We start from the raw sequence: 72089 nt of genomic DNA, 5'->3' as shown, positions 1-72089 counted from the left end.
CGCCCTTTGTGGGTTTTCAACCTATCGGGAATTTTTCTTTATTTTTTTCTCTTTTTTTTTTTTTACGAAAAGTATTTCTTAAGCCTATCCAGATTGGTAGGTTCGGAGAACTCCATGCCGTCCATAGTGGTTAACTTCACCGCTCCTTTGCTTAGTATCTTCTTCACGACGAATGATCCTTCCCAGTTAGGCCTGAACTTCCCCCTTGGGTCGGTGTGCGTCACACGGATCTGTTTCAGCACCAAGTCTCCTTCTTTGATAGGGCTGGTCTTGACTTTTTTATTGAAAGCCCGAGCCATCCTTCTTTGATACAACTGTACATGGTAAAGGGCTTCCATCCTTTTCTCATCAACTAAAGCCAACTGCTCGCATCGCCTCTTTACCCATTCCGTCTCGGGAATTTCTGCTTCCACTGCGATTCTCAACGATCGCTTTTCAATCTCAATCAGCAAAACTGCTTCTGTGCCATATACCAAAGAGAATGGTATTGCCCCAGTCGAGGTTCTGACTGTCGTGCGATAAGCCCACAATGCGAGAGGGAGGTGCTCATGCCAGTTCCGATGTGATTCTACCGTCTTTACGAGGATCCTTTTAAGGTTCTTATTAGCTGCTTCTACTGCCCCATTAGCTTGTGGACGGTACGGAGAAGACCTGTGATGTTCAATGCCATATTCTCGGAAAAGATTCCTTACTTCCCCCTGAAACTGGACTCCGTTATCCGTGATCATGTGATGAGGCACTCCGAACCTGGTGATCAAGTGTTTTTCAATGAACTTTCTCATCTGCTTGGATCCCAGTTTGCTAAACGACTCTGCTTCTACCCACTTGGTGAAATAATCGATGGCGACTGCAATAAACTTATGTCCATTTGAAGCATTAGGCCTTACTTCGCCAATGATTTCAATGCCCCAAGCAGCGAATGGCCAAATAGGTGCTAGCACGTGTAATTCCATGGCCGGAAGGTGACTGCAATCGCCGTGGATTTGACAATCGTGACATTTCTTCGCATACTCGTTACAATCCCTTTCCATGGTGAGCCAATAGAAGCCTTGCCTAATAATTTTCTTAGCGAGTACTGCTCCTCCCATATGGGCTCCACAAATTCCCGAATGTACCGATTCCATCGCCTCGCGGGCTTCTCCCGCATCCAAGCATCTTAGTTGTAATCCGTCAATGTGCCTTTTGTAAAGCAAGTCGTTGTGGATGACGAACTGACGAGCTAGCCTTCTAATCACAACTTGATCCCTAGGTTCTGACTCTGCCGGATATGTTCCATTTTTTATGAAGTTCACGATATCGAAATACCACGGTTTTTCATCTGCCCCTAACAGCATTACGTCTTCGTAGCACGGTTTGTGAGATCTTCTCAATACCAATGGTTTCGAAGCAAGGTTCCGGGGGTTGTCCCAAACTGACACCAAAGTGGCCAAGGCATCCGCGGCTTGATTCTGAGCTCGAGGAATGTGATAGAAGCGACATTCTTGGAATCTCAATGCCAACCCTTCTAGCTGATCTGGATACGGACGTAGCCTTTCTTCTCTCACTTCCCAGTTTCCTTGTGCCTGTTCGATGATCAACTTGGAGTCACCCCAAATTTCGACATATGACACTCCCAGTGCTGCTAATGACTCCAAACCATAAATGCATGCTTCGTATTCGGCCATATTGTTGGTAAGGGGGAAGGATAACTTCTTCGCCATCGGGATTCTTTCTCCTTCCGGGGAGATAAGTAGTACTCCTACTCCGGCTCCCTTCGAATTAACTGCTCCGTCGAAGAACATTTTCCACGGTATAACTTCGATTGCATTCAAATGTTCATCGGGGAAATCATAACTTATCTCTTCTTCTTCTGTATTCAGGGGTTGATTAGCCAAAAATTCTGCCACGGCTCTTCCTTTGATAACCTTCTTCGTCACATATTCAATGTCAAACTTGGACAAAAGCAACAACCATCTGGCTAACTTCCTCGTCAATGGAGTTCGGTATAGATACTTCACGGGGTCCATCCGAGAAATAATGATCACTTTATACGATTGGAAATAGTGCCGCAGTTTCTTCGTCAACCACACCACTGCCACACATGTCTTTTCGATCATGTTGTATTTGATCTCGTACTCCAGGAACTTCTTACTCAAATAATACACCGCGTGCTCCACACCGGTGTCTCCCTCTCGAGCCAACATTGCCCCGATAGATCGCTCCTCAATTGCTACATAGAGGAGAAGTGGCTTTCCCAGTTTAGGCGGTCTCAACACTGGCGGATTAGACAAGTAACTTCGGACACTCTCCAACGCTTGTTGACACTTATCATTCCAAACGACGGGTTGGTCTTTCCTTAGCAACTTAAAGATTGGCTCGCAGATTGCGGTGAGTCTTGCTATGAACCGGCTGATATACTGAACCTGCCCCAGAAACCCCCTCACTTCCTTCTCACTTCTCGGCGCTGGCATTTCCTTTATAGCCTTCACTTTATCGGGATCCACCTCGATTCCCTTATTTCCGATTACATAGCCTAAGATTTTCCCCGACGAAACGCCGAAAAAGCACTTCTTCGGGTTTAACCTTAGCTTGAATTCTGCAATTCGGGCCAAAAACTTCTCGAGTGCGGCAAAATGCCCTTCTCTTGTCTCTGATTTGACCATCATGTCATCCACGTAGACTTCTACCTCCTTGTGTATCATGTCATGGAACAGTGCCGTGGCCATTCTCTGATAGGTCGCCCCGGTGTTTTTCAAACCAAACGGCATCACTCTGTAACAGTATGTTCCCCACTCAGTTGTGAACGAGGTTTTCGCTTTGTGCTTTTCGGCCATCTGAACTTGCATGTAGCCCATGAAACCATCCACATTTGTGTGCAAGACGATTGATGCTGCACTGTCGATCAATACATCGATATGAGGCAAGGCGAACTCATCCTTGGGGCATGCCTTGTTAAGATCTCTGTAATCCACGCACATCCTCACTTTGCCATCCTTTTTCGCAATGGGCACTACATTTGCGACCCAAAGGGGGTAGTCGATCACTTCAATGAATCCTGCTTCTAACTGCTTCTTCACTTCCTCTCTGATCTTATCTGCCCATTCGGGTCTCATACATCGGAGCTTCTGCTTTACGGGCCTCGCCTCGGGATATGTTGGAATACGGTGAGTTACGATTGATTGATCGATTCCAGGCATGTCTTCGTATGTCCATGCGAATACAATTTCATATTTTTTAATTATTCTCTCAAATTCTTTTCTCTCTTCAATAGTTAATTCTTGAGCAATTTGTATAAGTTTAGGATTTTCATCCGTACCAAGATTGAAAGTTGACATTTCTATTGTATTGATTTCAAATGTAGGCATGTTATATGAATGAGAATGCATGGAATGATCATGATCAACATCAAGCAAGTAAGCAAAATCAGAATTCATTTCATTGATAGCGTGGGTGATTACATCATCAGACTCAAACAAAGCAGTAATACAATTTTCATCCTCAATATCTTCGGACTTCTCATATACTCTCGAGGTACTAGGCTCAATTTCAGCTCCTGTAGCCGCTTCAATGGTAATGACCTGCTCCTCGGCATTTGAATCCAGCATCATGATCTCCTCGACAAAGCAGCTTGCCTTTCCTTTGCCCCAGTCGGCGACATCATTGAAGATTTCAAACCCTGGCAGAATCTTTCCTTCCGTGCTAGTCCACGACTCGGAGGTTCCCGAATATGGCTTTCCATGCCCCTCGCTTACAAAATGCTTCCTTAAGCCTATTTTTCCTTCTGCACTCATGTTGGATGGACTCCCCTGCTCATATCCCAAACCCCTCCGGGTTTTCTGACTCTTAAAATCCGGAAACTCCGACAACCCTTGATGGTGTGCTCCTAAGCCCATTCCCAGGATGAAACCTCCTTTCATCATCTTCCCCACATCGGTGGTCATGCTCGACTCGTAAATCCCAGAGACTTGGAATCCGGAGAAAAGTTGAGGCTCAATTCCCAATGCTGCCACCGAGCTCAGTTTTTCAGCTCTAATTGTAACTATCTCCTCCCCGAAGGGGAACTTAATCATTTGGTGGAGCGTGGAGGGCACACCTCCCAGCTTGTGGAACCAAGGGCGTCCCAACAACACAGCAAAAGTTACCGGGATGTCCAATACTGTGAACTCAGTCTCTTCCTCATGCGGCCCTACCTTCAATTTGGCCTTGAAAACTCCTTCAATATGCCTACGGCTGTCATCGTATGCTCTGATCACTGTTTCAGAAGCTGTCAAATCTCCTCTCTCCACTCCCAACTTGGACAAGAGTTTCAAAGGACAAACATTAATGGCCGATCCATCATCGACCATAACACAGCTAGTCTTCTTCCCATTGATTTCCGCTCGGATATACAATGGCTTATTGTGAGCCTTCCCCTCTTCTGGGAGATCCTCGTCAGTAAATGTGATCTTAGTCCTCTTTCGAGCCATAATCGCCCCTACTAGCGCTGTCGGCTCGGTATCGGTGGGGATCACCAAATTCTGCAACTCCTTCATCAGGTTCTCACGATGGTACTTAGAGTGGCATAAAACTTCCCAGACCGTAGACTTAGCTTGCATTTTCTTCAACTGTTCAAGAACTTGGTCATCGGGCTTAGGAGCCGACCCTTCTCTAATCTCAGTCTCTGCCATTGGTGCCTTTCCCTCGGCCACATGACCTGATCTCGTCATCACCGCGACTTCCGGCTCGTCATCCGACTCGTCCCAAATGTTAATAGGAACCCTTCGATTGGCATCCTCCTCGTCCGAGGAACTCGCCCAAATGTCTACGACCATTAAATCCATGACGTGAGGAACACTCGGATTCAGGAAAAAGGGATCCGCTGATCCGTACAAGGCCCAACCTATCAACTCATCATAGTCACGGAGGGACACTCTACTCATTCTTCTTGCGGCCAACGGAATAGCGCCTCGTTGTATGCACATAAGCTGCACCTTATCGCTCATTGTCTCATTACACTGCTCATAACGGTGCCTCCACCTTCTAGCATAATCCACAAACTGTTCCTTGGGGAATTGCCTAATCCTGTCCAGATCATCCAGGGATCCCGTCCATGGAATGTACATTTCATATCTCGCCACAAAGGCATTTCGGAGCGGTATCCAATGGCACATCTCTTCCTCTGACAGACCCTGATGCCACAATAAGGCTTCTCCCATCAAGGTTTCCGGAAAATGTTCATGCAACTCACACTGTGGGAATCCAGCGTTATACATATGATCACGGAATATCCTCGCATGCTCTACAGGATCCCGGTATCCACCATACCTAGGCATTGCTAACACCGCATCAGGTGTTTGGTAAGACGGGGAATCAGGAGTTTGCTCTGCTAGCATCCATACCGTATATTCCTTGATAAATCTCTTCGTCATAGCTGCCCAATCGGTCTTAACATACATCGGCAGCGACATGTACCACATCAGCGGTTCACCCATCAATGAATTACAAAACAAGTTAGTGATCTCTTCCTCTTTGAAACCCAAGGCTGTCATAGCCGACAAATAAAAGTGAAGGTGCTCCATAGGGTCCTTATTGCCGTTATACTTGCTCACCCTTGGCAATGGACGCTTGATGGGTCCAATCTGCATTGCAAAGTGCTCCACGGCTCTATCCTCAGCTCTCTGATACTTTTCGAGAAACAAATCCGACAACCGATCCCAATCGTGCTTGCAAGAGTCGGGCAATGAATGGAACCATTGCAAAGGCTCACCTACCAGTGAATGGTGGAACCACTGAGCAATTTCATCTACCCCGAAGGATTCAATAAACATGTCGTGCATATACTCACGCAAGTGCACTTCGGGATCCCTTCCTCCACTGAACAAACCCAAATTAGGCATGATAGTCCGAGACGACCCTTCTCCGGTCTCTTCGGCACTATCCTCGTCATATGGTGCTCCACCATCTGACCCTTCCTCCATTGGTTCGTCCTCTTGTTCCTCACCCAAGAAGGACATATACAAACCATTTCCCACATTGCTTCTTTCGACGGAGTCCAACAACTCCTCTACATCTTCCTCAAAAGATTCCATCACTACAGTTTCCGTCAAACCAACTCCGATCATGCTCACCCTATGATTATGCAATGGATTGCGCCTAACGGAAGGGTTTGCTGACGAAGGATCAACTATCTTCTTCTCCTCAATCAAATCTTGGATTTCGTGTTTCAGCCTCTCGCAATTCTCAATCGTATGTCCATAACTGCTGTGGAATTCACAATACCCTCTAGCCTGAATCTGCGGAGTAGGTTGAGCTTTGTTATACGGGGTAAGGGCTTTCAACAACCCCTTCTTCTGCAGACGTTCAAAAACCTTTGCGTAAGTCTGATCGAATTTGGCGAACCGCCTCTTTTCGATAGCATTAAGATCAACCACTTTCACTGTCGCAGATTCCGTACTCGCGCTAGGCCCTCCGGCACTATATCCAGACTTCGTCCACTTGGTATAAGCTTTCTTCGGCTCCCTATCGCCTTCGACAGTCAAGGCACAACTATACATCTGATTGAAATCTGTGAACGGCATATATCTCAACTCATTCTTAATGTACGGCAACGTATTGCCAATCACCATTCGGATCTGATCTTGCTCAAGCGGCTTCTGTTTCATGACCGCGGCCTTAGCCCTCCATCTCTTCACGAAGTCTGAAAGGGATTCCCCAGTCTGCTGCTTAGTGCTCTCTAACTCTTTCAAAGTGACTTCCAACATGGTGTTAAAACTATACTGAGCGATGAATGACTTCGCTAACTCCTTCCAATCCTTCTTTGTCACCATTGGCAGCGCATGGAACCATGTGAGGGCAGCCCCCTCCAGGTAAGTGTTAAACAGCCCCAAGACTTGATCCTCGGTCAGGATCGTATGCTTCATTACCGCAACGTACTGATTCATGTGAGCGGTGGGATCTCCAGTTCCATCGAACTTTTTCATGTCGGGGAGACGAAATTTCAGAGGCAAAGCTGTTGCTGTCAAGTAATTCTTCAAGTTATAGAAATCCTGACTTCCGGAGCTTCCTCCGCGCAAGTCCTACACTTCTTGTGTGATGTGTTGCCTCTACTCCTCTTCCTTAGCTTTCTCCTTCTCTAACTGTTTTCGGACATAATCCTGATAATCCTCCTCATTCCCAAAGCGAGGGCCATCGTTCACCTCATTCTCAGCACGCTTACTACCACTCTTGTTGTCCTTCAGTGCTAACTCAGCTAGCTGGGCCAAGATCGCGGCCAGCTGGTCGTTGATATTGTTCACAGAATTCTCCAATTCAGCCACCTTCTCGTCGGTTGCAGACATACTGACGGAAGACTGAGTATACTCGGATGAAGACGATTCAGAAGCCACAACTACTGATTCTGAACTGTCTACTCGTAGCTGATCAAACTGTCTGACAAGCCGATTACTCTCGCGAAACCACAACCGCTTAATGACGACGTCTGTGTGAACGGTATCCATTAGTATGTATGCATGATTTCATATGCATGATTTGTGGTGTGTGCGTTTATTTATTTACGATTATAAGATAAGAAGAACAAACGTTAGTTCTATTTACATATATCACAACATCTCTCTTCCACCCTTATTCCTCCACACACTCGTTAGTCCAGGTCTCTTTCCTAGGATTTTGGTTTGGGGCTCACATTGCGGTCCAGGGGATGCGTGATGTCGTCGATTATTGCGGGAAAATAAATCATTCATCAGACAATACAGTTCGTTTTGACGTATCAGCGTTCAGTGACTAAGAAATCGACCAAGTTGGATTGTTCTTTCAGAATAACTCGTCTGTCGTCCTTTCGTGAGACGCATTAATTCGGGTTTTGACTCCCTTTGAGCGCATCTCAGTTTTTAGACGTGGTTCGAGTTATTCTTCTGGTCCAATCATTCGTTATTGTCAATGACTCGTTCCCTTTTGTTCGCGTGGGTTCGTGTCTCGATTTTTGGATTACAACGGGACCTTTTGGATCTATCGAGAGACGTAACCACGTGTTTATTTAGTGATGGAATCACTTTTGGATTTTATTTTAGGGAACGGACTCATCGCGTAACGCGTTTGTTCTTAGCGTCGAGGATTCGTTTGCTCATTTTGCTACGTGAAAAGACGGCGAGTCTTATTTTGAGCGCACGATAACCTTTCGACTAGCAATAATCGTTGTTTTTCCCAATCCACGGGATATATCATCTCAGTGTGGTTATAGAAAATCAACATTTCGTTGAATCGCATGCTTATTCAAAGCGAGGACATCACCGTTCTCTTTTCTTTAGGCACGATTTAAGCAAACACGTACATCGGGCCATATTTCTTGCAGTTTTGGTAACGGTCGAAATGATCGAGTCGTTAGTCAAAACCCGCAGTCTCGTCCATATGGCGCAATTATATGGTTTGGCTTAATTCGGCTTCGAGGTTTTAAATGGGGTATACACTCGTTCGAGGGACGTATTCAACGGTATTGGTTTATTTTCTTTAACTACTCTCGGGATTTGACATATATCGCAGATTCGGAATGATTTTGGTCTTTTAGTTCATTTTTCCTTTCTTAGTCATCTTTTGCGGACACGTCCATTTCTCTTAAGAATGACGCAAGGCATAACGTAAAAGCTCGTCTTTTATTCGGAAGGGACGGGCTACTTGTGCGAAACTTTTCACGTTACAACAAGGTCGTTCGAAACAGAAATGTTCTTCGTTTTCGTTTCGTCGTGATCTCGTTTTATCCCAATTTATTTAAAGAATGTGAATAACGGCTACCGTTAATATAGTCTCTTGTATCGAAATGTAACTATCCTTAACACCGAACCGATTCATACTAATACGTGCTTACGTCATAACGTATTTCCTGAACACGTGCCTTCGTCGGGACACCGAAAGGGACAAGGCGGGTCGCACATGTTCATTCATATGAGATGACTAAGTCGTCTTTAGTTCAAATCGTTTCGATGTTTTAGGGTAACTAGTATGTCGATTCATGAGTATATATTAACGCGTCGTCTCATTTTCTTTACATAGTTTAGGATTAGACACGTATCATGGCGGTTTGAAAACACGAACTGATTCATTTATCACATCAAAAATAGTAAGGGGTAATCCTATGGAAACTTCTAAGGCTACTATATGCTGACACGGCTGACCGCGGGACCTCACAGGACCGCACAGATTCGCCCCTAACGAATGGATGGGGACCCTCTGGCGCTTTACTGTAAGGGGGAACTTACGCTATCCTCTTTCGAGCGATGAATGGACTCTCGCTAGAGGTTTCGCGGAAATTACCCAAAGGGTTTGCAATAATGCTCGTGAATGCATACGAAAAGAAGTAAAACGATCCGTCCCCGTTAAGGGCTTAGTGCATGCCTTCCGGAATCAAATTTCTCGCTTCCCCAGCAGAGTCGCCACTTGTTAGACGAGGTGCCGCGGCCTAATCTCCCGGGCGGACTGGGGGGTGGACAACCTCATGGCGACGTAAGCGGTGATTGGCGCCGAAAGCAACCAACCGCGGAATCAAGCTGCTCGGCAGGACCGGAGCTCGGAGATATGGAAGAGTCGCCACCCACGAATGGGAAAATGAACACCGATCCCTTACGGGAGACCGGTGTGGGTTCGGGAAACTTAGGTACGAGCCGAGAAGGCTAGCTCCTTTCCGGAGAAAGGCTACTAGGCACCCCGACATCGCCCGGTTATGAACCACCGGCCTCCTACTCAGCATGGTAGGCGATAACGGACTAATCGTATACTTCTTTAAGTTTAAAATTCATTTGAAACCCTTTTCTTTCTCTTTTTAGAAACCGTTTGAGCATATGATATTGAAAAGCCACATCAGTAAAGAATCACCCATTTATGTTTATACATACACAGAGAGGGGGAAGAAAGAAGTGATTTATTTACAACCGTAATTAAAGGTTATGTTGTGTGTCTATTCTACACTAACTTACTTCCCCAAAACGGATTTATTTACATGGTTCGCACCTTAATCGTCGTTGGAACGATTTAGGTGCGTTTTAAAACCCCGTTTGATGAAGTTTACCCGAATCGCCGTTGGAACGACTCGAGTATTTGAAAACGTTTGAGATGAAAACCTTTTAATGAGAAAACATGGTTAAACATACAAGTCAATTTTACTTTGTACAAATTCTTTAAGAAAACGATTCAAAACTCCTTATTTGCAACGAAAACGATTTTAATTACAATGTTCGCTTAATCCGTCGTTGGAACGGACCAAGGTTTTAAAGCGTGGTGTTTTGAAGACGATTTAAAATATCAACAAAAATGACTCTATTTATCTACATTAGAAATCTAAGAAAGCTCATTAGCTTAAATAATTTAATTGAAAACTCTCTTTTTGTGATTTATTTTCCCCACTTATTTAATGGACTCTCTAACTATTATAATTACATCAATAAACACATTTAGGCCCAAAAATTAATTTTTCCAAGTGAAGCCCATTTGAAATAAAGAAAATAATATAGATATATATTTACACATTTTAGCCCAAAAGACATAAAATAAGAGTAAAAGAAAATATACTATCTAATACATATATAAGAAAGAATAAGGAAAATAATATATTTATACTTTAAACATAAGAAAATAGTGAATGAAATTCATAAATAAGAAAATAGCATTTATTACTCAAAATAATTTTATTTAACAATAATTAAGACAACCCAAATATACCCCAAAACTATATATATACATAACTAATATAATCCTAATGTCAAAAAGACTATATGTTCATCCCCCAATATCTACTAATTATCTCCCAAAATGCCCAAGTAAATAACATTTAAAATAGAATTTAATGTAGTTTAAATGAATAATAATAAAAAGAAAGTAATATGTACATATACAAAAAATTAGAATAAAAATGGAATACCAATCTCCTAAAATAAGTATATATGTTAAAATTTTAAAACAATTTGAAAAGAATATATTACCTAATTATATATATATATACTAAGGATTAAAAGTCTAAAAGTTAAGAAAAAGGGATCGAAATGGTATTTTTTACATTTTGGCAAATTTACCGACGGAAAATCCGTCGGTAAACAGCATTTAGTGACAGAATTGGCAAATTACAGCAGCACTCCAATATTTTCCAGATTTATTCAAAAGCTTTAAATTAAATCTAATTCAATCGTTTTGGACTTCCGAACTACCAAAGATGGATCATAGCCGAACACGGAAGTTCCTAAAACGAAGTTTTTATTTTAAAATTTTATTTGGAAACCTCTTTTCAAAAAAACTTATAATTACAACATTTTCGATACCCGAACTACCTTTTTATCGGATCATGGTTCGTATTGGGATATCCAAAACGAGGTTTTTTATTTTAAAACAAAACCGAATATTATTTGACACGAAACGAAAATTAAATATATACGTTAATTAAATAAAACGTGACAAAATAAATAAATAACTAAAGGAATAAAAACTATAGCATAAAAAAAAATATAAGGAGAGAATAAATTAAATAAAATAAAGAGTCTAGTCCTCGGATAATACCTTTGATTCGGTATCTGACAGTCGAAGCCGATTGATTCCACGAACCGCGAGCTCCCGATTTTAATAAAAATTTAGTAAAAATTGAACTTAGGAAATTTGGAATTTTTGAGAAAAAAAAAATTTTTCTCAAAAAAATCCACTCTCTCTAAAAATGTTTAGAGTGAGAAAGTTTTTCCCCCAAAAAGGCTTCCTCCTTTTTTCCTCCCCTCTTTTCACCTTGGGATCCGTGCCCTTATATAGGGAAACGGATCCTGGAACAATGGGCGACGCTCAAAAAAATTGGGCGTCGCCCATTGTGGTTGGGCGGCCGCCCAACAAGGTTGGGCGATCGCCCAACGACGCTGGGCGAGCGCCCAACGCGGGGTTGGGCGCCCGCGCCCAACCCCCGTCGGGCGTCCGCCCGACGCGTTGGGCGTTCGCCCGACGTGGTTGGGTGCCCGCCCGACGACCCTCGAGGCGTGCCCCGCGCCGTCGGACGCGTGCGCTCCGTGGCCGCCGAGCGCGCGTTTCGCGCAGCTAGACGCTCACACGTCGCGGCCGCCGAACGCGCGCCCCGCGCTGCCAGGCACGTGTGCTCAACGGCCCATGAGGGCGCGCACAGCCGGCGGTCCCAGGCATTGCTCGGGCGTCGAGAGCGGGCCACTCGCGGTGCGTCCGACGGACGCCGCGCGCACGTCTCGAGCCGTCAAGCGGGCGTTCGACCATCGTCGTCCGCGTACGGGATGCCGTTGTGTGCCCGCGCCGTGCCGTTAATTTTCCTCAACTTATTATTCTTTATATATTTTTCAAAACTTCCGGAATCAATCGCTTCGACCGTCTTGTTTCAGGTTTTCGTCACAGGTCCTCCGACTCGGTGTCTACAACTATTCTGTCTATGTGGATGATATGATCATCAAAAGCACCACTGTGGAAAAACATGCAGATGATGTAAGGGAGGTACTGGCCGTACTCCGACGCCACAATATTAAGTTGAATCCGAAAAAATGTACCTTTGGTGCGACATATGGAAAGTTCTTGGGATTCATGATTAGCGAGAAAGGAGTGAGCCCGAATCCTGACAAGGTTAAGGCTGTTCTGGAAATGCAGGCACCGCGGAACATCAGGGAAGAGCAACGCCTTAACGGGCGGATCGTGGCCTTGGGCAGGTTTATCTCCTATTCAGCTCGTAGGTGTCAGCCCTTTTATGAAGTCATCAAGAAGCAAAAGGCATTCGAGTGGAATGAGGATTGTGAAAAGGCTTTCGAAGGAATTAAACGGTTTCTCTCAGAACCGCCCATGATGAGCCGACCCCTAAAAGGTGAGAATCTGTACATGTATGTCTCGGTCACAGATAAAGCTGTATGCACAGTCATGATAAGAGAAGAAGATGGCCATCAGTATCTAATCTATTACGTGAGCAAAGTACTGAAAGATGCTGAAACCAGGTATTCTAAACTTGATAAAATGGCTCTGGCCGTTGTCACCACGGCAATCCGCCTTAGGCCATACTTCCAGGCCCACACTGTCATAGTTCGTACGAATATACCTATGAGAAAAGTATTGCAAAAGCTGGACACTTCGGGGAGATTGATGGAATGGGCAATTCACCTGGGAGAGTTTGATGTACGATATGAGAGCAGGTCCGCCTTAAAGAGTCAGGTCTTGGCAGACTTTGTGAATGAATTCACCGAGGAAGGGGTGAATCTCCCTAAATCTCCAGTAGAGGAGTGGACGATGTACACGGATGGAGCTTCCTCAGCAGATGGAGCTGGTATAGGTATCGTGATCAAGGCCCCCAATACATAAAACTACGGTACGCAGCAAAGTTAGATTTCCATGCAACCAACAATGCCGCAGAATATGAGGCTCTAATATTGGGGTTGCGCCTGCTAAAAGAAATCACTCCCGAGCGGATCGTGATCTATAGTGACTCCAAGTTGATGGTCAATCAAGTGATCAAAAATTACGAAGTAAAGGATGATGTTTTGGCCAAATACGTGGCCGAGGTTAAAAAATTGCTGGATCACCTCGAAGCTAAAGAAACTAAATGGGAATTGATCCATGTGCCCCGAGGATCAAACACCGAAGCAGATCACCTAGCAAAAATGGCTTCCAGCGAAGAGAACTGGACAGATCCGCAATGTCCATTCGAGGTTAAAGCTGCTCCGGCCTTCGCCTCCGAAGAAGTATCCCTACTCATGACAGTAGAGGATGATTGGCGGATAGTCATTCGCCAGTATTTGTCAGATGGAGCTCTACCCATCGATAAAGAGGAGGCTCGGCGGATCGTCAGGAAAGCGGCCTATTTCTCCATAATCAACGATTGCCTCTACAGAAAGTCTTTTAGCCATCCTTGGTTAAAATGTATTCTACCAGAAGAGGGACAACAAGTCCTTAAGGAGCTGCACGAGGGATCATGTGGGGCCCATGAGGCATCCGCCTCCATCTTAAACAAATCCAGGTTAGCAGGATTTTATTGGCCCACTGCCGAGCTTGATGCACAAAAATTGGTGGAATCTTGCCATAGTTGTCAGATTCATGCGAATGAATCACACACTGCCAAACATCTCTAGAGGCCCATCATTGAAGGGTGACCATTTGCCCTCTGGGGAATTGACATCGTTGGACCATTTCCTCCTACTCGTAGACAAAGAAGGTATGTGGTAGTGGCAGTAGATCACTTCACCAAGTGGGTAGAAGCCGAAGCTGTCTCCTCCATCACTGCTAAACGAATGGTGGAATTTGTTAAAGACAATATCGTGGGAAGATATGGCGTACCTCACACAATCATCACTGATAATGGAACGCAGTTCAACTGTGGCGAGTTCAAAACTTTTTGTGAGAAATTGGGCATTTTGAACAGATTCGCCTCCGTTTATTATCCTCAATCCAACGGTATGACTGAAGTTACGAATCGGACGATCGTAAAAGGAATAAAGAAGAGATTGGGGGAGCATGATAAGAAGTGGGCGGATCAGTTGACGAGCGTCTTATGGGCGTATCGCACCACTCCTAGAACGGCCACAGAAGAAACACCATTCGCCCTCTCATGGTGTAGAAGCTATAATCCCAGTTGAAATACTGGCCCCAATTGATAGAGTTGCATTCTATTACGAGGAAGACAACAGCCGCAGATTAAAAGAAAGTCTTGATCAAGTGGAAGATCGAAGAGACAAGGCTTATGTACGTATGGCGGCATACAAGCAGCGGATCGCCGCTTATCATGACAAAAATGCCAAACTTGTAGAATTGAATGTGGGAGATCTCATGCTCCGCAAAGTCGACAAAATCCAGTCTCGAGAAGGGAAGGGCAAGCTAGGGCTCACCTGGACGGGTCCATACCAAATAGTGGACAAGATTGGGTTCGCCACATTTAAGATTCAAGATATGGAGGGGAACACATTGCCACGCACGTGGAACATCCAAAATCTCCACAAATATTTTGTCAGAAAATAAAGTGTACATACGGTCTTGAGTACTCTTTTTCCTTTAGTAAGCTTTTTTCCCATGTGGTTTTTCTTATTAAAGGTTTTAACGAGGCTCACATGTAAGACCTGCTTGTTGTAATAAAGCATTTCTCCTATCAATAAACATCAATTGTTCTATTATCTATGTTCTTTTTAAAGTTTTTATTGCAGCCATATCAATATTCCAGTCTTAAAAAGAAGGGGGGCATCCAACGCTCTCCACATTAAAAAAAGTACTGCTATCTCATAGCTACTTTTTCTCCTCAAAGATAGAAGAAAAAATCTCATGGGCGGATCCATCTCTAGAGGATCCCCATTCGAGATAGAGTTAAAACGATCCTTGGATGCAAGGTATTTACACTCTCTTACTCCCTTCCTGAAGAAGGGTCCATAAAGTCCTCTAGGCGAATCACTTCACCTCAAAGATAGGTCACAAGATGATCCCTGAAGGCAGCTTTACTTCCTCTAAGGGAATAAAACAGCTTCAAACCTTCACAAAGGTTTGCACAATGGAGTATGGCTGGCCACCTACTCCCAAATAAATCCTAGACGCTTATATATCTACTTACGCAAACGTAAAGGTAAAATAAATAGCTACCATAAGGATTAAACAAATTGTACTTAAAAAGTTTTACAAACAAAATAAAACTTTAAGTAACCACAGGAGCATCCTCCTTAACATTCTTCTCGCTAGAAGTACCTGCTTGAGAAGCACCTGCGTGAGAAGCTTCCTTCTCGACAGCCTCGGATACGCCCGCCAAGGAGACTTCCTTTTCCACGAAAGGTGTTTCCCCAGGAAGAAAGGTGCCATCAGTTATCAGCTCCTCACCAGATTTCGGAGGCACTTCCTCGAGATTCACTAGCTGGACGTTGGTGGCAGGTTTGCTTTCTTTAACAGGTCCCTTCATCCATTCCCGTACGCAATCCCGAATGTAGTCCTTGACATTTGGAGTTTCGCGATATTTAACAACTACATTCGGATCGGGAACAGCGAATTCCGGATCCGTAAAATCGATCTCAGGATATTCCAAATGGAAGTACGCCATAAGCCATTCACCATAGAAGAAGGCTTGCTCCCCAGCCATAAATTCGGCATCCGCTAAGGCTTCTTCATGCTCTTTAGCATCCGCTTCAATCTTCTCCCTCAACTGTCGAATCTCAGCATCCTTACGGGCGGATTCAGCATCTTTAAGAGCAAGAGCTGATTCGGCATTCACCTTCGCCTCCGCAGCTTCTTTTTCCAACCTTTCTATGGTAGCCTTATCCGCCACCCCTTGAAGAAGCTCAGCCTCTGCAACTCGTAAGCGATTATACGCCTACGAAAGCAAACAAAAGCTTAGTCGATATTTATCCCCAAAAGAAATTGCCTAAAAATCAAACGTATGGTTGAGAAAGCACTTACGGACAGAAGCTCCTTTTTCCTAAGTTGGATGTTGGCAGCTCCTGAGATTAGAGTTTGACTCTCTCGAACCCTGCCTAATTGCCCAAGAGCTTCATCCAGATCGTTTATTACCGACTCATTCTCTAGGGATCCCTCATCTCCATATTTAGCGGCCCAATAACCGCCAAAATCAGGTCTCGCCATCTACACCATAATCACCAGGTCAAAACCTAAAATTAAAATGTAAAAAGGAAAAACAAGTAGAGCAATTTACCTGTTCCTTGTTCGATGAAGGTATGGCGGATCTCAATGCATCGGCCATCAACTTTTGCCCAGACGGAGCAGTGTATCTCTTCTTCTTCTGCGGCGGATCAATTGCTGGATCTGCAACACGTTTTCCTACATTCTTTTGAGGCTCCATCTCCTGCATCTTCCTACGGGCCTCCTCCTCCTTCATCTTCTTACGCATCTCTACAAGAGCGTGATTGGCCTTAGATACACCCCTGTCCAAGAAGAACAATCAAATAATCAAGGTTTAAAGAAAATTAAAGTTACCTTGATCAAATTGAGCAATCTTGGAGTAAGTGAACTTGTCTCCCTCCCGGCGGATCAAGGGAATATCGTTCATCATAAAGTCTAAAGCATCAGCATATGTCCAAGAATTCGCCTTAACGCTCTTCATGAGATCCGCCACAGCCTCATCGCTATCCGTCATTATTCGCATGTCACCCGCCATGTGTAGAGGTCTGGCATTCCAATATGATGGAAAGCCTAACGGCTCATTCTCCTTGATCTTCACATAAAAGAACCTCTCGTCCCAGGAGTGGACATTCGACATCTTGCCACTAAATGGCGAATAAACTCCAAATTTGGCAAAGGTAAGAAATGACTCAGACTTTCGTTGAGAAGGTTTATGAAAGGTTCGGAAGACGTGAGGTGTACACACTATACCTAGATTTGAAGCTAAGTAGCAATCCAGAGCCAGATCTAACCAGCCATTAGGGTGCAACTGACAGGCGGTGATATCAAAATAAGCAAGGATATCTGCCATCATCTTTGGGAGAGGTAGACGAAATCCCCTCTCTACATGACTACAATACACGGATAAATATCCGCGTGGCGGACATGTTGGTCACTGATGGGCATTCGCCAGTTGAGTTTGATAATTTTTAATCCACGGAAAGCGATCCGCCAGGCTCGCTAGATCCGCAGAGCTCATACGAGATGAGGTGGACTCGGCACGAGGTCTCTTTTTCCTAGGAGGAACTGACGAAGAAGCCTCCATCCCTAAGTATGACCTAAAACCGGTGGCCGGAATACAGCGGGTAATGACGACGGGAGGGTTTTGAACATCGCCGGAACGAGTTCGACATTTATTACACGCCGAGTCACGCAACTCAGCTAAATTACAACTAACGGAATCCTCAGAAGAAGAGGAATTCTCTGAGGAAGAAGAAGTCTAGCTAAAAATGGGTTCGGAAGATGAGGTTAAATCAAATAGCTCGAACGTAGATTCGGAAGAGGAAGAAGAACTCCTAAACATTCAGAAAAAATAGAATGGGAAAAGATGAACTTACATGTAAGTGAAAGCTTTGAAGGAACTTTGAAACTCCCAGAAAAAGCTTCGAGCAACGAAAGAGAAAATGAAGACGAAATGGGGAAGAGAGAGAAAGAGAAGGAAGAAGAAGGCGTCTTCTCTTTCCTTGGACAGTGCGCTCGTTACACGTGTCACTCTGCGATTGGCATCGAACAGAGTGCTCATTAATGCAGGTAGTCATGACGGCGCGTAGAAGCTCAAAAGCCCTAAAGGACTTTAAGGGAACTTTGGGGGGGCTTCTGATAACATTGAGATATTATCCCGAGGACCAAAAGGGATATTCACCTAAAGAACGCCGCGTATTGATCCTCCAAAGAGATCCGATTGGCGGATCACCAAGGTCCCATCAAAGGAGACCCGCCAGCGAACCTATGAGGCGAATCTCCTTGAGCACTCATCCTCCATTAGAACGGCTGGGCCGACCCGACCATAAAGACCATTAATGAGCTATCAATTAGCTAACCGTCGGCTTAAAGGTAACTTGTAACCACCATTAATGGAACATTAATGGAGACTTTCTAGTTACTGGAAGTTACAACTTTCTAGCTATATATAGCCTACGTCTCAGGCTATCAAGGTACACATTCATTCTTACTCTTTGTCAATTCAGTTTGCCCTCTTGTTCTTCCTTACTGACTTTGGCATCGCAACTTCCCCCCGTCGAACCCAACGACGCCCCCACAGGGACGGAAGTTAATCAGAATTTCTCCGCGTGTCATCACATTCTAATTTCCTAAAATTAAATCTAAAATCATGAAATAAACATATTTTATGCATTTAAATCATAACATAAAGTCATCTAATCACAAAAATGGCATTTGGAAAAATAAAATAAAATAAAAATAAAAATAAAATAAAATAAAATAAAATAAAAATAAAATGAGCAAAAAAAAAGAAATAAAACAAAATAAACTGTGATCGAAAAACTGAGTGATTTATACGTCATATAATCTTGTTACGAACGAAATTCCTATTTGTGAAATATTTTCGTAATAGATTTTACATCGATTACCATTAACTTTAAAACGAACTCCGTTAGAGCCTTCCAGTTCTAAAGAACCATAATCGAATGTTTTGACGACTAAATATGGTCCTATCCATCTGGACTTAAGTTTTCCTGGAAATAAACGAAGTCGTGAATTAAATAACAACACTTTATCCCCAACATTAAAGTGTTTGACTTTAATTTTGGCATCGTGCCATTTTTTCACTTTTTCTTTATAAATCTTTGCATTTTCGTAAGATAGATGGCGTAACTCATCTAACTCATTTAAATCGAGCAAACGTTTCTTACCTGCTTATCGTAAATCAAAGTTAAGTTCCCTAATAGCCCAATAGGCTTTATGTTCTAATTCGACTGGCAAATGACATGCCTTCCCATACACTAAGCGGTATGGAGTCATTCCTATTGGTGTTTTAAATGCAGTACGGTATGCCCATAACGCATTATTTAGTTTATAAGACCAATCTTTTCTTGAGGATGAAACTGTTTTCTCTAGAATCCATTTGAGTTCTCTATTTGATATCTCCGCCTGACCATTTGACTGAGGATGGTATGGCGTAGACACGCGGTGGCGTACTCTGTATTTTTTCATAAGCATTTCAAAACTTCGGTTTATAAAATGAGTACCGCCATCACTAACGATGACTCTTGGACAACCAAATCTACAAAATATATCGTCAAGAAAATTAACGACAACTTTAGAATCGTTCGTCGGGGTTGCAATTGCTTCAACCCACTTTGAAACATAATCAACGGCAACTAATATGTAAGTTTTACCAAAAGAAGGGGGAAAAGGTCCCATGAAATCTATTCCCCACATATCGAAGACTTTAACTTCTGATATGGTTGTGAGGGGCATCTCATCTTTCCTTCCTAGATTTCCTGTTCTTTGGCACTTATCACATCGAGTAATAAATGAACGGACGTCTTTAAACATGTAGGCCAAAAGAAACCACATTCAAATATTCTAGCTGCTGCCTTGTTAGCTCCATTATGTCCTCCATAAGAGCTAGAATGGCATTCCGACATTATGGATTCATATTCATTTTCACCAACGCATCTCCTAATTATCCCGTCACCACAAGTCTTGAACAAAAAAGGATCTTCCCAAAAATACTGTTTAATGTCGAAGAAAAATTTCTTCTTTTGTTAGAAATTTAATCCTTCCGGAACAATATTGGCTGCAAAATAATTAGCAATATCTGCATACCATGGTGACATGACGCTTTTCATTTGATAGAGATGTTCATTAGGGAAATCATCTCGTATACCATTAGTTTCACATATGGGACCGTTCTCATCTTCAAGTCTCGATAGATGATCGGCGACAAGGTTTTCTACTCCCTTTTGGTCTTTTATCTCTATATCAAATTCTTGTAACAATAAAACCCATCTAATTAGATGCGGTTTTGCATCCTTTTTAGCAAATAAATATCTTAATGCTGCATGATCAGTATAAATAATAACTTTCGAACCTAACAAGTATGACCTAAACTTATCACATGCAAAAACTACAGCTAACATTTCTTTCTCAGTTGTGGTGTAGTTTAATTGTGCACCGGACAGTGTGTGACTTGCATAATAAATGACATGAAGTTTCTTATCCTTCCTTTGACCTAAAACACATCCGACAGCTAAATCACTTGCATCACACATAATTTCGAATGGTAAATCCCAATCGGGTTTAGCAATAATAGGTGCACTGACTAAAGCTGTTTTTAATGTTTCGAAAGCTTTAACGCAATCTTCATTAAAATCAAAGGTTGAATCTTTCATGAGTAGATTAGTGAGTGGTTTGGAAATTACAGAAAAATTCTTAATAAATCTTCTGTAAAAACCGGCATGTCCTAAAAATGATCTTACTCCCTTAACAGTAGTTGGAGGGGGTAATTTTTCTATTACTAAAGTTTTTGCTCTATCCACTTCTAATCCTTTTTCAGATATTTTGTGACCTAAAACAATTCCTTCGTCAACCATGAAATGACATTTTTTCCAGTTTAATACCAAATTTGTTTCTTCACACCTAGACAAAACTTTATCCAAGTTTTTTAGGCACGAATCAAAAGAATCTCCATAAACTGAAAAATCGTCCATAAAAACTTCCATGATATCTTCAATGAAATCATTAAAAATCACAGTCATACAACGTTGAAATGTTGCAGGTGCGTTACATAGACCGAAGGGCATTCTCCTATATGCAAATGTTCCGTAAGGACATGTGAAGGTTGTTTTATCTTGGTCATCCGGGTAAATGTATATTTGAAAGAATCCGGAGTAACCATCTAGAAAACAGTAGAAAGCATGACCAGCTATCCTTTCAATCATTTGATCAATGAAAGGCAGAGGAAAATGATCTTTCCTAGTTGCTTTATTTAGATTTCTATAATCTATACAAACTCTCCAACCAGTGGTGGTTCGTGTAGGTATTAATTCACCTTCTTCATTCCTTACAACTGTTATGCCTCCCTTTTTAGGTACACAATGGATTGGACTAATCCATTCACTATCCGAGATAGGATAAATGATTCCATTGTCTAAAAGTTTAGTAATCTCATTTTTGACTACTTCCTTCATATTGGGATTTAGGCATCTTTGCCTATCCGCTTTAGGTGGCTTATCTTCTTCTAAGTGAATTCTGTGCATTACAATACTCGGATTAATACCTTTTAAGTCTGAAATTTGCCAACCCATACTTCCTATCCTATTTCTAACAACTTCTTTCAATTTTTCTTGTTGAACTTGTGTTAATTTGTTAGAGATAATTATAGGTAGAGAATCGCCTTCACCTAAGAAAGCGTACCTCAAATGACTTGGTAATTCTTTAAGTTCTAATTTAGGTGGAACTATAATTGAAGGCGGAACTGGTCCATCTTCACGAATCAAAGGTTCTGGGTCCTTATCTTCTAGTTCCTCACTCATTATAGGTTCTATTATTTCTTCTTTTTGAACAATGTCATTTACACATTCTTCAATTAAATCAAGTTTCATACAAGCGAAATCCTCCATAGGATATTTCATTGCTTGATTCATATCAAACTCAATCTTATCATCTCCTATTCTTAAAACTACTTTCCCTTCCGACACATCAATTAGAGTACGTCCCGTGTTCATGAACGGTCTACCAAAGATTAGCGGACAATTTACGTCATAAGCAAAATCTAAAATAACGAAATCGGTAGGAAAAATAAATTTGTCAACTTTAACTAAAACATCCTCGATTATACCGTATGGTCTTTTAGTGGTTTGATCCGCTAATTGCAAAACCATATTGGTACGTTTGATGTCTTCTTCTAAGCCTAACTTATTAAAAATAGATAATGGCATCAAGTTAATGCTTGCTCCTAAATCACAGAGACAACTGGGAAATTCAATATCTCCCAATTTACACGGAATGGTAAAACATCCGGGATCTTTGAGTTTAGTGGGCAAATTGCTTGACACAATCGAACTGCAATCTTCAGTTAGTGAAATGGATGAAATTCCTTCCCAACTGATTTTCTTTGAAATTAAATCTTTGAGGAATTTACCATAATTGGGAATTTGCGTAATCGCATCCATAAACGTCAAATTGATATGCAAATTTTTAAGTTTGTCTAAAAATGTTAAAAGTTGTTTGTCATAGTCCTTATTGCGGACTTTGTGTGGAAAAGGTGGTTTGGGTACAAAGGTTTTTGTACTAGAGTCAATTGGTGCATCTTTTTGTTGTAATGTATCTTCTTTGGGCTTTGGTAAATCAGTTCCAGGTAAAGTCGAATTTCCGGGCATTTCTGGGCCTAAGTAATTTTTCCCTGAACGAAGAGTGATAGCCTTAACATGCTCTTTCGGATTTTCTTCCGTATGGCTTGGAAGACTTCCCTCTTTGCGGGATGGAATTGATTTAGCGAGTTGTCCAATTTGAATCTCCAAATTATTGATGCTAGATGATTGGTTTTTAATAAGCTGATCGAGTTTATTCTCGATCCGTTTAAAACCATCGTCGTGATTACTTATTTTTCCCCTCATAGAATCAATAAATTTGTCGATTTTAGAAGATAAGGTGCTAATCGTATCTCTTGATTGATTTTGATAATTGGCAGTACGATTTTGATTAGCATTAGTATTATTATTATCTCTCCGGTTAAAGTTAGGATGATTTCTCCATCCAGGATTATATGTATTGGAATAAGGGTTATTATTTTGGTTTTGCCCTTGGACAAAATTTACCTGTTCAATTTCACTCACACCTTCGTAGTCCACATCCGTTTGGATTGGGTTACCATTAGGATCACACGGTGCCATAAACCTATCAATTTTGTGCGATAAGGCAGAAAATTGGGCTTGCAACATCGCTACTGGATCAAGATTCATTATACCTTTAACTGATGAAGTTGCTGAGGATGATGGTTTCACTATTGGTACGTGTCCACATTCCGCGGGCCACATACAGCTGTTGATTGCCATTTCCTCCATAAGTTCTCTTGCTTGGGCAGATGTTTTCTTCATGAATAACCCTCCAGACATAGCGTCCAATGAACCTCTAGTTGAAGGATTTAGTCCATTATAAAATGTTTGCATTAAAAGTTCAGCGGGCAATTGGTGGTGTGGGCATAAACGTTGAAGTTCTTTAAAACATTCCCGAGCCTCATAAAGAGTTTCATTATCATTTTGAGAAAAAGATGTTAACTTTTTAATGACTCTTGCGGTTTTTGCTAAAGGAAAAAATTTTGATAAAAATGCTTGGGCTAATTGTTCCCAAGTGGCAAAAGTTGCAGCTGGCATAGAAGTTAACCATTCTTTAGCCTTATCCTTCAAAGTGAAAGGAAAAAGGCGAAGTTTGATTGCTTCTGGGATTTTAAAAGTGTCACAAATTTCAAGGAAATTTGTTAAATGGGTGTTAGGATTTTCGTTAGTTAACCCATAAAATGTTACATTATTTTGCAACATATTAAGCAATGCTGGCTTAATCTCAAATTGATTTTCATTTATTTGGGGTCTAACTATACTATTTGTTACACCGGCCACTCCTGGCCTAGCGTAATCCATAAGTGTTGGTGGGTCTGCCATTTTACCAGACTCGGTATTTGTCTTTACTGGGCTTTTGTTTTTGTTTTTGTTTTTATTTTTGTTTTTGTTGTTGTTTTTGTTCTTCTTAAGTTTCCTTTCAATTTCTGGGTCTAGTGGTTTTGGTGGTATGCCTGAACTTCGAGAACTGCGCATGAACTTGAAATCTTGCACGAACCGAAACTACCTACAAAACAGAATTTGAAGAATAAATATATTAGTATTTGAAAATTATTAAATTAAAAAAAAATTAAAACAAGTATGAATAAACCTAGATTGGAAATAAAACACGAAAAATTTAAAATTTTGTCGAAAATTTTGGCGTTCCCCGGAAACGGCGCCAAAAACTTGTTGAGCGATTTCCGCAAGTGCACGGTATACGCTTGTAGTAATAAAAGATATCGATCCCACAGGGAACGTTTTTTAAACAAAACTTTATTTTGGATCGATTAAATTTACTTTTAAAGTTTATAATATGGAAAATCGTTTAATCGGTTTTGGTTTTGAAATTGCTAGAATGATAATCAGATTAGAGTATGAAGATGTTAGAAAATACTCTGATTTAAGAATGAATTTGCAAGATAGGAACGTTTAGTACTTTTTAGAAAAGTAAACAAATGTATTTGTTTGCATTAAGCAAAGAAAACAACTTTAAACTTTGTATGAATTATAGAGATGAAATAAATGACGGAACCTCTAATTATTAGGCTTTGAACATGACAAAACCCTATCCGGGATAATTGCCCTTAATCAAATTAAAACTCTTTCGAGATAATAATTTGCCTAAGTGTTCAACAAAGTTTCCTTGTAAAGATTTTGAATTAAATACGTTTTAATGAAAACACCAGCATCCACTTCGGATCCTTTACCAAAGTGCTGCATAAAAATCTATCGAATAGAACAGACTTTATTAGATGAAATATAAATTGATACAAGTTTACAGAGAACATGGAGCATGGAAACATTCGACGACTTGCAAGTGAACGGGTTGTCAATCCTTTCCTTGGGTTTCGTTACAGTTTGTCTGGCTCAAGGGCGGATCCTCTACTCAATCTTTTCGTTGAATCTTCGTAATAGAGACTGGGTCGGTCTACTACCAAAATGAAAACTAAATTGGAACAATGTCTAAACGCTACTGAACTTGTTATTATTGAATAAACAATGTGTGTACAACATATTGCTTTTTACAGAATCGAAATCTAACTTCTGAATCACTTGACTCGGAATTTCTGCATAAATTCTATACTAATCTCTTTCTTCTACATATCTTCAACTCTCCATCAACTCTTTATTTATAGATGTTGAAGAGCCTCGATTGAAGTGTCGTGTCCGTTGTGAAGAATCGTATCCATTGTGAAAGGACGTCTTTATCCACCCGAACGATCGTGTTTCGTCGAAAACGAAAGTGTGCAACTAGGCTTTTACAGACTCCTGCTCGTACCGAGAATATTAAATTCTCTACCAAGAATGGGGGAGCATCAATTGGTCTTCGAACGAAGGGAAGGAGAAGCTGAAGGGCGCGTGTCGCGACCGAGAATATGGGGGCCGCGGTCGTGGCACGGAACGTTTTTCACTTCTTCGGCTTTTATTCTCGTCCTCGACTTGGCGTTATTAATTTTCATCGTCTTCGACTCCTTTTGTAGGGTTTTTCTTCTGTTTTTTAGCTCTTTTTGTTCGTATTTGGATTTTACCAAATATTTATGTACCTTACAAGAAAGAAACATATTCGAGAGTAAAAGCTTTCTAAACAGTTATAAATAGCATAAATTCGTAGCAATATTGATGTAATTATTGATGATATTTTAAGTATATTTTGGGCTTAACACTGTCTTTTCCATGCATCCGGACAAGAGCCCGAGGCCCGATGGCTTTAATCCGTTCTTTTACCAGAATTTTTGAGATGTGGTTGGTCAGGAAGTTACCGAAGCTTGTCTGTTATGGCTAAATGGAGGAAAATTCCCTCCTGAATTTTATGATACTAATCTTGTTTTGATTCCCAAGAAACCCCAGCCCGAGTCAGCAGCCAACTTAAGACCAATTGCTCTTTGCAATGTAATTTACAAAATCCTACTTAAGTCTATCGCCAATCGGCTGAAACAGGTTCTCAACTTTATCATTTTAGAACAGCAGAGTGCTTTCATCCTGGGACGGTTAATCACAGACAATGTCATTGTCACACCCGACCCTAGACGACCTCAATCGGCATAGGGCGTGAAATAGAAAGATCATAATCAATACTTAAGAGTGTCCAAATTATCTAACGCCATTATATTACAATTGAACTACCAAAGTTCTAACCATAATTCTCATAATAAGCAGCCAACTTCCAAACCCCGCCTAAACGGCCAGTAAACTTCTCTATATCCTGTACTTTCTCACCTAAAAACGTTAAAACATTTAAAAACGTGAGACAAAAATCTCAGTAAGAAATTATCAACTATAAAAACCAACTTTACTTAACATAGCTACATATATACATTTATAATGGGATTTAATCCAAACCTTATAAAATATACTCAAAACTTAAGTTTATAATATAATCATCAAAACCTTATAAAACATTCTCAAAACTTAAGTTCATAAAATAAAATTTGTGTATGTATATCCATCCTCGAATTCCACCCGTGTAGATAATAACATCAATCATAACAATATCGAGATATCTCATTTATATCTCGTTCCTTGCCTAACAGTTAGGACTACCAGCCGTGCACTCTGGCCATGCCGCCATTAGATATGGTCTTACAAATATAACTCCTACCCCGGGCAATCCTAGATGGACAAAACCATTTAATCTTTCGAAATATCATAACTCATAAAAATCATATTTGGACTTCAATCCAAAATAATAACAACAATAACCGCAACAGATTTCTCAAACCAAAATAATTCGTAAGAAATCATCAAATTCATTTTATTCAATATATATATACATTGAAACCAAAAACATATATGTATATATGTAAATCACCCAAATCAAGCCTTAAACCAATATAATCAAGTAAAATCTAAAATTCACATAAAAGCATAGTCAATAGTTTCATTTGAACCATAATTTTACAATAAAAAGCAAAATCATGAAAAACTCTAATTTTACAAAATTCCTGTATAATCCAAAAATATCAATTTCTGAATTTTTTTTGATTATATATATATCTATATACATAAAACTCAAAATATAGTTGATAGTTACTTATCTTGGTCACTAATTGAAGAAAATACACCGATCGATTCTCGTCTAAATTCTGTCTAAGAAATTTCCCTCTAAACACTGGCGAAACTTAAAAACTCTTTGGTTAGGACTTAGATCTATACATAAGGATGCTATGGTTTCAATTTCGAGTGATTCGGACGATCGAATCTCCGTAAATCAAAGAAACGGTGGAGAAACGGTTCAGAGAAAATTGATGAATCAGAAAAAGAAAAAGAAAAGAAAAGAATATATATATATTATCAAACATCACCGCCTACACCGCTACGAATTTGAGAGATATATATCTCAAACTTGTCGAATATCTCATTTGATCCTACATCTTTATATAACCTTTTAAAAATTATTCTAAACTTTTAATTTACACCTAAAGCCATCAAATTAACTCCAAACTTTTCCCATAGTACCAAATTAATATTATATACCCAATAATTATAATATATACTAATATAAAGACATAAATTCTAGAAATTTAGACACGAACGTGACAGTCATGATAGCTTTTGAGGTAAACCATTACTTAAACCGAACGACTCAGGGCCTGTCTGGTACAGTTTCCCTTAAATTGGATATGTCAAAGGCCTATGATAGGGTTGAGTGGAAATTCGTAGAACTCATGATGCGAAAGCTTGGTTTTGAGGATATATGGATTGGGTTGATTATGTAGTGTGTCACTAAAGCCAGGTATCATATAGTGTGTGGCAACAACAGACTTGGTCCAATTCTGCCTCAGCGGGGGCTCCGCTAAGGTGACCCAATCTCCCCATACTTATTCTTGATCTGTGCGGAGGGCTTATCTTCATATCTATCATCTCTTGAGCAACGAGGTATTATACATGGGTGTAAGGTTGCCAGAACGGCCGCGCGGATTTCACACATTTTCTTCGCTGATGACAACTCCCTGTTTTTTAAGGCAAATCCTGAGGAGTATGCTGCAATTAAAGCTTGCCTACATCAGTATGAGTTAGCTTCGGGTCAGAAAATAAATTTTGCTAAATCCTCAATTGCCTTTAGCAGAAACGTCCCACACGGCTCACAGATTGAGCTAAGTATCAGCCTTAGGGTGACCATCTCGTCTGGCTCAAAAAATACCTCGGATTACCCTCGGCCATCGGCAAAAAGAAAGTGGAAATATTTACCTATATTGAAGACATGGTCAGAAAACGGATCTGAAGTTGGAAGTCTAGGTATTTGTCCAAAGCCGGTAAAGAAATAATGATTAAGTCCGTCCTACAATCCCTACCTTCATATGCTATGGGCCTTTCCCTGCTCCCCAAGCAGTTGTGTGGTGATATCGAAGGCATGTTGAATGCATTCTGGTGGGGCTCGGATCACACGAGTAAGCGGATACATTGGCAGTCATGGCAACGGCTTTGTCGTCCAAAAGCTGTAGGGGCTATGGGCTTCAAACAGCTACACAGTTTTCATCTGGATCTCCTGGCTAAGCAAGGATGGCGATTGCTTTTATACCCGGACTCACTGGCGGCTAAAGTATTTAAGGTCAGATACTATCAACAATCATCCTTTCTGGATGCATCCCTCAAAGCAAATCCGATTTTTGTCTGGCGTAGTATTCTGGTTGCACAACATCTGGTTAAACAATATGCATGTCGGCTGATTGGTGATGGTAACAACACTCGAGTTTGGACAGACCCGTGGCTCCCAGATGAAGCTAGCCCGTATGTTCAGTCCACCCTAGGAGAGGGTCTTGAAAATTGTCTAGTGAGTAGCTTGTTCGGTGTGGAAAGAAGAGTTTGGGACACTGAAATTTTATCTGATCTGTTTGTCCCCAGAGATCGGGAACTTATTAAACGTATTCCTTTGAGCTGCCGTGAGGTTGGAGACAGTTGGTGGTGGCAGGGCAATGTAAAAGGTTCCTATACTGTCAAATTGGGATACCAGAAATTAACTCGGAACTTAATACAGAATCTGACATCTTTGCCTCCTGTTCTCTGGAATCGTATCTGGTCTCTGACTATTCCTCCTTCTGTTCGCTCCTTCCTATGGCGGGCCATGTCTGACTGTGTTCCAACTCTGTGCAATTTACAAAGTAGAAGGGTTAAAATCAGTTTGTTATGCCCGTTGTGTGTCTATGGCGAGGAGGATCTATTCCATGTACTGGTCGGTTGTCGTGCTGCTCGGCAAACGTGGAACTTTGCATGGTGTGGTTATAGAAGCCCTTTTGTTAATACGTTTGCTGATTTCTGGAAATGAATTGATCAAAGCTCGATAAGGCGTAACACGGAGGAAGCAGAGATGATCTGCTGGGCTCTATGGAAGAATCGGAACATAAAGGTATGGAGAAACTCACTCGAATCGTTGGGCATTTTGTTCAGTAACGCTACAGCGGCACTCTCGAAGTGGAAATTAGCACAAATGGCCAGCAGCTCGGCTGATACTGGTGCACGAACTCACCCGGAGAAATGGTCGGTCCCATGCAGCGGTTTCCTAAAGATGAATGTCGATGCGGCACTTTTCCCTGAGTCGAATCAGTTTGGGTTCGGTTGGGTGCTTCGGGATTCAGAGGGGCTCTTTGTTGGGGCGAAAAACGGTCTGCTAGATGGTTCTGCTGACCCGTTGCTAGCGGAAGCCCTCAGTTGTTGAGAGGCTCTCAGTTGGTTGAAAACCAATGGATGTTCAAATGTCTGTGTGGAATTTGACTCGCAATTACTCATTTTTAGCTACCACGGATCCCCGGATTCAACTTCTCCTTTCAGGTTAATCTTAAATGATTGTCGTATGTTAATCGGGGAATTATCGAATGTCTCCCTTTGTTTTATTTTGTGTTCAGCGAATCATGTTGCTCATAGCCTGGCTAGAGCCTCTGCTTCTATGTCTGAGCAGGGCGAGTGGTCTTCCATCTCTCCCCCTTTTATTTGTAATATTCTTCGTAGTGATTATTAATACAATTCTTTCATTCTTCAAAAAAAAAAAAAGATTATAAAAGGCTTGCTACATTGAAAACGAGGCTACAATTACACCACTTGGTTAGTTTTGACTTAATACATTAATACCTCGTTTAGTACGCCGTGATGATTGTAATAGAATGTCCATTACAAAACTTTAAGAATGTCTTCAATGGCGGAGCCGTAACCAAAACTTCGGCAAGGCTCCATTACCTATAATTTTTTTTTTAAATACCACTTAAATATATTATTAAAAATAAAATAAAATGCAAATTATATCATAAATAGTATTTCTTTACCTATAGTAATCAAACAATTATATTTTTTTTTGTTGTTGTTGAAATTCGGCATACTAGAAGAAAAAAAGTCTGCCATGTGTCAATTTACTCCTTTAAGATGTCATATTCTGAAAAAATCGGACAATAAATTTATTTTCAATACTGACAATTCTTTTTTTACGTAACAAACCATATAATCTATGAAAAAATCATCATCCATCAATTAAATTCAACAATTTTTTTTGGTAGGAAAAGGAAAGGAAAACAAATGAACAAAAAGCCTAACCCGGGATCAGTCTAGGAAGGCTGACTCCAACCCTATCCTCAAGAAGAGTAGACAAAAGAAAAGAGGGAGGAATAGAAAAGGTAGTAACACCTAACATCCCCCCATGCCCAGCAGCTGCCAAGCGATCCGCCACGCGGTTTTGCTCCCTATAAATATGGGAGAAACTAAGAGCCTCAAAGGCAGGACGAAGCCTCAAAATAGCCTTGATCAGATTCTGGCTATTAAGACAAAAGGCCTGGCTATCAGAAATCCTGGTGATTGCCTCCAAATTGTCAGACTCCACCGAAAGCCTCTTAACACCCATGCGAATGGCAAGTTTAATACCTGAAAGAATACCCCAGAGCTCCGCAGAAAAGGACGAGCCCATCCCCAAGTGATGGGTAAACCCAGCTAGCCAAGCGCCACCAGCATCTCGAAGAACACCTCCTGCAGCAATTCTGCCATTGCTAAAGCAGGAGCCATCCGTATTCAGCTTCACAACCCCTTCTCTAGGCTTCCTCCAACCAACTAAATGGACCACTTTATCCGGGGAAGGTCTCGCAAGGGGCTCCCCTTCAAAGCTCTTTATAATAACAGAGAGCTTTTTCGAGAAGAAGTCAAGTAAGTCAGGGATAAGGATAGTCTTCTCAGCAAATAACTCTTCATTCCTCCATTTCCAAATTTGGTGACAGATAATAGCGAAGAGAATGTCACCGTGCTCCATGTTGGCCAATAACTTCCCATTGGCCAAAATTAACCCAATAATATATTTATTACACTATTAACTAATTTAATTAAATTAAATCAACCTAAATGTGTAGAAATAAAAAATAAATAAATTTAACTAAGGGTTGGGGAACTGCTGTAGAATTCGGTTACCGGGGAAATGAATACTGATCTAACCGCCCTTTTTAGAAATGAGGAATTTTCAGCCAATGAGGGTTGGTCCGAGTGGTAAGGCGTTGAACCTCTGTTTGACAGGTTTGAAGTTCGATTCCCCACTCCGTCAAAATTTAGCCCTCATTGGTAAGTGATCTGTAAATTCCAATGTAAATCTTCATCAAGATCTGTGGTTTGTCCCCACCTTGGGAGTGGATAGACCTACCCTTACCTAAACTTTAATAGATAAAAAAAAAATGAGGAATTTTCGGACGTTATTTTTTTCTGTACATCCGGATAAAGCTCTAGGTCCTGATAGGCTTAATTTGGGCTTCTATCAAGCTTTTTGGGAGTATATTGGGCCCGTATTGAGTGGATGGAGAGGGGCGAATTTTCAGACCAACAATTTTTTTTTTCTCAAATCATATTCTCAAAGGAAAATAAATACTATTGAGTGGATGAGAATACATGTGTTTTTCTTTGCAAAATTGGTATTTGAAGAAGTATATATTTCATCTATTGTTTGTTTTATTTGTACATTTAATGGTTTATTTTGCTCGTTGTAGTCGTTTTTTTACCATTATGGATTTTGTAATAGGCATAGAGTTTATTTATGTAGGGTTTTATTCCTTACTTTTCTTGTTGTACTTGATGTTTTCATATCTATAAAATGATTATATGCAATTTTTATCAAAAAAAAAATAAATAAATAAATTAATTAATCAACTGATAAAATTAAAGCCATTAGCCAAATGAAAAAAAAAAAAAATAGTTGTAACCAATAATCAAATCCCACAAAAATAGAAGCATTAAAACAAATAATCCACAAATCTACATGCGGAGGAAAAAAAGTACATTTTAATTGGTAATTAATGAAAAAAGAGACCTGATTATAGTTAAATAAAATCTGAGCCCTTGAAATTAACTAATGGTGTGGATTAAAATGAACATGTCATTTCCTTTTTTTAATCAACACGAGAGGATCCGAATCCGTAAAAAGTTATTTCGTTCTTTAGAATCTAAACTTATTTGGAAATTAAAGATTCTCTTTATTACTAATATAAAGATTGGGAGTGTAATTTCAGTTAATTGTTTAGATTTGGATAGGTTATTTCACATTAAGATTAAGGAAAAATTATAAAACTTGGTCAAATTGGAGGTCTATTTACATATTTAGACCAATTACCCAACATATTACATATCTAAACTATTTATTTTTGACTTTTCCAAAGTACCCCAAACCTTTCATCTTCCCCATTCATTTCTATCATTTCATCTTACTCTCTTTCTTTCTATTGTTTCATCTTCCTCTCTTCCTTTCTTTTTATTGTGCGAACGGAATCCATTTTTTCATCATCATGTCTCTTCTTTTTCTCTGTCTTTCTGTCCTTATGCTAAGCGAAGACATGGTTCTTCATCTTCCCGTTTCTTCTTCCTCTCTTTGTTTCTTTCTTATTGTCGACGTTCTTCTGCGTTTATCATATGTTTATGAAGGACCCAAAAAATGGGTTATCAATAACACGCGGAATACCAATAACAACACCACAAGGATCTATCTCACAAACAATCAACCAAAGCACAACCCAAATTCCAAATCAAAACAGCAAATATAACCACAAGAATGGAAATCTAAACCACAATCAACAACACGAGATTTATACGTGGAAAACCTCTTCGGTGTGAAGAGTAAAAACCACAGGACTTTTGAGGAGTCCACCATTCTTCTCTTATTATGATAAAATTGAGGGCAAAACAAACCCAACAAAGTCTTACAAAGGTTTATAACCCACCACCAACAATCATAAACAACAAGAGATCAAGAAGAAAACAAATATCACAAAAGAGAAGAATTTGTCTACAATCTTCCCCAGACATGAACAGATCTTCCAGACTTCCAAACGACAATCACAACGGTGAGAACAAGGAACAATATGTCAAGAAGCTCATGTCCAACAATTGTGACGATCCGACGGTTCAATCTCCGGAAATCGACAAAACCGTGAACTGACCTAAGGAGAGAAAGACCAAAACCGAAAATCTTCTTTTGTGTGTATTTTCTTCTTCCTTTCAATTATCTCAATAATGACAACTCATTCACTTAAATACATCTTAACCTAAGCTTCTCAAAGAAGCCAAAATATGGGCTGGACCTTAAATATGGAGTGGACCTATAACAGTTTATTGTCGATCTCAATAACAAAAAGCGGAAAGAAGGTAATCATTTGCTGTATTTCTACGTTCATCTTCCTCTCTTTTCAGAAAATGACTTCACAAAATGAGTTTTCTTCACATTTTACGAAGCCTGCAAAGCAAATCATCCTCTGAAGTAATATTTTCTCTAGAAAATAAATTCGTAGAATGAGTTTTCTTCACATTTTACGAAGCTAAAAACTTGATGCGCCCCAAGTTGACGCTCAAACGCTCACTAAGGGATAAGTGTATCATGTCATTATCAAGTAATAATCTGAACAGGTCTAGGTATCGAATCCATAGGCGGTGGAAAGTTGGATTGGGTGTTTGTAATTAAGTTAATCTACTCCTAAGTGATCTTAAGCCAAGCAATTAATCAAGCAGTGAATGGAATGATACGATAATATAAACTTCAACCTAATTAAACAATTAATCAACAAACTATTCTGAGTTGCTTAAGCCTAAGGCGATTAAACCTACTTATCCTTCTAGGGTCCCTAACATGCAATTCCTTTGTTACATGCTGAGCTAGCTCTAAGGTTCAGGAATTTGGATCTTACCAACTATAAAGTCATCAATTTCATAAGTTCTTTGATTATATACAATCAAATTCGACTCGCAATATAAACCTAGCTAACATTTGGACTTTTGAATGATCTAACCCAATTAAGCAAAGCATAAACAGATAAAATGATAAATCAATTGAGAAATCAAATATTGAAAACTTATATTAAAGATAGAAGAATTACTGTCTCAGGTACAACCAATCCAGAATACATAAGAAAGATATAAAGCAAACAGATAAACTAAAGAGAGTAGAAGTCCCCTTTTTAGGAACCTGTTGCCTAAGCAGTCGTTTATCTGGGATTAGAGAATGGAACTTGAAGCTTAGGAAGATCACAAGAGCACGTTATGACTAGTTTATTCGCGCACAAATATCACCCTCAAAATAGAAAGAAACGAGTAATTTAACTTAAAATCATGTTGTAGTACTTAGAAGCATTGCTATAAGATCATTTAATACTCTAGGAGACGAACCATTCTCTTTGACAGATCCAATAATGAGGTTTCGTGCCTCCATAGCGTTCTTCCTCATTTCTCTTCCTTTCCCTTTCCTGTCCATTACCTCCTCTATAACATTCTTCACGTCCTCCGACGAAATGTCACTCTCCAATCCTCTTCCCAACTCCACGCTCACACCCATTTCCTCCACCAGCATCTTACTATTATAAGGCTGTTCCGACGCCAACGGCCATCCAATAATCGGCACGCCTTGACTCAAGCTTTCCATTACTGAATTCCACCCGCAATGACTGAGAAACGCTCCCGTTGATTTATGTGACAAAATCTCCAATTGGGATCCCCAATTTCTCACTAGTAAACCTTGTTTAGTACTCGTAATTTGCTCTTCAAATCCTTTCGGTAACCATTCCGATCGGAACTCGGATTTCCTGTCGAAACCGGTAGGCGGCCTAATCACCCAAATGAAAGGCTTTCCGCTCTTCTCTAAACCCGTAGCTAACTCCATCATCTGTGCCGGATTAATACTGTTCTGTGATCCGAATGAAATGTATAACACCGAACAAGGTTCTTGTAAGTCAAGCCACGCCACGCATATCTCCGCCGGAATACCGGATTGTTTTCCGACATGTTTTGATGGTTTTTCAGTCGAATTGGCGAGCAATTCCGCCGGAAGAAGTGGACCGACGCTCCAAACAGGAATTTTTACATAATTCCTCAATAATTCCAACCCTAGAGGCTCAATTTCTTCAACTGTATTACATAACCATCCATCAGATTGCAACGAATTTGAAAATTGTTGCTGTCTAATCTTTGACCAAACATCAGTACCATCTGCATTTCTTAAAAATGGATTCAATTGACTGATACGAAAACGGCAATTCTCAGGAAACCCTGGAACATGAAACTCATCGGAATCCGAATCGGAATTAATAACTTTCCGGTGAGGAAGATTCAGCCATAATGAGATTACACCCAAAATACCATAAGCACCACAAGTATTAAAAGTGAGATTAACAATTCCTAAACTCTTCGCTACATCATTCGCCCAAAATCCAAGAGCAAGATCTGAAATCAAACAAAGTGGAGATTTTCCTTCTTTATCTGCAATACCAGAGAGAAGATCATGAAGTGGATTTTTAAGAGCTATTGAAGATGAGAAAAAATGCCCAATTAGAGAGTCAGGGACGTTCTCGGTGCTTTCAGTGTTGGGAGGAAGTCCGAACTCGGCGGCCGGAGAGAAAGGAAGCTCGACGAGATTGATGTCGCCGGAGAGAACATCAAGTGAATTGAAGGTTGAACGGAGGTATTTGATGTTGAGAGGAGTGTTGGCGATGGTGATAGTGAAGCCTGTTGTGTGGTGGATTTTCTTTGCTAAAGCTAGAAATGGTATGAGATGGCCATGAGCCATGTATGGTAACATCACAATGTGGTGTTTACTAGAACCCATTTTTATTTTGCACATGAAGAAGACGATGACCTTATGCCCTTCCTTATATAGACAAATTCTAACATATCACTTTTAGCCGCGGACGGTTATTTGACTGTTATATCGGATTTTTCAAACAAATTCATTAATAAATTGACACTATTTTGTGCATTTTGATATGTTGTTTATAAGTGTTTTAATAACATAGTGAATAGGGCTGTAAATGAGCCGAGCTGCTCATGAGTGGCTCGGTGGTCGATTCGGCTTGATTTGTAAACGAGCCGCTCGTGAGCACGATCTAATGGCTCGGTTCGTAAAAGAGCCGAGTTTGAGCAGGTCAAAGTTTGACTTGAAAGCTCGCGAGCAGGCTTGATTAGAACATTTATGAACAAATTTTAGTTTTGTATTAGCTCACAAATATTTAAACTTAATATTATTTCATTTGCTATCAGATGAGTTCGTTCACAAACATAATAAATGAGTAATAAACGAATTATTTGTAAGCATCTTGTTTATTTATTCACGAACTTTACTTGTGAGCTTGTTTATGTACACAATTACAGAGTTATTTGCGAGCAAACATTACAAATATAATTAACGATTTACTCACAAACATTTCATGATTAGATAATTTTCTTAATGAACCAAGTCCAAAGAGGATTTTGGGCTCGAAACAAGCTCGAAGCTCAACTCGAGCTCATTGAGCAAGCCAAAGCTCGGCTTAGGCTCGAACTCGTTAATTTTCTAGCAAGCTCGGCTCGGGCTCGAGTTCGTTAATTTTATAGCGAGCCGAGTTTGAGCAAGTCAAATCTCGGCTCGGCTTACAGCCGTAATAGTAAACATTTTAAACAATTTTTTTTTCTGACTAACTTCTGGCCGACTTAAATATTGGTATTTTGTCGGGTTATAATTCACTTTTGAATATTGTTGAATGGTTATTTGTAAATTGTGTTTTTTATTTTCGGATATTTTAGTTTAATTGCAATCTTTACTTATTTTCATGATAAGATTTAAGACTATAAAGATATTATTTCATAGCTTTTGGTGAATTATATTATTTATAAACATTATATTTTATTTATTGGAGTTGTTTTTAATAATATTGTTGTTATAATATTGATGTTTGTACATTTTTAAAAATATATATTACAAACATACATATTTTTCTATATTAAATAATTTTATATTATTATTTTTAGATAATATAATATATATTTTAATTGAATTTATATAGTAATTTATTGATTAACAAATAAAAAATAAAAAATACAAATCTGATTAATCTCTAACCATTTTTTATTAATTCTTAACGGGTGTTTGTTAGAGGTGATAAAAAAACCGAGATAGGGATAAAAAAAACTGAGATAAGGTATCTCATGTTTGTTTTAGAGATATGTTAGGAAAATAAGAGAGGGAGGTGATATAAACTCCTGCGATTTTAATAGGATGGAAAAGTCCATATTATCCCTCAAATTAATGTTATATAATTTAAATAAGGTTTAAAATAGTAAAATGTAATATTTTATCTCTATCTCTATCCCACATACCAAACACTGAATAATAATTCTCGACTATCATATTTTTATCCTTATCTCAACCATTTATCCTTATCTCTATCTCAACCTTTATCTTTATCCCTATATTAGTAGAATATCAAACATTCTGTAAGGTTTTTGTCCACCCGATTAACGCATAAGTCTTTTACAACATTGCTTATAGATCACACCCACAACTTGTAGGTGTGATCTAGGATTTTTTCAAACTATATATATAAAAGATAAAAAATTTATATAAAAAAATCAAGAATAGCCATATAAATAAACTATTTAATTACAATGTATCAATATAAATGAGTCAAAACTAAAAAAGCTGAAAAATTAAAGTGGTTAAAATATTATTAGATTTTTATTTTTTTTTTATTTTGAGGTCGTTAACGTACAAATTTAGTAAATTCAATATAAAAATGGACAAATCATTAGAAGCACCCGGTTCTCCATGTTAAATGGAGGACCTTCCATACATATTTTGACACATGTAACACGATCCCACATATATTATAAGAGACCATACTCTTTTAATTATTACGTGAGATCACACTACACGTGTCCAAATATGAACTAGAAATCTTTCGAGTGACATGAAAGACCGGGTGCTTAATATAAGAATTCCTAAAAATGATCGAAATTGCTGGTGACAACCATAGGATTATTTTTTCTCCCAACTAATAATGATCCAATTAATTGTTTTTGACCTAATACACAAATAATTCCCTGAACTTGTCCAAATATTGCAACTGTCCCCATAACTTTCAATTGTAACAACTTACTCTCTAAACTTGTCCAATTGTAAAACATAACCCATCAAACTTGTCTACTTATAAAACATAACCCTAAATTGAGATTTTTTTTACCCCGTACTTGAAGCAACCGTAAAAACGTTTTCCCGAATTCGTATCACGCAATGAAATCTTCAATGAAACTATTTCTCCATATAAACACATTTTCACCCTCTTAATATCCCAAACTTTGAATCAAGAAATCACTAAAAAACGAATAGAAATAACAAAAAGAAAACTGTTAGGTTGAAGAATAAGTTGAAAAATTGAGGATTTGGTTACTTAAGTACTGATTTTTTTGGGCTCAAAGATCTGATTATCACATTCCACGAGCGTTGCAGCTTTTGTATTTCACGTGCTTCTTCAATTGCAATCCATGTCAGCAATTTGGGTTTCTGTTTTACAATTGGATAAGTTTGAGGGGTTATGTTTTATAATTGGACAAGATTGAGGGATAAGTTGTTACAATTGAAAGTTGGGGAGGACAGTTACAATATTTGAACAAGTTCAAAGGATTATTTATGTATTATGCCATTGTTTTTAAATTCTCTGGCCAGAACTGATTAAATTTTTATATATGCTTAATACACAAATAACCCTCTAAACTTGTCCAAAATGTTGCAACTGCCCCCCTCCCAACTTTCAATTGTAACAACTTACCCTTTAAGCTTGTCCAATTGTAAAATATAACTCAAAATTGAGAATTTTTACCTCCTATTTGGAGCAACCGTAAAAACATTTTCCTGATTCATATCACGTCAAAGATCTGATTATCAAACTTGATACAGATCGGATTTATCTGAAATAGTGACGTGTTAGTTTTAATCGTAAACTAACAAAGATTAACTTCTCTAGCTAACTAGAAGGAGTGGATCCCAAATTCATGGACTAAATCCATAGGAATAATAAAATCCCCATTGTTGAAGGTAAAAACCTTAACAAGCTTCACAAAGAAGGTTTAATATTTGATTGATAAAAAGTTAACCTATTACAAAGAGAAAGAGATGAATTTATATCATCTCAAAAACCTAATTGCCAAATTACAAAAGGGTAAATTATCTAACTAATTAGAATACAAATCTAAAGGGTAAATTGGGTTAATGGTAAAGGGGTGACATGATGGTAAATAAGGAGTGGTAGAGTTGTAAATGGGGAGTGGCAAAGCTGTAATTAAGGAGTGGTCCCAAGCATGAAGAACTTGGGGAGGAAGTATTCTTCAGGTGAGGTTACGCCCCACGTAACCCTTCTCACGCCCCGCGTGAATGCATCTCTGAGCTTGAAGGTTCTCGAAGGTGGCCTTCACGCTCCGCGCCCTTCGGGATACGCCCCGCGTATATTCCCTCCTGAAACTGGTTCTCCCCGAAGGCTTGATCCACGCTCCGCGTACTAGACAACACGTCCCGCGTGGACTGCCCAAGTGACCCCCTTCTCGCGTGGTTTCTTCCTTTCTCTCGGCTCCGGATTCACGCTCCGCGTGTCCTCTCTCACGCCCCGCGTCCAGGGACAAGATGCCCTCATCAAAACTCCACGAACGTTGCAGCTTTTGTATTTTACGTGTTTGTTCAATCGCAGTCCATGTCAGCAATTTGAGATTATGTTTCATAATTGGACAAGTTTGAAGGGTTACGTTTTACAATTAAATAAGTTTAAGGGATAAGTTGTTACAATTGGAAGTTGGGGAAGACAATTGTAACATTTGAACAAATTTAGGGAGTTATTTGTATATTAGACGTTTTATATAGTATATTATACATATATAATACGATTATGGCACCATATTTAGAGGACTCAACATTAATTAAGTCAAATGTTGATCCATTAAAACACGTGTTTCACGTCAAAGAAAACACGTGTTTCATGTCAAACTGATATATGTCAAACTGATATATGTAGTATTTTTCGGAGAAAAATAATTCTGCGATTACACTAGTAATTTCGATCCTTTGATTTAGTAAAATTTGACCATTAATGAATTTAAAATGAAAATTTTAAAAATAAAAGTTATTTAGTAGTATTATTTATTTTATAATTATATTATTTATTTTTTAAAATTATTATATATTTAAGTTTTTTTTTTAAATATTAATTTTTTTTTCTCTTTAACAAACTGATTTCGAAACTAAAACGTTGAAGAATTAAAGTTATTTAAAATATTATTAAATTTTTTAAATTTTTTATTTTCAGGTCGTTAACTTCTAAATTTAGCAAATTCAACTAAAAAATGATCGAAATTGCTAACGATGCGAACCACAAGATTATTTTGTTCTAAAAAATACCACATACACCATATCGTCAAAACGTCAAACCACATAGATTAATTTAAAGTTATCACTATTTTATTTTAGGCTTAGTACATCATTTGTCTTCTGAACTTGTTCAAAAGCTTAATTGGACTCCTGAACTTTCAAAGTGTTCCGATAGTCCTTTGAACTTACATAAAATATTCAGTTGGCCCCTTGAACTTATGTAAAATGTAATCAATTAATCACTCGGTTGTAAAAAAAATAAGTTAAATGCGGCATATATGTTGAACGCATCTTAAAAAAGTAAAACAACCAAGGTCAATGTATGTGATTGTAATATTAGAAAAGAAAAAATGTTATAATTGATCAAGTAAAAACTTCTTTTTTAATATGTTTTAATCTATTTTGTGAATTATGCCATAACAATTTAAGGTACGTACCATATCTTTTATATTGAACTTACTTTTTTTACAACCGAATGATTAATTGATTACATATTATGCGAGTTTAATAGACTAACTAAATATTTTATACAAATTTATAGGGTTTTCGAACACTTTGACAGTCTAAAGGGCCGAATTTTTTCTGGACAAATTCAAAAGTAAAATGACGTATTAAGCTTTTATTTTATATTTTTTTTAAATGCATATTATTTTATGAAGAAATGACGATATGCTAGTTGGAGATTTTGATTGCTTATTTTATTCCAAGATTTTGAATCCATTTATTATTTTAATTTTTTTGAAGAAAAATGTTGATTTTATTCAACCATCCTTATTAAAAAAAAAAAATAGGCTCTATCCAATTAGGGATAGAAGCCGAAAAAATAACTATTAGCATAGGATAAAATATGCTTTGTAATTGTATGAGCAGCTTCATTTGTTAGTCTAGGAACAAAAACGATATGAAAATTTACGCTTTGAACTAAGAGATCCTTACACCTCTGTATAATACCTCCTAGGTTGGAGATATCCTGTAAATTTGACTGTAGCTTGCAGTGGCGAATATAGAACTGCTCGGCTGGGGGGGCCAATTTAACACCAAGCCGAGCCGCCCAATTTTACACCAAGAAAAAACGTAAAAAAAAAAACAACGATATAAAAAGTAGTAGCTATACCAATAATTTCAATAAAAGGTAGTTAAAAAATACACCGCTTAAGAATTTTTTGGCCTGTTAAGGACCAAAACGACGTCGTTTTGGTCCTTAACAGGCCAAATACGAATGACTTGAGGCAGCCCAAAGCTGGGCGCCTCAAGTCTGGGGGTGCTAATTCAGCACCCCAACCTTAAACAATGGAGACAGGGGAGCCGGAAACCACCCTTACTCAGGCTGGTTCCGGCGGCCGGAGGCACCCCCGACCCCCCTGTCTCCGCCCCTGGTAGCTTGTGTACGATACTTGTGCATCCATCTCCACCACGACTCGATTAAGATGTAGTGTTAGTTTTGTAATGGAATCTCTTAATCATGAGCTTATGCCTTTATATAGACAAATTTTAACATATTTCACCATCTATTTATTTGACTGTCACATTAGATATTTTGGTTTAATTGTATTCTCTACGATCAGATTTAAGAGTATAATAAGGATATTATTTCATAGTTTTTGGTGAATTACATTAAACATTATATTTTATTTATGAGTTAATATGCAAAAATACCTCTAATGTCTAAAATGGTGTAATTTTCCTTACGTTGAAAATCAAGAACAATTTTACCTCTAACGTTGATAAATTGGATCAATTTGAGAAATAATTCATCAAGCTGTCTTCTCGGTCATAAATCTTGTCATCTACACTTCACATGTGCGTCATTTTTATCAGTAAAAATTACAAACATATGTTGGGATGTGAAAAAAATATATTGTCTTTTGTACGAATTAGACAAAAAAAATTCACCAAATTTATAAATATTAATCTCCAATTCTATTATTAAATTAAATAAAAAATATGAAATCTTTTTTTTAGAATGAATTGATATGCAATTGGTGCAAAATAAAGAACAAAAATGTCTGTGTTTTATAATAGTGTTTGAAATTGATCCAAATTATCAAAGTTAGGGGTAAAATTGCTCTTGGTTACAAACGTTAGGGGTAAAATTGCACCATTTTAGACGTTAGTGGTAAAATTGCTCCTGACCCAAAACGTTAGGGGTACTTTTGCACCTTAACCCTTTATTTATTTGAGTTGTTTTTAATGATATTGTTGTTACAATATTGATGTTTGCATATTTTTAAAGATATATATATATTTTAAATATACATATTTTTCTATATTAAATAATTTTATATTATTATTTTTAGATAATATAAAGCATATTTTAATTGAATTTATATAATAATTTATCGATTAATAAATAAAAAATACAAAATACAAATCTAATTAATCTTCAACTATTTTCAACTAATCCTTAAAGGTCTTGTCCACCTGACTAACACATAACGTCTTTTACAACCTTGCTTATAGATTACACCCACAACTTGTAGGTGTGATCTAGGATTTTTTCAAGATGAAAATTTATATAAAAAATCAACAATAACCATATAAATAAACTATTTAATTTCATTCTATCAATATAAATGGGTCAAGTACTTAATCTTCAATAGAATGCATAGTCAATAATACTATTATTAAATAAATAAATAATCAATTAAGGTTGGATTAAGTGGTTACCGAATAAGCAAGTTTAGAGAGTTGGCGATATACTTATAAAGTTCAGGGAGCTAATCTACTTTTATGGACAGGTTCAGGGAGTTGGTGATAAAGAATAATTAAGTTCAATGAGCTGGTGAGACAATTGCAAAGTTAAAGAAACCGATATACTATTATAGATAAGTTCAAGGAGCTGGTAAGACAGTTATAAAGTTAAAGGAACCGATCTACTATTATGGATAAGTTCAACGAACTGGTGATGTATCAGTCATTACATATTACTTGCTACATTGCTTGTAATTTAAGTATAATATTATTTCGTATGTGAAATTTTTATTTCATTATCTTCTTGATTAAAATTGCTGAACAAAAATCTACCAAAAAAAAATGCTGAACAAAAAAGTTTCATTATCTTCTTGATTAAAATTGCTGAACAAAAATCTACCAAAAAAAAAATGCTGAACAAAAAAGTTATAAAATAAATATGGATAAGATGTAAAAATACTCCTAACATTTATAGTCAGGAGTAAGTTACTCCTAACGTTTAAAATGGTGCAATTTTACAGTTAACGTTAGCAGCTAAGAGTAATTTTACCCATAACGTTGACAAGTTTGGTCAATTCGAGAAATTATTCATCAAAATGTATTCTTAGTCATAAATCTTGTCATCTACGCTTCACATGTTCGTCATTTTATTACTCAACAGATCACAAACATATTATTAGACTTTTTTTAAAAAATTAAAATTAAAAAACATACCGTCTTTTTTGTATGTATGAGTTGGAAAAAAAATCAAATATTTTTAAAAAATTATAAATATTAATCTCCAATGTTATTATTAAATTACATAAAATATGAAATATTTTTTTTAGAACCAACTGATATGCAATTAGTACAGAATAATAAATAAAATATATGTGTTTTATAATAATATCCGAAATTGATCCAACTTGCGAACGTTAGGGGTAAAATTACTCTTGGCTATCAACATTATAAATAAAATTACATCATTTTAAACGTTACAAGTAAAGACTATAAACATTTAAAATATATTTGCATATTATCCTTTATTTTATATATATATATATATATATATATATATATATATATATATATATATATATGTGGTGTATGGTGATGATACCATATTTACAGGACTCAATATTATTAAGTCAACAGAGATTTCGAAAAGATTGTAGGAGATTTCGAAACAGATCACTAGTTAATTAATTATTAATTGGTGGTGAAATTCTTAGCCTAATGGTTGAGAGCTTACTTATGCCTTGGGAGGTCATAAGTTCGAATCACATCCGGGTCTGGTGGAGATTTTTCTTTCTTCTTTATTGTAAGCGCATTGCACAATTTAAAAAAAAAATAATAATTATTAATTGTCCCCAAATATTACGTGAAAGCAATTAAAACATTGGGTTAAGGTGTAAAAATACCCCTAACGTTTTGGATCAGGAGCAATTTTACCCCTAACGTCTAAAATGGTGCAATTTTACCCCTAACGTTGGAAGCCAAGAGCAATTTTACACCTAACGTTGATAAATTGAGTCAATTTCAGACACTATTATAAAACACAGATATTTTCGTTCCTTATTCTGCACCAATTGCATAACAATTCGTTCAAAAAATTGAGTCAATTTCAGACACTATTATAAAACACAGATATTTTCGTTCCTTATTCTGCACCAATTGCATAACAATTCGTTCAAAAAAAAAGGATTTCATGTTTTTTATAATTTAATAATAGAATTTGAGATTAATATTTATAAATTTGGTGAATTTTTTGATTTTTTTTGTCTAATTCGTACATAAAGATAGTATATATTTTTTTTTTTCACATCTCAACGTATGTTTGTGATTTGTTACTGATAAAATCATAGATGTGTGAAATATAGATGACAAGATTCATGACCGAGAAGACAGTTTGATGAATTATTTCTCAAATTGACCCAATTTATAAACGTTAGGGGTAAAATTGCTTTTGGCTTCCAACGTTAGGGGTAAAATTGCACCATTTTAGACGTTAGAGGTAAAATTGCTCCTGGCCCAAAACGTTAGGAGTATTTTTGCACTAATGGTGGAATGGTTTTTTTGGGTGGGTTTGTTTTAGTTGTTGTTTGATGTTTTCTGTTATGGTTGATGTTTTGCTATTTAAAAATGATGTTTTTTCAAAAAAAATAAAGATTCTCCCCTTTTATAAAAAGGCAAAAAAGTATAATTAAGCTCCTGAACTTTACATATTTTAATGATTAACTTCTGATAAATTATTTTGCCACATTGAGCCATTGATCATTAATTTTGTTATGGATTTAGCACTTATTTAACTTTTCCGTTGAGTTTAGGAGATGAGAAGATCGATTTGGCGATTCTAATGTTGAAAATCACAAAACGGGAGAGGAGAAAATCGAGTTTAGAAGAATATAGTGGAAATTAATTTCTATAATTTCGTTTTAATTTTAAATCTTTTTTATCTCTCGTAGTCAAGGAAATCTTATTTTTATTTGTCCATGTCAACAAGGTGAATCGCCCTAACGATGTATATAGTCCAAAGTCGATGAAAATGGTTAAATAAGGATCTAATCCATAATAAAATCAATGATCAATGGCTCAATGTGAAAAAATAAATGATTAAGGGCATAATCCTTAAAACAGCCAAAATTCAAAGGTTTAATGACATATTTTGTCTTTATAAGAAGCTACTTTTCTTTTTAGTTATAAAATGCAAATAAAATGTATTTAACCAAACATCTAAAACTTTTCTTTTCAAAGGGAAGAGATAAACTAGAAGTCAAAAAGCCGCGACCAAATATCCATGATTCTTAGTGGATCAAGGCCAGATCTGATTTAACATGATGCAAAGTTTATATATACATTTCATTATTCTAGATATCATATCATGGGTTACAGAAAAATTAAAATCAAAAGTAATGTGATGTTGTGTATTTATGATTTGGTCAAATAAGAACAACAATCAATGAAAATTGGAAGATTTGATTTGATTTGATTTGGACTTTAATATTAATAATAAAGTAAAGGCTTAATACATAATTTGCTCTCTAAACTTATACAAAAAAAAAAAAAAATCATTATACTATAAGCTGTTATTTACAAAAGTATCTTTTTTATTATAGTTTCTGAAAATAAAACCTATAGCTCCAAGTAAATCCCCCATAAAAATATAAATATTAATTCCAAATAGAAAACCTTTGAAGAAATTACATAGAAAATCAAGTTTACAAATTATTTTACAATTAACTAACTGTTTCAAAATTACATGTCAAACTAATAAAATCATTACTTTTAAAGATTAAAGTTTATAAATTAGAGGTCTAAAATATATTGTCAAGAGTTTAGAATTTATGAATTGGGGTTTAAACTTTTTAAATTAGGTGTAAAAGCATATTATATTTGATGTATGTAGAAAAAAATGATATATTAAAAATTAAGTTTAATGATATGATTTAGTTGTAATTTTATAGTCAATTATGATATTTATGTAAAAAGCCGTAAAAGCATTCAATCCAACGGTAAAGGCTATACTTACTTTGTTTTTTACAAAGTAAGCCTTATTTTGTATGTTTTTACCATTGAATTAATTTTATACTCCATCATCCAATGATGAAAATACACCAAATAATGGTACTTTGTCAAAAATAAAGTAACCACAGAAAACACCTCAATCCAACCCACTATTAATTTTAATGGGCTTTAGACAAGTGAGTTTGGGATTGACAATCAAAACATGACGCCAACTTAAATAGATTCACTAGCTCCTTATATTAGAAGAAGCACAAATTTGAAAAAACAAAACAAAGGCCTCCCGAACTTGTTCACAAAATTTGACTGATCTCTGAATTTTCAAATGAATTTTCAAAGTATTTTAATAATTCTTTAAATTTATATAAAATATTCAATTAGTCTATTTGAACTTACATAAAATGTGATCAATTAATCATCCGGTTGCAAAAAAAAAAAAAAAAGTAAGTTAAATATAGAAGATGTGTTGCACAATCTTCAAAAAAAAATGAAACGATCAAAATCGGGTATGCGGTTCTAATATTAGAGAAGACAGGTTTTACGGTTGAATGAGTAAGAACTTCATTTTTTAATCCATTATGTGAATGATGTAATAACATTTTATGGTGCATGCAACAGATCTTCCGCATGAAACTTACTTTTTTTTTTGCAACCGACTGATTAATTGATTACATTTTATTCAAATTCAGGGATATCGAGACACTGTAAAAGTTCATAGGATCAATCAATCTCTTTGGACAATTCAGGGAACAAATAATGTATTAAGTCTAAAATAAAATAAACGAGAAACACATGTTTAACAAATAATGTATTAAGTCTAAAATAAAATAAACGAGAAACACATGTTTTTTTATCAAAAAAGAAGCGCATCTCACTACAACTACTAGGGATGGCAACGGGTAGGGTACCCGCGGGTAGTGCCAATCCCAAACCCTTACCCGTTTATTTTTTAATTACCCGTACCCTTCCCATTACCCTAACGGGTATATGTTTTGCATCCCATACCCGTCCCATTTAATTCACGGGTACCCGCGGGTACCCTTACCCGTTAAAAATAAATAAATAAAATAAAAAATATTCCAAATTTATCAAAGTATAAATTTAATAAATCATCCATCTAAAAATTGAACAAATTAAACCTTAATCAATAAAAATAAAGTAGCTTAGTGTTATCACTTAATGGTTGAAGAACAAAAAGTTTGTGTTCAAATCTCACATCTTATATCTAAAACACAATCATATTTTTAAATATTTTAAAAAATTATGACGGGTAACGGGTACCGGGTACCCCAGGGGGTCTTCCCATACACGTCCCATTACCCTAACAGGTAATGGTTTTGATCCCATACCCATCACATACCCTTTTATACAGGGTACGGATAGTCCCATTAGGGTCGAGTAGTGCCGGGTATCCACGGGTAGAATACCCGTTGCCATCCCTAACAACTACAAATAATACTCTGATTTTTTATTAAAAGCCCTGAAGCAAAACAATGTCGCTTGCAAACCATGGGGTTCCTAGCCATGGCCAAGGTAGGGATGGAGCTTGCCAGCCAACCCCTTCCAGTTCGGAGGGTCGGTCGACCCTCTGTGATTCTCTAGATATTAGTTAGCTTTCTGAATTTGTTTGTATTAATTTTTTAGTTCTACGTAGTAGAGTTAGAGATGATTTGAGCAAGTTGAAACATGTATCACTTAAAGCAAGTTCATAGGATAATAGATCAATTTAAGTAAATTTAAAAGACTAAGAGCATCTCCAACGGTCTCTTAAGTTTGCTTTTAAGTTAAAATTTGAGGAAGGAGAATGAAAAATCAGCCCCAACAATCTCTTAGTGGCTCCCCAGAGTCTCTTCATCCTCTCTATTAATAAAGAACCTCTCTCCACCTCTTAGCGCCTCTTAATTCATTTTTTATTAATAATTTATTATTGAATAGTCTTTCTCCTTTCGCTATTGGTAAATATAACAACAATTAATAATTTTAATGATAAAATAATAAATAAAGAGTGAATATAAAAAGTACTGTTGGAGATGATATGTCTTAGTCACCCTTAAATCACTAAGAGCCAATTATTTATATTATTTTTAGAGAGTATACTAAAAATCTCTTAGAAATGTTCAAAAATAAAATAAAATAAAAAATAAAACAATATCTCCAAAATGCAACTCATATTTTTCTTCCTACTCTATTTGCTCATATTTATATCAAATTTGACTAAACTATATTTATATATAGACCCTGAATTATAACGTTATTAATATTATGACTTTTAAATTCTATTTCGTAACATAAAAGTCCTCAAACTTTACTTTACTTTATTTTTATATCAAAGCAAATTTGTAAAAGTAAACTAAATGATAACAAACAAATAGGTATTTAATCACAATTTACAGTGATATGAATAAAAAAGAGTTAATAAACTTTTTTAAGTCATTATTTCGTTTTGAACTTTAATATTACAATAATTTAAAGTTGAAAGACTTTTAATATCATGGATTAAAATATTATTTGGTCCTTGATCTATTTAAAATGTTGGTTTTTGACCCCTGAACTATCTAAAATGTTCGTCTTTGCATCGTAGTCTATTATTTGGTACATTTGCCCTCCGACCTATTTAAAATTTATGAAATCTCAACCATCCACATTGGTTGAGATTTCACCTTTGGATAGATCATGAGACAAATGTAACTGAATAATAGGTAAATGGACGAAAATAAATATTTTGAATAGTTCAGTAGCCAAATGTTACCAAATAATAGATCACAAACTAAAAATGAAAATTTTGGATAAATCAAGGGCCAAATAGTGTTTTAGTAAATCAAGGGCCAAATAGTGTTTTAAACTAAAATTTTAGATAGATCATAAGCCAAACAGTGTTTTAAGCTTATATCATCCAATAGGTGACTTTACGCAAATTTAAAAGGTAAATTCAACATTAAAAGTATAAAGTGAAATTGAATTTTTTTGAACAAATTGTTAAGCCCAAAATATACCTAAAATATCATTAATATTCACGTCAGTTTTGTCATGAAATCGTGCTAATTATATCTATTTAGAGTACTTTTATGTCCGAATATGTTTCTTTGATGCAAGATACTTAAATATTTGGTAAAATCCAAATATGAGCTAAAACGGATCAAAAATGAAGGAAACACCCTAAGTTACGAGCCAAAAGTACGAGAAAATCAGCGCACTGATACAAGGAGACGGGAACGAGGCGAGATCGAGAGATACAACCCGTGTCGCGACCGAGATTCCCATATCTCGACCGCGACATGCTGAATTATGGCACGAAGTCGAAGTTCGTTCTAAGGAAAAACTGCTCCCCAGGTCGCGACTGAGACTTCAGAATCTCGGTACGACCAGCAACTAATCCAGCACCGATTTCACATGTCGAAATTCCAAGAAACGTGTCTGTTTAGGTAGATAGAAATGACTCTTTACAGCGGACACGACCCTTCAAACACGACTCTTCAACATCTATAAATAGAGAGTTGATTTCAGAGTTCAAAGTTAGTTAGAGTGTGGATTAATTAAGATTTTAGAGAGCAGATATTATGTAGAAATTCTGATTCAGAAGTGATTCAGAAGTTAGATTTCGATTCTGTAAAGCAAATTGATGTACACAAGATTGTTCTTAGACTATTACAAATATAGTAGCGATTAAGATTAGATTAAGAATTGTTCAAAGATAAGTTCTCATTCTGCTAGTAGATCGACCAATCTCTATTCCGAAGATTCAACGAGAAGAACTAACGGCTGAAGCGCCCAGGGTCTGATAAACCTACGAAGTTTGAGGAAGGAATTGACAACCTGGAACTCAAATTAGTTAGAATGCTATCCATGTTTATTTTTCTCTGTTAACTTGTGAAGATTCACAATTCTATAATAAAACATTTACGTAATTCAATAAATATTTCTGTTGTTACTTTGATGTTACCTTCGAAGTAAGGTTCTGGTGTTTTCATTAAAATGTATTAAATTTCATATAATTACAAGGAAACTTAGTTGAACACTTGAAAGAATTAGTGTTTGCGGAAGATATGATCGTTAGGTCGGCTTATCGGAAATAAATACCAATTTGATTAAGGTAGAAATCTGCTCCAATCTAGAGAGATTTCTACAGTTCAAAGCCTGTTAATTGAACGAATTTATGATTTATTACATGCCCATAATCTTTCCAAAGTTAAAGTTGTTTTCTTTGCTTAATGCGAATAAGTTTTACACTTTCCTTATTTTAAACACTAAAGTTTCTGTCTCGTGATCAAATCTCAGACAGAATTGTTTTCTAAATTTCTAACATATATTTCTCATCTGATTCTGATTAATTCAATTCAATTCAATCCAATTCAATTAAACGATTTTCTATAATATAAACCTAAGGATGTACTCTAAATTGTATTAAAAGAAGTTTTTGTGAAAAAACGTTCTCTGTGGGATCGATATCTTTTTATTACTACAAGCGAAACCGTGCACTTACGGAAATCGCTCAATAAGTTTTTTGTGCCATTGCCGGGGAATGCCAAATTTTTTTTACAAAAATTTAGATTTTTCATGTTTTATTTCGAATCTAGGTTTATACATACCTATATTATTTTTTATATTTTATTTATTTAAATTTACTTACAATTTTTTTAAGGTACTTTCAGTTCGTGCAAAAATTTCAAGTTCATGCGTAGTACTCGAAGTTCAGGCATTCAACCGGAATTATTCGATCCAGAAATTGAAATAACAGTAAAAAGAAACCAAAAGAAAAACAAAGAGAAACAAATATCACAGTCAGAAACCATGGCACTCCGACCCACACTTATGGATTATGCTAGGCAGGAGTGGCCGGTGTTACAAACAGTATAGTTAGACCTCAGATAAACGCACACCAATTTGAAATTAAGCTAGATTTGCTTAATATGTTGCAAAACAATGTAACATTTTATCGTTTTATGGACTATCTAACGAAAACCCAAATGTCCATTTGACAAATTTTCTAGAAATTTGTGATACTTTCAAAATAAACGATGTGCCTGCCGAAGCAATTAAACTTCGCCTATTTCCTTTCACTTTGAAGGACATGGCCAAAGTTTGGTTAACTTCTATGCCAGCCGCAACATTCGGATCTTGGGACCAAGTAGCCCAAGAATTTTTATCCAAATTTTTCCCTTTAGCAAAAACCACAAAAGTTATAAAAGAATTAACATCCTTCACACAACATGACAATGAAACCCTTTATGAAGCATGGGAACGTTTCAAGGAACTTCAACGTTTATGCCCACATCACCACTTGCCCGATGAACTTTTGATGCAGACATTCTATAACGGAATAAATACAACAACCAGAGGTTCATTAGATGTTATGTCGGGAGGGTTATTTATGAAGAAGACATTTGCCCAAGCGAAAGAACTTTTAGAGGAAATGGAAATCAACAGTAGTATGTGGCCTGCTGAACGTGGACACAAACCAGTGGTGAAACCATCATCCTCAACTACATCACCAATTAAAGGTATAGTTAATCTCGATCCGATCGCGATGTTACAAGCCCAATTTTCTGCATTATCGCACAAAATTGATAGGTTTATGGCACCGTGTGACACTAATGGTAACCCAATCCAAACGGACTTGGATTACGATGGTATGGATGAGGTTGAACAGGTAAACTTTGTCCAAGGACAAAATCAAACTAATAATCCTTATTCTAATACTTATAATCCCGGATGGAGGAATAATCCTAATTTTAGTTGGAAATAGAATAATAATGCTGGTGCCAATAAGAGTCGGTCTAATAATTATCAAAATCAATCAAGAGACACGATTGGGATATTATCTTCTAAAATCAACAAATTCATAGATGATATCGGTGGTAAAGTAAATAGCCACGATGATGGTTTTAAACGAATTGAGAATAAATTCGATCAATTAATTAAAAACCACTCGTCCAGCATCCATAATTTGGAGGTTCAAATAGGACAAATTGCTAAATCAATTCCATCCCAAAAAGAGGGAAGTTTTCCCAGCCATACATAAGAAAATCCTAAAGAGCATGTAAAGACTATCACTCTTCGTTCAGGGAAACATTATTTAGACTCGGAAATGCCCGAAGATTCTACTAACATTTTGCAGGGAAGTGATTTGACGATGAAACCCTCAGAACAAAATATAAATTCAAAGAGTTCGCCCATAGATGTTAGTACAAAAACGTTTGTATCAAAACCACCTTTTCCACATAAAGTCTGAAATAAGGACTATGATAAACAACTTTTAACATTTCTAGATAAATTTAAAAATTTGCATATAAATTTGATGTTTATGGATGAGATTACGCAAATTCCTAACTATGGTAAATTTTTAAAAAGATTTGATTTCTAAGAAAATCAGTTGGGAAGGAATTTCATCCATATCGTTAACAGAAGATTGTAGTTCAATCGTGTCAAGTAATTTGCCGACTAAGCTCAAAGATCCTGGATGTTTCACCATCCCGTGTAAATTGGGAGACATTGAATTCCCAAGTTGTCTTTGTGACTTAGGAGCGAGCATTAACTTAATGCCACTGTCTATTTTCAAAAAGTTAGGTTTAGAAGAACATATCAAGCGTACCAATATGGTTTTGCAACTAGCGGATCAAACCACTAAGAAACCATATGGAATAATTGAGGACGTTTTAGTTAAAGTCGATAAATTTATTTTTCCTACCGACTTTGTTATACTAGACTTTGCATATGACGTTAATTGTCCGCTAATTTTTGGTAGACCATTTATGAATATGGGACGTGCATTAGTCGATGTACCGGAAGGAAAAGTAGTTTTGAGAATATGTGAAGATAAGATTGAGTTTAATATGAACAAAGCAATGAAATACCCTATGGAAGAGTTAGTTTGTATGAAACTTGATTTGGTCAAAGAGTGTGTCAATGATGCTATTCAAAGAGAAAAATTAATAGAACCCATAGTGGGAGAAGAAGCAGAAGATAAGGCTCCAGAGCCTGTGATTCGAGAAGATGGACCAGTTCCACCTTCACTTATAGAACCCCCTAAGTTAGAATTTAAAGAGTTACCAAACCATTTGAGGTACGCTTCCCTAGGCGAAGGCGATACTCTTCCTATAATTATCTCTAACAAATTGACTAAAGAACAAAAAGAAAAATTAAAAGAGATTGTTAGAAATAGGATAGGTAGTATGGGATGGCAAATTTTAGACTTAAAAGGAATTAATCCTAGTATTGTAATGCACAGAATTCACTTAGAAGAAGGTAACCCACCTAAAGCGGATATGCAAAGACGCCTAAATCCGAATATGAAGGAAGTAATAAAAAATGAGATTACTAAACTTCTAGACAATAGAATCATATATCCGATCTCGGATAGTGAATGGGTTAGTTTGATCCATTGTGTACCTAAAAAGGGAGGCATAATTGTAGTAAGGAATGACGAAGGTGAATTAATACCTACGCGAACCACCACAGGTTGGAGGGTTTGTATAGACTATAGGAACCTAAACAAGGCAACTAGGAAAGATCATTTCCTTCTACCTTTCATTGATCAAATGATCGAAATGATAGCCGGTCATGAATATAATTGTTTCCTAGACGGTTATTCTGGATTATTTCAAATTTACATTTACCCGGATGACCAAGATAAAACAACCTTCACATGTCCTTATGGAACCTTTGCTTATAGGAGAATGCCCTTTGGTCTATGTAATGTACCCGCAACGTTTCAACGTTGTATGACTGCAGCATTTAACGATTTCATTGAAGATATCACAGAAGTTTTTATGGATGATTTTTCAGTTTATGGAGATTCTTTTGAAGCATGTTTACAAAACTTAGATAAAGTGTTGTCTAGATGTAAAGAAACGAACTTAGTATTAAATTCGGAAAAATGTCATTTCATGGTAGACGAAGGAATAATTTTAGGACATAAAATATCTGAAAAAGGATTAGAAGTGGATAGAGCAAAAACTTCAGTTATAGAAAAATTACCCCCACCAACTACTGTTAAGGGAGTAAGGTCGTTTTTAAGACATACAGGTTTATAAAGAACTTTTCTGTAATTTCCAAACCACTTATAATTTGCTTATGAAGGATTCAACCTTTGATTTTAATAAGGATTGTTTACAAGCATATAATACATTGAAAAACACCTTAGTTAGTGCACCCATAATTGCTAGACCCGGTTGGGATTTACCTTTCGAAATTATGTGCGATGCAAGCGACTTAGCCGAAGCATGTGTATTAGGTCAAAGAAAGGATAAGAAACTTCATATCATATATTATGCAAGTCACACATTGTCTGGTGCACAGTTAAATTACACCACAACCGAAAAAGAAATGCTAGCGGTAGTTTTTGCATGTGATAAGTTTAGGTCATACTTGTTAGGATCTAAAGTCATCATCTATACCGATCATGCAGCTTTAAGGTATTTGTTTGCTAAGAAAGATGCAAAACCACGTCTTATTATATGGGTCTTGTCATTACAAGAATTTGATATAGAAATTAAAGATAAAAAGGGAGTCGAGAACCTTATCACCGATCATCTATCAAGACTTGAAGATGAAAACGGTCCTATCGGTGAACTATCAGCATACGAGATGATTTCCCCGATGAATATCTCATGCAAGTAAAAAGTGTCACAACACCATGGTATGCGGATATAACTAATTATCTTGCAGCTCACATTGTTCCAGAAGGATTAAACTCCCAGCAAAGGAAGAGATTCTTTTCGGAATTAAAAAAATATTTTTGGGAAGATCCGTTCTTGTTCAAAACATGTGGCGATGGTATGCTTAGGAGATGCGTTAGTGAGTATGAATATGAATCTATAATGTTAGTGTTAAGCCCAAAATATACCTAATATATCATCAATAATTACATCAATATTGCTACGAATTTATGCTATTTATACCTGTTTAGAATACTTTTACGTTCGAATATGTTTCTTTCTTGCAAGGTACCTAAATATTTGGTAGAATCCAAATAGGAGCGAAAGAGGTTCAAAAACAGAATAAAACCCCTACAAAAGGAGTCAAAAACGACGAAGATCAATTACACCAAAACGAGGACAAAGACGAGGTCAGAAACAGAAGAAAATGTCAAATTCTCGGTTGAGGAAACCAAATTCTCGGTAGAGAATTTTATGAAAGCCGCGACCGAGAATCCCAAATTCTCGGTCGCGACACGCGTCAACCAGCAGCTCCTTCCATTCGTCCGAAGACCAAATAAATGCTCCCCCATTCTCGGCCGAGAATTTGCATTCTCGGTAAGTTCAGAAATTCTGGAAGAACCCATTCGCACACTTTCGTTTTCGATAAAACGCGTTCGTTCGGGTGGATAAAGACGTCCTTTCATAACGGATACGATCATTCACAATGGACACGACACTTCAATCACGACTCTTCAACATCTATAAATAAAGAGTTGATGGAGAGTTGGAAATATATAGAAGAAAGAGATTAGTATAGAATTAATGCAGAAATTCCAAGTCAAGTGATTCAGAATTCAGATTTCATTTCTATAAAAAGCAATATGATGTACACACATTGTTTATTCAATAATAACAAACACAGTAGCGTTTAGATTTGTTCATATTAGTTTACATTTTGGTAGAGGCCGACCGTATCCCTATTACGAAGTTACATCGAGAAGATTGAATAGAGGATCCGCCCTGAGTCTGACAAACTCTAACGAAACCCAAGGAAAGGATTGACATCCCGTTCACTTGCACGCCGTAGAATTTTTTCATGCCCCTTGTTCTCTGTAAACTTGTATCAAATTTATATTTCATCTAATAAAGTCCGTTCTATTCGATAGATTTTTATGCAGCACTTTGGTAAAGGATCCGAGGTGGATTGCTGGTGTTTTCATTAAAACGTAGTTAAATTCAAAATCTTTACAAGGAAACTTTGTTTAACAACTTAACAAATTAATATCATCAGTAGAGTATTAATTTGATTAAGGTAGCGATCTTACCCGACCGTAGGAAGATTGACTATGGTTCAAAGCCCTAAAATTAGAGGTTCCGTCATTTATTTCATTGTTATAATTTATACAAAGTTTAAGTTGTTTTCTTTGCTTAATGCAAACGAATACATTTGTTTACTTTTCTAAAAGTACTAAACGTTCCTGTCTTGCAAATTCATCCCTAAATCAGAAATATTTTCTAACATTTGTTATACTCTAATCTAATTCTTATTCTAGCAATTTCAAAACCAAATCCAATTCAACGATTTTACATATTATAAACCTTAAAAGTAAATCTAACTGATTCAAAATAAGTTTTTGTTAAAAAGCGTTCCCTGTGGGATCGATATCTTTTATTACTACAAGCGTATACCGTGCACTTGCGGAAATCGCTCAACAAGTTTTTGGCGCCGTTGCCGAGGAACGCCAAAATTTTCGACAAAAATTTAGATTTTTCGTATTTTATTTCGAATCTAGGTTTATTCATACTTATTCAAATTTTATATTTTATTTATTTTAAATTACTTACATATTTATTTTTCAAATTCTGTTTTGAAGGTAGTTTCGGTTCGTGCGAAATTTTAGGTTCATGCGCAGTTCTCGAAGTTCGGGCACGTCACCAGATCCTATTGACCCAGAAATTGAAAGAACTCTTAAAAAGAACAAGAAAGACAAGAAAAACAAAAACAAAACTCCAATAAAAACCAGAGTTACCGAGCTAGAAGTTATGGCCACACTCATGGATTACGCTAGGCCAGGAGTGGCCGGTGTAACAAACAGTATAGTTAGACCCCAAATAAATGCAAATCAATTTGAGATTAAGCCAGCATTGCTTAATATGTTACAAAATAACGTAACATTTTACGGGTTACCTAACGAAAATCCTAACACCCATTTGACAAATTTCTTAGAAATTTGTGACACTTTTGAAATACCAAATGTGACTGTGGAAGAAATCAACCTTCGCCTTTTTCCTTTTACTTTGAAGGATAGAGCCAAAGAGTGGTTAACTTCTATGCCAGCCGCATCATTTGAGACTTGGGAGCAATTAGCCCAAGCATTTTTTATCAAAACAATTTCCTTTAGCAAAAACCGCAAGAGTCATTAAAGAATTAACATCTTTTTCTCAAAATGATAATGAAACTCTTTATGAGGCTTGGGAACGTTTTAAAGAACTTCAACGTTTATGCCCACACCACCAATTGCCCGCTGAACTTTTAATGCAAACATTTATAATGGACTAAATCCTACTACTAGAGGTTCATTGGATGCTATGTCTGGAGGGTTATTCATGAAGAAAACATCGGCCCAAGCAAGAGAACTTCTGGAGGAAATGGCAATCAACAGCAGTATGTGGCCCGCGGAGCGTGGACACGTACCAATGGGGAAACCATCATCCTCAACTACGTCATCAGTTAAAGGTATAGTGAATCTTGATCCAGTTGCGATGTTGCAAGCCCAATTTTCTGCCTTATCGCACAAAATTGATAGGTTTATGGCACCGTGTGATCCTAATGGTAAGCCAATCCAAACGGATGTGGATTATGAAGGTATGAGCGAAATTGAACAGGTAAATTTTGTCCAATGGCAAAATCAAACTAATAACCCTTATTCCAATACATATAATCCTGGATGGAGAAATCATCCTAACTTTAACTGGAGAGATAACAATAATAATGCTAATGCTAATCAAAATCGTACCACTAATTATCAAAATCAATCAAGAGATACGATTAGCACTTTATCTTCTAAAATCGACAAATTTATTGATGCTATGAGCGGAAAAATAAGTAATCACGACGATGGTTTTAAACGGATCGAGAATAAATTCGATCATCTTATTAAAAACCAATCATCTAGCATCCATAATTTGGAGGTTCAAATTGGACAACTCGCTAAATCAATTCCATCCCGCAAAGAGGGAAGTCTTCCCAGCCATACGGAGGAAAATCCGAAAGAGCATGTAAAGGCTATCACTCTTCGTTCAGGGAAAAATTACTTAGGCCCGGAAATGCCCGGAAATTCGACTTTACTTGGAACTGATTTACCAAAGTCCAAAGAAGATACATTAAACCAAAAAGATGCACAAATTGACTCTAGTACAAAAACTTTTGTACCCAAACCACCTTTTCCACACGAAGTCCGCAATAAGGACTACGACAAACAACTTTTAACATTTTTAGACAAACTTAAAAATTTGCATATTAATTTGACGTTTATGGATGCGATTACGCAAATTCCCAATTATGGTAAATTTCTAAAAGATTTAATTTCAAAGAAAATCAGTTGGGAAGGAATTTCATCCATTTCACTAACCGAAGATTGCAGTTCAATTGTGTCAAGTAATTTGCCCACTAAACTCAAAGATCCCGGATGTTTTACCATTCCGTGTAAATTGGGAGATATTGAATTCCCAAGTTGTCTTTGTGATTTAGGAGCAAACATAAACTTGATGTCATTATCTATTTTTAATAAGTTAGGCTTAGAAGAAGATATCAAACGTACCAACATGGTTTTGCAATTAGCGGATCAAACCACTAAAAGACCATATGGTATAATTGAGGATGTTTTAGTTAAAGTTGACAAATTTATTTTTCCTACCGATTTCGTGATATTAGATTTTGCATATGACGTTAATTGTCCGCTAATCTTTGGTAGACCGTTTATGAACACGGGACGTGCTCTAGTCGATGTGTCGGAAGGGAAAGTAGTTTTACAAATAGGAGACGATAAGATCGAGTTTGATATGAATCAAGCAATGAAGTATCCTATAGAGGATTTCGCTTGTATGAAACTTGATCTAGTTGAAGAATGTGTAAATGACATTGTTCAAAAAGAAGAAATAATAGAACCTATAATGAGTGAGGAATTAGAAGATAAGGACCCAGAGCCTTTGATTCGAGAAGAGGGACCAGTTCCGCCTTCAATTATAGTTCCACCTAAATTAGAACTTAAAGAATTACCAAACCATTTGAGGTACGCTTTCTTAGGCGAAGGCGATTCTCTACCTATAATTATCTCTAACAAGCTAACACAGGTTCAAGAAGAGAAATTGAAAGAAGTTGTTAGAAATAGGATAGGAAGTATGGGTTGGAAAATTTCAGACTGAAAAGGTATTAATCCAAACATTGTAATGCACAGAATTCACTTAGAAGAAGATAAGCCGCCTAAAGCGGATAGACAAAGACGCCTTAATCCGAATATGAAAGAAGTAGTCAAAAATGAGATTACTAAACTTCTAGACAATGGAATCATTTATCCTATTTCGGATAGTGAATGGGTTAGTCCGATCCATTGTGTACCCAAAAAGGGAGGCATAACTGTTGTAAGGAATGACGAAGGTGAATTAATACCTACACGAACCACCACCGGTTGGAGGGTTTGTATAGATTATAGGAACCTTAATAAAGCAACCAGGAAAGACCATTTTCCTCTGCCTTTCATTGATCAAATGATCGAAAGGATAGCTGGTCATGCTTTTTATTGTTTTCTAGACGGTTATTCCAGATTCTTTCAAATATATATTTACCCGGATGACCAAGACAAAACAACCTTCACATGTCCTTATGGAACATTTGCATTTAGGAGAATGCCATTTGGTCTATGTAACGCGCCAGCAACATTTCAACATTGTATGACTGCGATTTTTAATGATTTCATTGAAGATATCATGGAAGTTTTTATGGATGATTTTTCCGTTTATGGCGATTCTTTCGATTCATGCCTACAAAACTTGGATAAAGTTTTGTCTAGGTGTGAAGAAACAAATTTAGTATTAAACTGGAAAAAATGTCATTTCATGGTTGACGAATGAATTGTTTTAGGTCACAAAATATCTGAAAAAGGATTAGAAGTGGATAGAGCAAAAACTTCAGTAATAGAAAAATTACCCCCTCCAACTACTGTTAAGGGAGTAAGGTCATTTTTAGGACATGCCGGTTTTTACAGAAGATTTATTAAGAATTTCTCTGTAATTTCCAAACCACTTACTAATTTACTCATGAAGGATTCAACTTTTGATTTTAATGAAGATTGCGTTAAAGCTTTCGAAACATTGCAAACAGCTTTAGTCAGTGCACCTATTATTGCTAAACCCGATTGGGATTTACCTTTTGAAATTATGTGTGATGCAAGTGACTTAGCCGTCGGATGTGTTTTAGGTCAAAGAAAGGATAAGAAACTTCATGTCATCTATTATGCAAGTCACACACTGTCCGGTGCACAATTAAACTACACAACAACCGAGAAAGAAATGTTAGCTGTAGTTTTTGCATTTGATAAGTTTAGGTCGTACTTGTTAGGTTCGAAAGTTATTATTTATACTGATCACGCAGCTTTAAGGTATTTATTTTCTAAAAAAGATGCAAAACCACGTCTAATTAGATGGGTTTTATTGTTACAAGAATTTGATATAGAAATTAAAGACAAAAAGGGAGTCGAAAACCTTGTCGCCGATCATCTATCGAGACTAGAAGATGAAAACGGTCCTATAGGCGAAACTATCGGTATACGAGATGATTTTCCTGATGAACATCTCTATCAAATAAAAAGTGTCATGTCACCATGGTATGCGGATATTGCAAATTATCTTGCAGCCAACATTGCTCCGGAAGGATTAACTTTCCAACAAAAGAAGAAATTCTTCTTTGACATTAAAAAGTATTTTTGGGAAGATCCTTTTTTGTTTAGAACTTGTGGTGACAGGATAATTAGGAGATGCGTTAGTGAAAATGAATATGAGTCTATAATGTCTGAATGCCATTCTAGCTCATATGGAGGACATAACGGCGTTAGTAAGACAGTAGCCAGGATATTTAAATGTGGATTCTTTTGGCCTACATTGTTTAAAGATGTCCGTTCATTTATTATTCGTTGTGAAAAATGCCAAAGAACGGGAAATTTAGGTAGAAAAGATGAGATGCCCCTCACAAACATATTAGAAGTTGACGTATTCGACATGTGGGGAATAGATTTCATGGGACCTTTTCCTACTTCTAATGGTAAAACTTACATATTAGTCGCCGTAGATTATGTTTCAAAGTGGGTTGAAGCAATTGCAACCCCGACAAACGATTCTAAAGTTGTTGTTGGTTTTCTTAACGATATATTTTGTAGATTTGGTTGTCCTAGAGTCATCGTTAGTGATGGCGGTACCCATTTTATAAACCGAAGTTTTGATATACTTATGAAAAAATATGGAGTACACCACCGCGTGTCAACGCCATACCATCCTCAGTCAAATGGTCAGGCAGAGATATCAAATAGAGAACTCAAATGGATTCTAGAGGAAACAGTTTCATCTTCAAGAAAAGATTGGTCTTATAAACTAAACAATGCGTTATGGGCATACCGTACTGCATTTAAAACTCCAATAGGAATGACTCCATACTGCTTAGTGTATGGGAAGGCGTGTCATTTGCCAGTCGAATTAGAACACAAAGCCTATTGGGCTATTCGGGAACTTAACTTTGATTTACAACAAGCAGGTAAGAAACGTTTGCTCGATTTAAATGAGTTAGACGAATTACGTCATTTATCTTACGAAAATGCGAAAATATATAAAGAAAAAGTAAAAAAATGGCACGATGCCAAGATTAAAGTCAAAAGCTTTAAAATAGGGGACAAGGTGCTGTTATTTAATTCACGGCTCCGTTTATTTCCAGGTAAACTTAAGTCCAGATGGACAGGACCATATCTAGTCATCAATGTATTTGATTATGGCTCTTTAGAACTTGAAGGACCTGACGGAGTTCGTTTTAAAGTTAACGATAATAGATGTTTATTCTATTACGAAAATATTTCAAACGAAAAAATTGCGTTTGTAACGCATTTTTCTAACAATTAAGTTCATTTAGATTTAATGTATTTTATTTATTTATTTATTTTAATTTCGTTTTGTTTTAATGATTTTCAATTTAGTTAAATTTTACATATGCCAACTTTATGATTTTTTTTAATAGACTTTATATTTAAATTTAGATGCATAAAAATATGTTTAAGTCATGCTTTTATTTTATTTTTAGGCTTTTAGTACGTTTTTGGAGAAAATTGGTGATTCTCAGCCGAGAATTTGGAATTCTCAGTTGAGAATTCACATTTTCAGAATTAACCAAAGAGGTAGGGAATTTTCTGAACTTACCGAGAATATTTAATTCTCGGCCGAGAATCGGAAAATAAGTTTCGACGCCTGATTTCCGCAAGGAAATCAGCGTGTCGCGATCGAGAATTTAGAATTCTCGGTCGCGACACGGCACTTTCCTGCACCATCAGACCTGTATCTTCTTCTACCTGCAGGCATAACTTTTCAGAAACGAAAAGTTAAGTTTCTTCAATCTTCAGAGGTATGATTTTATGCCTTTTCGCATCAAAACAACACCTCATTTCATCCTAAATTCCTATAAATAAACTCTAGAGGATCAAAAGTTCTATTATAATTTTTATCTTTTCATCTCTGTCAAAACAAATTTCTGATTTTCTAAAAACTCCATTAATAAACTAAGTTCCAGACAACTTTGTTTATTCGATTCCTCCCAAACACCATGACTACTAAACACAAAATCTCTAAAAAATTGTTGTTTCCGGCACTAAACGTCCCGACTTATCTAAAAGATACGGTGCGCCCTTTCCTATCTTCAATCACGATGAAGGAAGGCGCTACTGGAGGCTTCGTTACAAGTTCTTCGTCGGAATGTTGTATTTGGATGACTTCTTGAATGCACAACTCGGCATAAGCGATGACATGAGTCGCTATTTGGAACGCTTAGGGTGGACAAAATTCGCCAACATGCGATTTCCAATAATTGGCGATTGGATCCTCGAGTTTTTCTGTACCGTTCGTTTCGTTAACAAACGACGAGTGCATCTTAGCTTTCGCCGAGATGGCAAAATATTTACTTTCGGCTATCCAGAATTGCATGCCTGGTTTGGTTTTCCCCCGAGGGATACAATCAAACGTCATCCTGGAAAAGACATGACATCCACTGATATTTGGAGAATGCTCACTGGATTCTGGCGATTCAATCCTAAACTCGCCTACAATCAATCCTTTCACTCCAATTCGATGTTGTATCTGCACAAGTTCCTGTGTCACAGTCTGTTCGGGCGCACTTTCAGCAGTATAGTCCGAGACACTGACTTGTATGTCCTTAGCGATATATTCCAAGGAAATACAGTTGATACTTCCAAAATTCTGATGGAAGGTCTTGTTGTCGCATCTCGATCCAAGGATAAAAAGATTGGATTCGGGAATATAATTTGCGGAATAATTCTCGGTACCAAGGGGACTATCAATATTCCTTGGAGCGAGGATGAGAGTTTTCCGACTCTCGATTATGAGTTTCTCGAGTACGAAGGTCTTGTGAAACGTGTATTTCGAGCAGGCCCTCATTTTCTTTCTGCACCGGAACGTCAGGCTTTCGTGCAGTTGCAAATTGATCGTATTAGGGCTAGAGAAATCCCGTTTGATAGGGATGAATATATAGAATAGTTTAGGTTTTTAAATTTTATTTTGTACATATTTCCTTATTTTGTTGTTATTCAATTCTTTATTTTTCTGTTTTGTACATATGTGTTAATTTAATAAATAAAATTTTCTATTCATCTTAGTTCGTTTATTGCTTTTCTCATAGTTAGATATATTTGTTCCATTTTCTCATGGATAAATCTATACTAAGTTCATTAAAAGTTGACGAATTCTAATTATTCTTGGTTAATGAAGATAAAAAAATGCTTAGAATAATCTAATATGGTTTCTTAAATCAACACATAATCCCACTTCATAAACTTAATTCATTGTGTTCCTTACATTAAGTTTTCATTCTATTAATTCAATTGATGCACTTAATATGTCTTAATATGCACTTACTATGATTCATTTAACTTAAATGGACATTAATGATTCATTAACTCTTAATGTGCCATTTATTTTCTCTTTACTATTTCCAATTAATAAGGATAAACCTTTGGTTTTCCTTGAATTTAATGCTATTTATTTTAGTTCTTAAGTGCAGGTACAGTTTATATTAAGTTCAGGACACAATTAATCAACAAAATTGCATAAACCAAGTCAAAATGCACAAAATCAGCCATTTTTGACCAATTCTCGGTAAGTCCAGCGAAAACAGGCCGAATTCAGAGCGATTTGTTCTCTGAATTTCGCGTGCCGCGACCGCGGATCCACATTCTCGGTCGCGACACGCGACCTGTAGGCAAGTTTATTCCGAATTTTTGCCCTATTTTTAGCCTATTCCTATTCCTATTCAACCTCTACATCTACCTATTTCACCCTATATAAACCTACCCCTTACACAAACCTCACATCACCTCACTTTTTACCCAATTGCCTACTCTAAACTCTTCCCCATAAATCACTTTCCCTCTTCCCAATTTATTCTTTCCCCTTTCTACATCACTTACCAATTCAATCACCTACCCATTACAACCCCCAACTCATCTTCAAGCTTTGCTTTTCTCTCTTTTCTTCCCTTCTTCTTCTTCTTCTTTACAACCCTAGAAACACCATCACCATGCCTAGACGAAAGACTGTTGGTCAAAAGCCTCCGGTTACGGAAGCTAATTGCCTTCGTATTCGTTGCGGAGCCTATTTCGATATCGAAACGGAGGAGGAAGCCGCTCGATTTCTTCACTTTTCCAATTCCAAGAGAGAGTTTGTGGATATGCACTTCCTTGACTTCGATTCGGTAAGAGCGTTGAACTTCTCTACTCGAATTGATGCTTTTATTGAGGCTTTGGGTTGGCAAGAGTTCGTTTCTATGCGTTTCCCTGTATTCATGAATACGTGGTGGAGTTTTTGGTCACTTTGACCATGAACAAGAAGAAGACATCAATTTCTTTTAGGAACAATGGTGTGACTTACACCATAGATTATGAGGCAATGGGAAACATGTTTGGTTTCCCTACTACTGATTTTTATGATAAGCCTAAGGATTTTGATAATGATTCTGTTTGGCAAACTCTTTCGGACCAAGACTATTTTAACTCCAAAAACACTTCAAGCAAGTTGATTAAGGACAATTGTGTGTTCTTATTTCACAAATATTTGAGTTTTTCCTTGTTTGGTCGTGTTGAGAGTTCGAAGATTCAAGTTCGGGATTTGTTTGTTTTGGATTGTCTGTTTAAAGGTTTGAGGGTTAATAGCATTGGTATGCTATTTGATAATTTGTTCCGTGCTTCGAGGGCTCATACAATTCAAGTCCCTCTCGGTAATTTTATCACGGCTATTGTTTTGGGATCACGTGGTGAATTGGCCGATTATGACATGTCCAACTACCATGGGTATGTTCCAATTTTGGACATTTCGGCACTTGAGCGGGCTCACTTATTGCTTACTTCGGTTCCTCCTGTTTTTATTACATATGCTTCCCGTATTGCCCATCTTCGTGGCACTATGGGTGGAGGAGCTTCAAGTTCTCAATTTGTAGGTACCGAAGGAGGAGGCGAGGCGGAAGACGAGGAAGGTGCACCGCAAGCTCAACCACAACCCCAAGCACCTCAAGAATATGATCCGGTAGATTTAAGGCGGATTTTGAACCAAATCAATTCCAATAATCGTCAAATGAATTTAAGAATTGATGATTTGGTGGAGAACAATATGGTGATGAATGACAACCTCAATACTTTGAGGCGCGAACATCGGTCTACTCGGCATCGGATGCTTTCATTTTTCCGTCGCCGCAGTGTGGAAACTTCACCAACACCTCCGGATTTCCCGCCTAATGCTTAGGTTGTCTCTTTTATTTTTCTTTTTATCTTGTTAAGTTTGGTACAATATTTCTTTTTATTATGTTTCATACAATTTTTAATTTTATATTGAATGATTTTTATTTGCTAATATTCTATCTTTATTTCGTATGCTTTATTTCGTGCTTATTTTTCATGATATCTCGATTTTTGCACCAATGAGGACATGGTCCAATTTAAGTGTGGGAGGAGATATACATATATCATTTTAGTTTTTAGCACACATACTAAATGCAACATATATTGCAACACATTTTATTTCACACTATTTTTATTAACTTAACATTTTCATACGTTTATAAATTAATCATAAGTTAATATGATTATTTTTAAGTTATCTTTACCAATAGAAATAATATATTTCTATACGGGCAATATTTTTGAAATTTTTCACAAAATTTTTCACAAATCTCTGATACGATTTTAAGTAAAAATTGTCTCGAGTGAATGTATTTAAGTAAAAACTTCTTTATTTCAATCTCTATTTTATATCATGAAATTCATATTCAATAAATCTTATTTTAAATTTTCAATTAGGTTTATAGGCATTAAATTAAACTAACAATTTTTAGCTCGGTTGATTTCGTCTTACATTAACACCAATTGAAGTTTTTAAGGAAACTTTAGCCATAATACATGTTGAATTTTAAATCAATATAGGATGAATGTGCTATCTTTCTTTTTCCCAAGTTACAATTTCAATTTTATATTTCATATTAATTAATCAATTAGTTGAATTCTTAACTTTTGGCCACAATTAAGACCAACCTTATCACAATCGAGGTATGAAAGGGAAGAAAATTAAGTACCGTTTACTTTTGGCCACGGTTGAGACCACCCTTATCACAATCGAGGTATGGAAGGAACGTTTAAAAGCAAAAATTAAGCGTGTTTAAATTTAAAGTAACGATTGCGTCCACCCATGGCATGGTCGGTACCTCTTAAGCGAACACTAAGCAATAAAATACGTATAAAGTTACGATCGAGACCACCCTTATCTCGGGCGTAACTAGCAAATAAAATTAAATTAAGTACTTATTTAAAATAATATATCTTATATATTAGTTTAGGTTGGGGAAAGGAAATTTTGTGCTTTGAAATGCCTTGAGACGAAAGACTCAATAACATGCGTACTTATATCGTCCCGAATACTTCAATTTTAAAAATAAAGATACAAGACGAATGATATATCGTATTTATACTAAGTTAGTTTGATCTTTTACGTATAAATTTGCCATGCGAAGTTAGTCTTTTCGGCTTAACTAATTTAAAAAGGTAATACAAAGATATATGTTTTATTTTCATAACGAGATTAGTTAAAGAATAAATTCAGTAAAATTTTGCTCGGGACTAGCAAAAGATTAAGTGTGGAGATTTGTTAAGCCCAAAATATACCTAATATATCATCAATAATTACATCAATATTGCTACAAATTTATGCTATTTATACATGTTTAGAATACTTTTACGTTCGAATATGTTTCTTTCTTGCAAGGTAACTAAATATTTGGTAGAATCCAAATAGGAGCGAAAGAGGTTCAAAAACAGAATAAAAACCCTACAAAAGGAGTCAAAAACGACGAAGATCAATTACACCAAAACGAGGACAAAGATGAGGTCAGAAACAGAAGAAAATGTCAAATTCTCGGTTGAGGAAACCAAATTCTCGGTAGAGAATTTTATGAAAGCCGCGATCGAGAATCCCAAATTCTCGGTCACGACACGCGTCAACCAGCAGCTCCTTCCCTTCGTCCGAATACCAAATAAATGCTCCCCCATTCTCGGCCTAGAATTTGCATTCTCGGTAAGTTCAGAAATTCTGGAAGAAGCCATTCGCACACTTTCGTTTTCGATAAAACGCGTTCGTTCGGGTGGATAAAGACGTCCTTTCACAACAGATACGATCCTTCACAACGGACACGACACTTCAATCACGACTCTTCAACATTTATAAATAAAGAGTTGATGGAGAGTTGGAAATATATAGAAGAAAGAGATTAGTATAGAATTAATGCAGAAATTCCGAGTCAAGTGATTCAGAATTTAGATTTCATTTCTGTAAAAAGCAATACGATGTACACACATTGTTTATTCAATAATAACAAACACAGTAGCGTTTAGATTTGTTCATATTAGTTTACATTTTGGTAGAGGCCGACCGTATCCCTACTACGAAGTTACAGCGAGAAGATTGAGTAGAGGATCCGCCCTCAGTCTGACAAACTCTAACGAAACCCAAGGAAAGGATTGACAACCCGTTCACTTGCACGCCGTAGAATGTTTTCATGCCCCTTGTTCTCTGTAAACTTGTATCAAATTTATATTTCATCTAATAAAGTCCGTTCTATTCGATAGATTTTTATGCAGCACTTTGGTAAAGGATCCGAGGTGGATTGCTGGTGTTTTCATTAAAACGTAGTTAAATTCAAAATCTTTACAAGGAAACTTTGTTGAACAACTTAACAAATTAATATCATCAGTAGAGTATTAATTTGATTAAGGTAGCGATCTTACCCGACCGTAGGAAGATTGACTATGGTTCAAAGCCCTAAAATTAGAGGTTCCATCATTTATTTCATTGTTATAATTTATACAAAGTTTAAGTTGTTTTCTTTGCTTAATGCAAACGAATACATTTGTTTACTTTTCTAAAAGTACTAAACGTTCCTGTCTTGCAAATTCATCCCTAAATCAGAAAAATTTTCTAATATTTGTTATACTCTAATCTAATTCTTATTCTAGCAATTTCAAAACCAAATCCAATTCAACGATTTTACATATTATAAACCTTAAAAGTAAATCTAACTGATTCAAAATAAGTTTTTGTTAAAAAGCGTTCCCTGTGGGATCGATATCTTTTATTACTACAAGCGTATACCGTGCACTTGCGGAAATCGCTCAACAGTTAGAATGCCATTCAAGCACTTATGGAGGCCATAACGGCGTAAGTAAAAGACTAGCTAGGATATTAGAATGTGGATTCTTTTGGCCTACATTGTTTAAAGACGTTTGTTCGTTTGTTATTTGATGTGATAAATGTCAAAGAACCGGGAATTTAGGAAGGAAAGATGAGATGCCTCTCACGAACATGTTGGAAGTTGAAGTCTTCGACGTGTGGGGAATCGATTTCATGGGTCCTTTTCCTCCTTCTTTTTGCAAGACTTATATATTAATAGGCGTAGATTATGTTTCAAAGTGGGTTGAAGAAATTGCAACCCCGACAAATGATTCTAAGGTAGTTATTAAGTTTCTCGATGCAATATTTTGTCGATTTGGAGTCCCTAGAGTTATGGTAAGCGATGGAGGTACTCATTTTGTAACCAGAAGTTTTGAGTCGCTTATAAAAAAATACGGAGTACACCACCGTGTATCTACGCCATACCATCCTCAAACGAATGGTCAAGCGGAGATATTGAATAGAGAACTCAAATGGATATTAGAGAAAACAGTTTCGTCTTCTAGAAGAGACTGGGCACATAAACTTAACAATGCATCATGGGCATACCGTACTGCATTTAAAACACCTATAGGAATGACACATTACCGACTAGTGTATGGAAAAGCTTGTCATTTACCAGTAGAGTTAGAACATAAAGCATATTGAGCTATAAAAACCCTTAATTATGATTTGCAAAGCGCAGGAAAGAAGCGATTGTTCGAGTTGAACGAGTTGGATGAATTACGCTATTTATCCTACGAAAATGCAAGGGTATACAAGAAAAAAGTGAAAAAATGGCATGATACCAAAATTAAGATTAAAAGCTTTAATGTTGAGGATAAAGTGTTACTTTTTAATTCTCGATTAAAGTTATTTCCAGGTAAGCTTAAGTCTAGATGGAATGGACCGTTCGTAGTTGTTAAAACATTCGATTATGGATCCTTGGAGTTAGAAAGTTCAAAAGGCGATCGATTTAAGGTTAACGGTAATCGATGCAAAATCTATTACGAAGGCGCCCCAATTCAAGCAATTGAATCAGTGGACGAATTCTATGAAAATTAAATTAATTAGTTTTCATATCTTTAATTTTGTTTTTCTTATATTTTGTTCGTAATTTTAATTTTTAATAATTTTTAATTTTACTTTTATTATTTTTATATAGTTTGTTTTTATTTCTAGTCTTGTGTACAACTAAGTTTTATTTAATGAAAATTCATTAAAGTCGTGTTTTAAATTTTTTTTTAGAAAATTGTTATGTGTTTAGTGAAATTTCAGAAATCTCAGTTGAGATTCAGGAAATCTCAGTAGAGATTTTTAAGTATTAGATTAGAGAGGGTCCTGCTCGTACCGAGATTCCAAAATCCCAATCGTGACGAGAGAGAGGGGTTTCGACATGCCTTTACCCATGTTGGGTAAAGTGTGTCGCGACCGAGATTCCAATACCTCGGTCGCGACACGGGCATGATGACGACCTGTCACCTTTGTTTTCTGCATCTTCCTCTATTTCCTTGCTGAAATTCGAATTTTTTTTTTTTTTGTCAGTTTTAACCCAAAAGGCACCAATTTGACATCATTTCGTTTTCAATAGACATAATTTTTCACCTTGTTAACCTATATATTTCGGTATGGATCAGAATTCTTCTATTTTCACTTCATCTCTTTCAGAATTCTGAAATTCTTCACAAAACTTTTAAAGGCTACAAACATACATTATTCTCCAAACATGACTTCCTCTCTTAAAAATTCAAAGAAGAGTACATCTGCTGACATTTCAAAACGCTATGGAGCACCATTCCCTATCTACAATACTGATGAAGGCATATGCTATTATCGGTTCAGATATGCAATGTTCTGCGGGATGATATATATGGACGAGTTCTTGAATGATGAACTCGGGATAAGCAAAGATATGGATCGCTATCTGAGAAATTTAGGATGACCTAAATTTGCTTTCATGAAGTTTCCCATAATAGGAGACTGGGTATTAGAATTCCTCTGTACTGTCCGCTTCATTAATAAGCGACGTGTTCATCTGAGTTATCATCGTGATGGCGAAGCATATACATTCGGGAATCCAGAACTTCATGCATGGTTTGGTTTCCCACCAAGGGATACTTCCCAACACCATCCTGGAAGAGATATGACATCTCAGGACATATGGAGAATGTTGACTGGTTTTTGGCGATTCAATCAGAGTCTCGCCTACAACAAGTCTATCAATTCTAACTCCATGATGTACCTTCACAAATTTCTTTGCCACAGTTTGTTTGGACGAACCGGTAGCAATTTCATCCAAGATACAGACTTATATCTGTTGGGAGACATTTTCCAAGGCAACACCGTTAATTCCTCAAAGATCTTAATGGAGGGGTTAGTTGACGCATCACGTTCAAAGGAAAGAAAGGTTGGATACGAGAACATTATATGTGGAATTATCCTTGGAACCAAAGGATGTGTTTCGGTTCCCTGGACTGATAAAGAACCATTCCCCGTCCTTGACTATGAATTCCTGGAAAGTGAGGGACTTGTCAA

At 36.9% G+C, this 72089-nt stretch overlaps 1 protein-coding gene and 3 non-coding genes across 4 annotated transcripts; 1 reads left to right on the top strand and 3 right to left on the bottom strand.

Moving 5' to 3' along the window:
- The first annotated feature begins 23487 nt into the window (after nt 1–23487).
- LOC136216186 (small nucleolar RNA R71) lies at nt 23488–23594 on the top strand. The gene has a single exon (XR_010683176.1). It is a non-coding gene; the product is annotated as a small nucleolar RNA R71 (small nucleolar RNA).
- A 10803-nt stretch (nt 23595–34397) lies between these two features.
- LOC136212639 (UDP-glycosyltransferase 92A1-like) lies at nt 34398–36171 on the bottom strand. The gene has a single exon (XM_066002783.1). The coding sequence runs from the start codon at nt 36169–36171 to the stop codon at nt 34666–34668; it is 1506 nt and encodes a 501-aa protein (XP_065858855.1). The 3' UTR covers nt 34398–34665.
- Nucleotides 36172–52082: 15911 nt separating this feature from the next.
- On the bottom strand, nt 52083–52188 carry LOC136215856 (small nucleolar RNA R71). Its single transcript, XR_010682859.1, has one exon. It is a non-coding gene; the product is annotated as a small nucleolar RNA R71 (small nucleolar RNA).
- Nucleotides 52189–57957: 5769 nt separating this feature from the next.
- LOC136216020 (small nucleolar RNA R71) lies at nt 57958–58064 on the bottom strand. The gene has a single exon (XR_010683017.1). It is a non-coding gene; the product is annotated as a small nucleolar RNA R71 (small nucleolar RNA).
- Between the last annotated feature and the right edge of the window lie 14025 nt (nt 58065–72089).

The sequence above is a fragment of the Euphorbia lathyris genome, chromosome 1 (assembly GCF_963576675.1).
Source record: "Euphorbia lathyris chromosome 1, ddEupLath1.1, whole genome shotgun sequence".
In the NCBI taxonomy this organism is placed as follows: Eukaryota; Viridiplantae; Streptophyta; class Magnoliopsida; order Malpighiales; family Euphorbiaceae; genus Euphorbia; species Euphorbia lathyris.
Note: the sequence above shows the minus strand (reverse complement) of the source record. Positions and strands in the feature narration are given on the sequence as shown.

Excerpts from the sequence above, each read along its gene's own strand:
- LOC136212639 (XM_066002783.1), bottom strand. The coding sequence starts at position 36,171 with ATGTGCAAAATAAAAATGGGTTCTAGTAAACACCACATTGTGATGTTA.